Consider the following 72,089-nt stretch of genomic DNA (forward strand, 5'->3'; position numbering starts at 1 on the left):
TACGTGTTACTGTACATGAATTGAAAGCACAAATTACTGAATTATACAAGCAGGATGTTGACTGGGTAGCTTTCAAGAAGACACTCAGGGAAGAATTTTACATTGAAGATACCAGTTTGATTACGCGCAAGAATTTTGAGGAGTGGGTTTTACAACCCAATAAGGGTCTTGTGGCTAGAGAATTGTTAAGAGAATTTGAAAGTCAATTTGAGGAGTTGGATCTTGCAGAACAGCAAGCTCTTGCAAGCTAGAAAATTAAATTGTTTCTACACGTAGTTGATCTTGAGCTTCAAGAGAAGCTTGATGATTTGCTGGAGGATCAGACTACAAAGATAGGTTTGAAAATAGAGTGGAGACAGGTCAAGGAAGCTGCTACTACACTTGTGAAAAAGTATAGAAGAAGAGAAAGATTGCATATTTCTAGCTTGCCCATCGTTACGGGCAAGACAATTGATGTATTCAGTAAGCCACCCACTTCTATGGCTAACCCTATGGATGTACCTGCTATTGTTCCCTTTGTTAGGGAAGATGTCTTGGATGAATTGGTCAAAGGCATGCATGAACTTCAGTTGAAGGTCGCAAAATTGAATGAGAAAGGACAAGAGGAAAGGGAACAGGCAGCAGTCCTTAAGCCAGGAAAAAGATGTATGTGGTGTGATACATCTATTATTACAATGAGTATTAGTTTTTAATATTAAATATATTATTATGCATCAATTAACATGAAATCAAATGAAAGATATTTAACATATGTTAATCTAGGCCCAAAAGCATCCCACCAACCCATGCTTGGCCCAGTTTGTCACTCGCTCTGCCTACTGGCTAATTTTGATGCCTTTCCCACGGCTGTTGGACTTGCTGCTCCTACATGCTATCTCCTTTGCTAGCTACAATGTCCATCCACCTGCCCATGGATGTTGCATTATTGCAATCATAGATGGCCTCACCAACCCATGGCAATCCTTAGATTGCCCATGGTGGCTACTTGCCCCCTTTGCCATGCTTTCTCTCATTGCCAAGCCCTCTCGGAGTTGCTTGATGTGTGTGCAATTGGTGACATTATTGCCCCCTTGTTCCTTTGCACCTTCCCATTTGAGAGAGAGAGAGAGAGAGAGAGAGAGAGAGAGAGAGAGAGAGTTAACAAGACACATACAGAGAGAGAGACTCCAGAAGTAAATAGAGAGAGAAAGACTCCACAAGTGTCTCATTAACTGAGTTAACAATACACATAGAGAGAGAGACTCCAAAAGTGTCTCATTAACTCACACTCTCTCTCTTTCTCTCTCTCTCTCTCTCTCTCTCTCTCTCTCTCGTTTCACTAATGCTTCTGCACATTGCCCACTGCCACCCATGTCCTACTCATTGTGCCTGCAACACCTCTAGTTGCTGCTCACTCATGTCCTATTGATTGTGCATGCACGCACACATAGAGAATGTGTTATCCATATCTATCATGTGTCCTATTGATTGTCGAAAGGGTTCCCTATGCTTGTTGTAGCAAGTGCTAGTGTGCTACACCAAGCACAGAGACACACACAAAGAGAGAGAGAGAGAGAGAGAGAGAGAGAGAGAGAGAGAGAGAGAGAGAGAGAGAGAGAGAGAGAGAGAGAGAGTTATGTGAGAGTGTGAGGGAAGGAGGAATATAACATCTTATTTCACCCTCTATATACATAGATATATGATATGTGTGTGTGTGTCGCATATCAGCAGAGAGAAAGAGAGAGTGGTAGAGAGAGCCCTCACAATGAGGCCGCTGGGCGGCAAGACTCCAAACCTTTCAATAACAAGTAACAGAGATGAAAGGTTAAAGATTAAAGATGAAGATTAAAGATGAGCGATAGAGAAGATAAAGAACAAGAGATTAACTCGGAAAGCTTTACATATAAAAAAATAAAAGCTGGGGTGCTTATTATTTGTATGGCATGTAAAACAAAAGTGGCGCTTGACCAAGGATTATATCGTTTTGACATCTTTTGGACAATGGTGAATTGTTATAACTTTCAGAGAAATAGTGTTTATCTTTCAGACATTGCCAATGCTATGGGTATTATTTGGAGACCACTTGGCATTGGCCCTGGCGCACACGGGAAATCCTGTCGTATCTCTACAGGAGACCGATTGACTCATGACTCGTGTCTGCAGGGCCGACGGTGTCTGAAACTACCTCCCTCGACTGGATGTGCAGTGTTCACACACCGTGTCTCTCTCTCTCTCTCTCTCTCTCTCTCTCTCTCTCTCTCTCTCTCTCTCTCCCCCCAAACAACCCACCCTGTGACCGGTCCTCCCCTAGCCTTTCCCGGGAAGTCCGCGTCCCAATAAATCTCTTCTTCTATATATTTTGTGAAAGCTAGTTGCAGTTGCAAATCATAGTCAATGCACGTGCAGGCAGCCTGTGTATTCTTCTTTTTCTTCTTCCTTCTTCTTTAGCTTTTCCCTTTCGACTGCAATTGCTTTGTACTCTTTGTTGCAGCCGATACGGAAGTATTCATAATATAAGCTAGAGTAGATTAGGAACATCAAGAGGATTGAATAGAGTGCTTTGGATTTCATCTTGATTGTTTTGGTCATAGTTGATAAGATTAGAGGGGTATCAACGACAGAAGAGATCAAGAAATCAAGTGGAGAAATTATAAGTTGGCACATCTCTAATAGAAATCTTTAGATTTGGACAAGCAGCATATAAATCTCATGCAGTGTTGTTGGCCGCACGCATGCGCCAACCATGATCCACACCAACTGGCCATCTACCAGTATCATATAAACCTTGCACAATTACATTAATCTCGAAACCATGATCCAGAAGGGCAACACAAGAAGTCTCAATCTAACCAAGCTTGACGATAGTTTCCATAGTCGAACCTTGGTGATTTCAAGAAAAATGGCTACGAGACACCAATCTAGGCGCATCTTCGCTCTCATCATACTGTACGGGATGAAGTGAAGGATGAAGAGATTTCTTGGACTGCATACATAGAGCTCCATCTGTAGGCTCCTAAAACGTCTCTTCTTCAGAATCAACCTCCTCAATCTGTAATCCATAGAGAATAGCCTTGGCAACAGCTAAAGCCTCTCGATGGATCATATCCTGCGTTGGCTCTTCAATAATTTGGCGCTTTCTTTTTATGATGTCAATGATAACATCATGAAACTCTCTCTTGGCAATCCCCAAAGCTTCTCCAAGTGTAAATTCAATCTTGCAATTAAGAATTAGATCCTCAGGTATATTTTTCAAGTCTGTGGAAGTCTCGATGCTGGATAGTAGCTTGAATCTAGGTTGCTTCTTCGACTTCAAATCCTTTAATTTTGGGGCCTTTTGCTCTTCTTGCACTTTTGGCTTTTGCACGCCGGCCATACTCTGCTCCGGTCCTGAAGAAGAAGGCTGAAGGACTGGCTCACTCCTCCTAGTTGTCTTCTTTAATCCTTCAGGTTGATCATTATCTATTTTGCACTTTTCTTCAACAAGTGCTTCAAACCCTTGAGATTTTGTGATATAAGCATCGATAGAGAAGACATCTATGCGATCATTCCATCTGGTTTCTTTTCTAATTGCATCTCCTATGAATGAAAGTTCAGATGATGAAGCTTTACCTTTCTTTTATGCATGCAATGCATAGGACCATAAAGGAAACTTATCTTTCGGTAACTGCTCCAATTGAAGAACATAGGCAACAGCTTCTCTTGCCGCCTCTTGCTTCACATAAGAAGAACATAACAGAGTTTCCTCCAATAATTTCTTCATATCTCCTTTGCTGATTTTTTTAAAAGTGATTGCTTTGTGTCTCCGGAACATATCATCTTATCCTTTCGAACCACCAACTTCAGTCTTTTTGTCTCTTCAAAGTCTTGACAGTCCTTGCACTCATGGTCTGAACTATCGCACCATATACAACAACGAACTCGATCACTTATGGCAGAATTCATAGGAGTACAAGAGGATGGGACAGAAGTTGGAGCTGGGTTAAGTGGTTGTTCATCTCTTCTGGCCATCTTTATTTGAAGATCCTTCAAGTTCTTTGAAATTTCATCCACCATATCTTCGACAATTGGTTTGGCAGATGGCCTGACAACTGCCACAGGAATGGGCATAGGCATAGGCATAGACATGGGATGAGGGGTAGGAGAAGAAGTGGAAGGAGCATATGGCAGAATTCATAGGAGTACAAGAGGATGGGACATAAGTTGGAGCAAGGTTAAGTGGTTGTTCATCTCTTCTGGCCATCTTTATTTGAAGATCCTTCAAGTTCTTTGAAATTTCATCCACTATATCTTCGACAATTGGTTTGGCAGATGGCTTGACAACTGCCACAGGAATGGGCATAGGCATAGGCATAGACATGGGATGAGGGGTAGGAGAAGAAGTGGAAGGAGCAATAGGAGAAGTGGAGGTAGGAGAAGACATCATTAGAGGTGTTTTCATACGGTTTTGTAAGCGAGCCTTCCATCTCCGCCTCTTTGTCAATGTGGAAACTGCATCAACAACATCTTGCCAATCCGTCTTCAATCCTATAGGTTACGTACGGTCTTCAAGAAGCTCTCCCATCTCGTCCTGAAGTGCAGATCAGCCACCTACAAGAATAACTCCACTTTCTCTCGAGTTTAGGGCTCTTTATTCAAGTGCATCCAACTGGTTGTAACATTCTTCGAACTTGCGCAATAACTCGGAAGCAACAAGTCCTTTGTTGGGCTTATAGACCCACTCTCTGAACGTCTTTTGAGTAGCAATACCATAATCCTCCAGAAAATATTCATCTTTGATCAGCACCTTCTTGAAGACATTCCAATTTGGATCTTGCACAAATAAATCAGTCACTCTAACCCGCCGCAAAGAAGGCGTGGCAAGCTGTAAAAAAAATTTGCTCCAGTTGTTGGTAGGAACTCCAAAGAAGCACATCTAGCTTTCAAATGTTTTAAGTAAAGCTGAAACATTCTGGCCATCAAATAATTTGCATTCACTTACCATGGCCTTGATCGCTTTGGTTGCTCCATGTGTATGCTCTTGTCCTTAATGCAGCATACGTTGTTGATCCAATTGTTGTTGATGTAGCTGCTACTATTGCTGGATAGATAACTGCATCTGTTGATTCTACATCATAAGAGCCGAAGAAAGAGTTTTCAATAAATTCTTAATCTCATTAATCGGAAAGGAAGAAGCATTTATGATGAAGTGGGTGGAGTATTTGATGAGACTCCCATCTTGACAATCAGAAGTGATGCTTTTACATCAAGTTCAACAGGTGTCACATGGGATTCATGTGGATGTTCTGAATGTCGCTCATTGTAGGGATCCTAAGCGAGATGAGAATACTTGATTGGATTACTCAAATCAAGATAAATAAATGGAGTGAAGGAATAAATAGGGTTCTTATTTGAATAATTTTATGTGTCAACATGATACACATATTTCAATTTTATGTGTAAACATGATACATAGATTTCAATTTTTCTCGTTATGTTCTCATACAAAGATCTCTTGTTTTCTATTCATAAGGAATAGGGAAGAAGAATCAATTCACAAAATATGTTAATACATCAAGCATGAAAAGAGAAGTGATTTGAACTCCCAAGTTTAAAGGTTCATAGGGTTGAGAAAGTCATTCACTTAGCATGCCTCTTCGTCACTCCACATCTCATTCTTTTTCATGCTAACATCATTGATATGATTCCTTGGATTAGAAATACCATGGCGGTACTGAGATTTAGGATAAGGCATATTCTTGTTTTACCAATTTGAACCGGATGGTTCTATCAGCTTCAATTTATGTCATTTGCCTTCGAAACGCCATCTTGCTCGTCATTTTAAACAAACTATCATCACTTCTCTTTACTAGTTGATTATGCCGTCCATGTCAAACACAACTTGGAGGCCATAGAAGACAATCTCAGACATCAAAGTGATGGGAAAAAAAATCATATGCCTTCTGCGTCTCCTCGTTATCACATTCTGGGCCTCCTTCCTTTCGTCTTCCTTTGTCTTCATTTGATGGTTATCTTCAGCATTGTCGGAGGGGTTTTTGTCGAAAGGTCAAATCCATCGGGGATCAGACGTAGAAGAAAGTAGAGATAGGAGAGGGAAGAGAAGATAAAGAATACACAAGAGATAAACACAATAATGACAAAGCGCAATGAATCAAATCAATATGTATTGACAGAACCTGAAATCCTTTGTTTGGCACTACTCAGAAGCACTCTCCAAGCATTAGATCTCTTAGAGCTCCCTTGTAGAAACAAAGCGCAATGAATCAAATCAATATGTATTGACAGAACCTGAAATCCTTTGTTTGGCACTACTCAGAAGCACTCTCCAAGCATTAGATCTCTTAGAGCTCCCTTGTAGAACAAAGTCCTGGATAAAAAATAACAGCTCCTTCTCTGCTGCTCAGAAGAGGGGTAAAACCCTAGGGCACTTGGTCATGAATCTCCCTGATCACTCCTTCTCCTTCCAGTTCAAAGTGCAGTTTTCAACCTCTCATTAGCGATTGCAATGCGTGCGGTTTTATCAATTTGTCTTTTTTATAAAACATCCCATAATTGGCTGAAAAAGTAAATTGCTTTTTTCATGTCATCCTAATCTAAAAGTTTTTCTAACTTTTTTAAATTTTTACAATAAATAATATCCAACGTATCTAAAATAGGCTAAAATTATCCAAAAAGTCTAGTATTTTTGGATAATTCATGCAACTCACACTAGTACTAATGACTTAGATCACATTGACTCTCTTGATCAATAAGAAAGTTGGATGATGATGCACTTCGATTTTTCACACTATTTCTACATAGTGGCATGACATCCATCCCCTCTGAACCTGCACATCTGTATCGTAGATCAAAATACTCGACATTTGTACAACTCTTGAGCTATACTTAGTACCCCCTCGAGAGTCATAAGGCCTTGGGTGCATATCATACATTAGAGAGGAGGGGACATAAGTTGGGGCTGGGTTAAGTGGTTGTTCATCTCTTCTAGCCATCTTTATTTGAAGATCCTTCAAGTTCTTTGAAATTTTGTCCACCATGTCTTCGACAGTTGGTTTGGCAGATGGCCTGACAACTGCCACAGGAATGGGCATAGGCATAGGCATAGACATGGGATGAGGGGTAGGAGAAGAAGTGGAAGGAGCAATAGGAAAAGTAGGAGAAGTGGAGGTAGGAGAAGACATCGTTAGAGGTGTTTGCATACCATTTTGTAAGCGAACCTTCAATCTCCGCCTCTTTGTCAATGTGAAAATTGCCTCAACAACATCTTGCCAATTCGTCCTTAATCCTATAGGTTGCGTACAATCTTTAAGAAGCTCTCCCATCTCGTCCTGAAGTGCATGAATAGCCACCTACAAGAATAACTCCACTTTCTCCGAGTTTAGGGCTCTTTATTCAAGTGCATCCAACTGATTGTAACATTTTTCGAACTCTGCAATAACTTGGATGCAACAAGTCCTTTGTTAGGCTAATAGACCCACTCTCTGAACGTTTTCTGAGTAGCAATACCATAATCCTCTAGGAAATATTCATCTTTGAGTGCCTTCTTAAAGACATTCGAATTTTAATCTTGCATCAATAAATCAGTCACTCTAACCTACAAAGCAGGCATGACAAGCTGTAAAAAAGAATTGCTCTAGTTGTTGGTAGGAACTCCAAAGAAGCACATCTAGCTTTCTGATATGAGAAAATCACAAAAAAATATTTGTCTAACACTTTGTTGATTTTTTGTACATTTGGAGGTTTGAAATAAAGAAGAGGGTGGAAAAAACCTCTTGGGAAATCCAAGAAATCATTGGATGGAAATATTTCATGGACCGGTTTACCAAGGGGGGTGAAGAGTAAAGATCAATAGAGGAAGGTGAAGGGAAAACGTGTAATGTGAAGAGAAAAGACATGAAATGGATTTGGAGCCATCCAAAGGGCATGTGAGGCTCATAATGTCATGGCTTTGGAGCCTTATGATAATTCAAATAAATGGGACCCTTCTTGGAAGCATTAGTGGAAGAAAAATCAGACACATGAGTTTGTAAGTTTTTTTAAGAATACTTCCACTCCAATCCAAAAAAACTTTTCAACATAAAAGTTGTAGCGCGTGAATTGAAGTTTTGGCTGGTATTTTTAAAATTTTTTTGGAGCTATGAGTCAGGAGATATGGCCAAAATGGTGGACACCAACTTTTTCCAACTGCGGTGGAGACCACCTCCCAATTTTACCCACACTTTCTTCCCCACACTTAACACTTCCATAAAACATCATTCATTAGACTCCCAACCCTTTCCCCTCTCTTCTCCTCTCTCTCAGGCTAATAAACCATTAGAATTCCCCTTCTAAATCACCCTCAAATCATCCTTAATTGTAGTAGTAATGTATGAATTCTCACCACTCTCTCTCCATTATTGCTAGATATGATCTTATTTTATGAAGATTCTCTATATTTTTTATAGGAGAGCTCTTGGACTCAAGCTATGGGGGGGAGAATGGAGACAACTCACCTATGATGGAACTTGATTAAGTATAAAATTGGTCAACAAAACATCTAGATGAAGCTTTCACATTGGTGGAACCGCCTTAATGCAGCTTTGGTGGTGTTAATTCCTATTCTATCTTAACCTCCTCCCTAAACACTCTCAAGGCCTATATAAAGAGGCCTTCTCCTCTATAATTTGCAAGAGAGAGCCAAGAGGCCTTCTTCAGCCCTATTGAGCCTTCCTCATTCTCTCTCATGAGCTTATGCAGTTCATTCCCTTACTATAGCTTATGCATGCTCTACAGTGTAATAAGCCCATGCTATTGGTGTCCATATTGTGTACATTGGTTATGTCTTGAGGGTTCTCCATCTCTTGTGCCCTCTTAAGTTTTATTGATTCATCTATTTTTTGTAGTTCTCTCTCTCTCTCTCTCTTTCTCTCTCTCTCTCTCTCATAGTTTTCCTCTCTTCTCCCTCACAAGCTCCTCTCCCTCTTGCATAGCATCCTAGTCCACTCTTCCATGACTAGGTGGTACCCTTACCTCATTTACTTTGTGGCAGAAGGGTATTTGGCATAGTATAGAGGCTGCCATACCGAATTTCCTTCATCACTTTCAAATGTTTTAAGTAAAGATGAAACATTCCAGCCATCATATAATTTGCATTCACTTACCATGGCCTGGATCTCTTTGGTTGCTCCATGTGTATGCTCTTGTTCTTGATGTAGCATCCATTGTTGCTGATGTAGCTGTTGCTGTTGCTGCATAGATAACTGCATCTGTTGATTCTGCATCATAAGAGCCGAAGAAAGAGTTTTCAATAAATTCTTCATCTCATCAGTCGAAAAGGAAGAAGCACTCGATGATGAAGTTGGTGGAGTATTCGATGAGTCTCCCATCTCGACAATTAGAAGCGACGCTTTTACATCAAGTTTACCAGGTGTCACACGGGATTCATGTGGATGTTCGTGAATGTCATCGTCGCAGCATGAAAAGAGAAGTGATTTGAACTCCCAAGTTTAAAAGTTCATAGGGTTGAGAAAGTCTTTCACTTAGTATGCCTCTTTGTCACTCCACATCTCATTCTTTTTCATGCTAACATCATTGATACAATTCCTTGGATCAGAAATACCATGGTAGTACTAAGATTTAGGATAAGGCATATTCTTGTTTTACCAATTTGAACCAGCTGGTTCTATCAGCTTCAATTTTTGTCATTTGCCTTCGAAACGCCATCTTTCTCGTCATTTTAAACGAACTATCATCACTTCTCTTTACCAGTTGATTATGCCGTCCACATCAAATATAACTTGGAGGCCGTAGAAGACAATCTCAAACGTCAAAGTGATGGGAAAAAAAATTATATGCCTTCTGCGTCTCCTCATTGTCATGTTCTGGGCCTCCTTCCTTTCGTCTTCCTTTGTCTTCATTTGATGGTTACCTTCAGCATTGTCGGAGGGGTTTTTGTCGAAAGGTCGAATCCATCAGGGATCAGAGGTGGAAGAAATTAGAGATAGGAGATGGAAGAGAAGATAAAGAATGCACAAGAGGTAAACACAATAATGACAAAGCACAATGAATCAAATCAATATGTATTAACAAAACCTCAAATCCTTTCTTTGGCACTATTCAGAAGCACTCTGCAAGCATTAGATCTCTTAGAGCTCCCTTGTAGAACAAAAACCTGGATCAGAAATAATAGCTCCTTCTCTGCTACTCGAAGGGGGGTAAAACCCTAGGGCACTTGGTCGCAGATCTCCTTGATCACTCCTTATTCTTCCAGTTCAAAGTGTAGTTTTCAACCTTTCAACAGCGATCGTGATGCATGCGATTTCGCCAATCTGTCTTTTTTATGAAAAAACCCATAACTAGCTGAAAAAATTTGCTTTTTGCATGCCATCCTAATCTAGAGGTTTTTTTTTTAAACTTTCAAATTTGTACAATAAATAATATCCAACATATCTAAAATAGACTAAAATTATCCAAAAAATTTAGTATTTTTGGATAATCCATGCAACTCACACTAGTACTAATGACTTAGATCACATTGACTCTCTTGATCAATAAGAAAGTCAGATGATGATGCACTCCAGAGTTTTTCACACTATTCCTGTGTAGTGGCATGATATCCACCCCCTCTGAACTTGCACATCCTCCGATATGTGTCATTGATGCACCACCCGCGTCAAACACCCATAGTATCAACTTGCTTCTTATCATGCATATAAGAAAGCATCCTCTTGGATCATAGATCAAAATCCTTGGCATTTGTGCAACTCTTGAGCCATACTTAGTACCCCCTCGAGAGTCATAAGGCCTTGGATGCATATCATACATTAGACAGGATGGGACATAAGTTGGAGCTAGGTTAAGTGGTTGTCCTTTGAAATTTTGTCCACCATGTCTTCGACAATTGGTTTGGCAGATGGCTTGACAACTGCCACAGGAATGGGTATAGACATAGGCATAGAAGTAGGCATAGACATGGGATGAGAGGTAGGAGAAGAAGTGGAAGGAGCAATAGGAGAAGTAGGAGAAGTGGAGGTAGGAGAAGACATCGTTAGAGGTGTTTGCATACCATTTTGTAAGTGAGCCTTCTATCTCCGCCTCTTTGTCAATGTGGAAACTGCATCAACAACATCTTGCCAATCCATCTTCAATCCTATAGGTTGCGTACGGTCTTCAAGAAGCTCTCCCATCTCATCCTAAAGTGCACGATCAGCCACCTACAAGAATAACTCCACTTTCTTTGAGTTTAGGGCTCTTTATTCAAGTGCATCCAACTGGTTGTAACGTTCTTTGAACTCGCGCAATAACTCGGAAGCAACAAGTCCTTTGTTGGGCTTATAGACCCACTCTCTGAACGTCTTTTGAGTAGCAATACCATAATCCTCCAGAAAATATTCATCTTTGAGCGCCTTCTTGAAGACATTCCAATTTGAATCTTGCACAAATAAATCAATCACTCTAACCCGCAAAGCAGGTGTGACAAGCCGTAAAAAAGATTTGCTCCAGTTGTTGGTAGGAACTCCAAAGAAGCACAAGTAGCTTTCAAATGTTTTAAGTAAAGCTAAAACATTCTGGCCATCAAATAATTTGCGTTAACTTACCACAGCCTCGATCGCTTTTGTTGCTCCATGTGTATGCTCTTGTTCTTGATGTAGCATACGTTGTTGATCGGATTGTTACTGATGTAGCTGCTCTTGTTGCTCCATAGATAACTCTATCTGTTGATAAATACATGGAGTGAAGGAATAGTTAGGGTTCTCTTTCGAATAATTTTATGTGTCAGCATGATACATAGATTTCAATTTTTCTCCGCATGTTCTCATACAAAGATCTCTTGTTTTCTATTCATAAGGAATAGGAAAGAAGAATCAATTCACAAAAGATCTTAATACATCAAGCATGAAAAGAGAAGTGATTTGAACTCCCAAGTTTAAAGGTTCATAAGGTTGAGAAAGTCTTTCACTTAGCATGTCTCTTTGTCGCTCCACATCTCATTCTTTTTCATGCTAACATCATTGATACGATTCCTTGGATCAGAAATACCATGGCAGTGCCAAGATTTAGGATAAGGCATATTCTTATTTTACCAATTTGAACCGACTGGTTCTATCAGCTTCAATTTTTGTCATCCGCCTTCGAAATGCCATCTTCCTCATCATTTTAAACGAACTATCATCACTTCTCTTTACCAATCGATTATGCCTCCCACGTCGAACACAATTTGGAGGTCGTAGAAGACAATCTCAGACATCAAAGTGATGGGAAAAAAATCATGACTTCTGTGTCTCCTCGTTGTCACATTCTAGGCCTCCTTCCTTTCGTCTTCCTTTGACTTCATTTGATGGAACCACCTTCAACGTTGTTGGAGGGGTTTTTGTCGAAATTCGAATCCACTAGGGATGAGAGGTAGAAGAAAGTAGAAATAGGAGATGGAAGAGAAGATAAAGAATGCACAAGAGATAAACACAATAATGACAAAGCACAATGAATCAAATCAATATGTATTGACAAAACCTAAAATCCTTTGTTTGGCACTACTCAATAGCGCTCTCCAAGCATTAGATCTCCTAGAGCTCCCTTGTAGAACAAAAACCTGGATCATAAATAATAGCTTCTTCTCTGCTGCTCGGAAGAGGGGTAAAACCCCATGGCACTTGGTCATGGATCTCCCTGATCACTCCTTCTTTTTCTTCCAGTTCAAAGTGCAGTTTTCAACCTCTCAACAGCGATCGTGATGCGTGCGATTTTGCCAATCTTTCTTTCTTATGAAAAATCCCATAACTAGCTGCAAAAGTAAATTGCTTTTTCATGCCATCCTAATCTAGAAGTTTTTCTAACTTTTTCAAACTTTTACAATAAATAATATCCAACATATATAAAATAGGCTAAAATTATCCAAAAAATCTAGTATTTTGGATAATCCATGCAACTCACACTAGTACTAATGACTTAGATCACATTGACTCTCTTGATCAATAAGAAAGTCGGATGATGATGCACTCCAGAGTTTTTCACACTATTCCCGTGTAGTGGCACAACATCTACCCCCTCTAAACCTGCACATACTTCGGTATATGCCACCAATACACCGCCCGGGTCAAACACCCATAGTATCAAATTGTTGCTTATCATGCATATAAGAAAGCATCCCCTTGGATCATAGATCAAAATACTCGGCATTTGTACAACTCTTGAGCCATACTTAGTACCCCCTTGAGAGTCATAAGGCCTTGGGTGCATATCATACATTAGAGAGGATGGGACAGAAGTTGGAGCTGGGTTAAGTGGTTGTTCATCTCTTCTGGCCATCTTTATTTGAAGATCCTTCAAGTTCTTTGAAATTTTGTCCACCATGTCTTCGACAATTGGTTTGGTAGATGGCCTGACAATTGCCAAAGGAATGGGCATAGGCATAGGCATAGACATGGGATGAGGGGTAGGAGAAGAAGTGGAAGGAGAAATAGGAGAAGTGGAGGTAGGAGAAGACATCGTTAGAGGTGTTTGCATACCGTTTTGTAAGCAAGCCTTCCATCTCCGTCTCTTTGTTAATGTGGAAACCACATCAACAACATCTTGCCAATCTGTCTTCAATCCTATAGGTTGTGTACGGTCTTCAAGAAGCTCTCCCAACTCATCCTGAAGTGCACGATCAGCCACCTGCAAGAATAACTCCACTTTCTCTGAGTTTAGGGCTCTTTGTTCAAGTGCATCCAACTGGTTGTAATGTTCTTTGAACTCTTGCAATAACTTGGAAGCAACAAGTCCTTTGTTGGGCTGATAGACCCACTCTCTGAACGTCTTCTGAGTAGCAATACCATAATCCTCTAGGAAATATTCATCTTTGAGTGTCTTCTTGAAGACATTCCAATTTGAATCTTGCATCAATAAATCAGTCACTCTCACCTGCAAAGCAGGCGTGACAAGCCATAAAAAAGAATTGCTCTAGTTGTTGGTACGAACTCCAAAGAAGCACATCTAGCTTTCAAATGTTTTAAATAAATCTGAAACATTCCAACCATCAAATATTTTGCGGTCACTTACCATGACCTCAATCACTTTGGTTACTCCATGTGTATGCTCTTGTTCTTGATGTAGCATCCATTGTTGATCCAATTGTTGTTGATGTAGCTGCTCTTGTTGCTTCATAGATAAAGGCATCTATTGATTCTTCATCATAAGAGCCGAAGAAATATTTTTCAATAAATTCTTCATCTCATTAATCGAAAAGGAATAAGTACTCGATGATGAAGTGGGTGGAGTATTCAATAAGTCTCCCATCTCAACAATTAGAAGTGACAAAAGTCTCCCATCAATTCACAAAAGATCTTAATACATCAAGCATGAAAAGAGGAGTGATTTGAACTCCCAAGTTTAAAGTTTCATAGGGTTGAAAAAGTCTTTCACTTAGCGTACCTCTTTATTACTCCACATCTCATTCTTTTTCATGCTAACATCATTGATACGATTCCTTGGATTAGAAATACCATGGCAGTACTGAGATTTAGGATAAGGCATATTCTTGTTTTACCAATTTGAACCGACTAGTTCTATCAGCTTCAATTTCTATCGTTTGCCTTTGAAACGCCATCTTGCTCTCATTTTAAATAAACTATCATCACTTCTCTTTACCAATTGATTATGCTGTCCACGTCGAACACAACTTGGAGGCCGTTGAAGACAATCTTAGACGTCAAAGTGATGGGAAGAAAAAGAATATGCCTTCTGCATCTCCTCATTGTCACATTGTGGGCCTCCTTCCTTTCGTCTTCCTTTGTCTTCCTTTGTCTTCATTTGACGGTTACCTTCAGCCTTGTCGGAGGGGTTTATGTTGAAAGGTCGAATCCACTGGGGATCACAGGTAGAAGAAAGTAGAGATAGGAGATGGAAGATAAGATAAAGAATACACAAGAGGTAAACACAATAATGACAAAGCACAATGAATCAAATCAATATGTATTGACAGAACCTGAAATCCTTTGTTTGGCACTACTCAAAAGCACTCTCCAAGCATTAGATCTCATGGAGCTCCCTTGTAGAACAAAGTCTTCGATCAGAAATAATAGCTCCTTCTCTGTTGCTCAGAAGGGGGGTAAAACCCCAGGGCACTTGGTCATGGATCTCCCTGATCACTCCTTCTTCTTCTTCAATTCAAACTGCAGTTTTCAACCTCTGATTAGCGATTGTGATGCATGCGATTTTGCCAATTTGTCTTTTTTATGAAAAATCCCATAACTGGCTGAAAAAGCAAATTGTTTTTTGCATGCCATCCTAATCTAGAAGTTTTTCTAACTTTTTCAAATTTTTACGATAAATAATATCCAACATATCTAAAATAGGCTAAAATTATCCAAAAAATCTAGTATTTTTGGATAATCCATGCAACTCACACTAGTACTAATGACTTAGATCACATTGACTCTCTTGATCAATAAGAAAGTCGGATGATGATGTACTCCAGAGTTTTTCACACTATTCCCGCATAGCGGCACAACATCCACCTCCTTTGAACCTGCACATCCTCCGGTATGTGCCACCAATGCAGCACTCGGATCAAACACCCATAGTATCAACTTGTTGCTTATCATGCATATAAGAAAGTATCCCCTTGGATCATAGATCAAAATAATTGGCATTTGTACAACTCTTGAGCCATACTTAGTACCCTCTCGAGAGTCATAAGGCCTTGGGTGCATATCATTCATTAGAGGTTGTTGAATCTCCATATACATGCTATCAATACACCCATCAAGAAACACATAGCAACATACCTGCTCTCTTAAAATCCATCGCATGGGAAGTTTTCTTCTGATAACTGTTTTGCTGCTCATTCAACATAAACTGAGTCTCACTTGTGTTCAACGCATTCTCACCATCACTGAAAATAGTGAAACAATCCATATCTTGAAGCATCTTTGATTTGTCTATCAAGGCCTTTGATAAAGCATCTAAAATAGTTTCCAACTCTAAAGCATCATATCTAACGTCCTCTAATACAAGCATATCCTCAAGCTCATGAACTGTCTCATAGGTAATAACTTTATCCTCCAAATCATGTGCATCCAACAAGTCATCAATCTCCCTTTGACTTCCTACATCAAGTAAAACCTAATCTTCGTAAATCTCTTCAGATACATTAAGAAAATTTATAGATGCAATTGCTGAATCTTCCAGTACAGGATCTTCCAAGGCATTTACGCTTGTCTCAATATCAGACTGCAGCTTATATCCTAGTTGTTTGTCCTCTTGCTCGCTGTCCTATTTTTTCTCCTGCCTAATCTCTTCCAGAACATGCTCAGGAGGTGGCTGATTTTTAGCTTTAGACAAATCCACATTTCTTTTTGTCACTTCCTTATATATCCTTGCATTATCTTCATCTCTCTTCCCACATATACATCTGTGTTTTGCCCTTTTGCTAAATATGCATCCACTGAATATGCATCTATTGGTGATTCCCGGCTAGTTATGTCATAAATTTCTTTCACTGCATGAGATATTTCACTATTTGTAACTTTTCTCTTTTCATCTGCATGCAAATTATGTGTCCATATTTCAGCCTTTAGACCAACCATCACTTGGCCATGCGTTCTATCCAACTGTAGACCAAAAGTAGAAGCATGTACCGTCGCATAAGCATTTCGAACAACCAAGTCTTCTAATAACTTTTGCATACCTCCCTTTCCAAAATTTAAAGCAAGAGGCAGTCCCCTTTCTTGTGCATGGATCTTGCCATCTTTCCAAAAGATGACCTGTCGTGCCAAGGCCTCGTGATAGGCAACACAATCCTTTCTCTCATGTTGCTCAAATTATAATGTTGACTCTAATCAACATTAGTAAATAATAATATAGATTACTCATTTAACATTATTTAAGTTGTAAATAATTATGATCCATAATATTATTTGATACAATATGTGAGTCAATTTAAGTCAAAACTCAATGTTATTGCATAGTGTAGCACACTCTTAGAGTGTCTTTAGAACTTTAGCATTTTCTTTGAGTATTTAGAGAGAGAGAGAGAGAGAGAGAGAGAGAGAGAGAGAGAGAGAGAGAGAGAGAGAGAGAGAGAGAGTGTGTGTGTGTGTGTATGTGTTTGATCCTCCACACTATACTCCCTCTCCTCAATGATTCATTTCCACTCCACCTACCTAATCTCCACGACATCTATCTTTTTTAATGGCACAGCCCTCCAGCCTTTGAAGTTCATAAAGATGGGGACAACCACACCATCGTTGACACCTATCATTCAATGACTTGCTATTCCACCAAACCAAGGTAAGTCACACCTCAAATTCCTCCCATAGGCGCTCTCGAGTCTCTAAAAACTTTTGTGACAAAAGCTATCTAGGACTAACATCTATCACACCCATGGAGTCTCAATGCATGATCTTGATGCACGCCCACACTGACTCCTCTCTCTCTCTCTCTCTCTCTCTCTCTCTCTCTCTCTCTCTCTCTCTCTCAGTAACCTTGAGTTGTGAGGTTCTCTTTCTTCATCTATCTATGGGATCCCCTCACGTCTTGTATATCCCATCTTATATTTACTCCTTTTTATTATGCTTGAAGGGTTGAGATGAAAGATTTCATCTCAGCCCTTCAAGCATAATAAAAAGGACTAGATATCCAAGATCTCTTTCACTTTTTTTGTTGTATAATTATCCAACATCCCTTTGTTATGGTCAAGGGGACCCACTTGTTTCACTCATCAAGCATATTATAAGTTACTTTGGACTCAATAGAAGCACTAGGTTTTTAGTATTGAGAATATGCCTCCATGGAATGGGAAGATGGAGAGTACAAATGTGGAGCAAAGAATATGCCTCCATGGAGTGGGATGATGGAGAGTACAAATGTGCAAGGAGTGGAGAGAAAACAAAAAGGAACTCCTAGGGCTATAGAGCAAATAGAAGTAAGGAGGAAATGAAAATGAAAAGATTTCAAAGAGGAGGATTCCACAACCTTTTTTTCACCTTAAGAGAAATGATTAAAATGTGATGGCAAAATATTACTATTGGAAAATGACAATCGCTCCCACCCATCTTAGTGAAACTGACTACTAATCCACTTTATTGCTAAAAAGTGACAAATACTCGAGCCATTTGAATAAAGCTAACAATTGTAAAAATGTCAAAATTGTTTTCGAAAAATACCAAAAATATTTACATAACAGAAGCCTTCTCCTCATTGCTAGAGCACACACTCTATCCTCCTATTAAAAGGGTGAAAACTGACCTCAAACTCTTGTCAATGGTTAAGGAGAGCATAGTGTTATGCCAACAAAGCATTGGATGCAATTGTTCAAAACAATATGCAAAGTGTAGCTAGCAATAGATAAGATGCCGACGGCTTTAGAAACCTCTTCAACACCTTCAAGAAGCTCATCTATAGTATAATTGATATGTGGTCCAAATATCCATGATTTTCATAAGAAAAAATAAATGTGGCCCATGTCTACAAAGTTAAGCTCATGTCTGCCCACCTCCTCACCAAGTGTACCAACCTTGCCAATAGTGATGTCATTATCTCCTCCCCCTAGCAACCCCACTATCTCCTTCGTTCTCTCTTCAAAATATTTAATCTACACATCCAACAATATGTGTTAATTGCATTTGTATAAAGCATATAACTATACCATTAATCTAATTCAAGTACCACTAACCCAATGTAATTGATTAAGAATGTCACCTAGGATTAAGCACGCTCCAATACATGACTTAATCATAGACCAAAATAGATTATAGTTGTCAACCTACTTTAAACTCTAGAAGCAAAAATCTCTAAAAATGCACTAATGACATTGTAATTAAGCCACACCACTTACCAAAGTTATGCAAGTCTCATTTAGAATCTTTTCCCCTCCAAATGCAAAATTCACCCCTTGCAGTATCATTGACTCTTGGTTGTTTGACCTAGATTTGGTGCTGTAAATCCCTTCACTCCAAGCTCCCTTGCTCTTTAGTCCTCTACCAAGATCAACTTAGAAAACCTCCAAAAAGAACAAAAAATCCCTTGAACTTTAGCTCACATTAATCCATGGCATGGACAATGTTTCGCTTGTGCTCTAGATACCCTTGTTCCTTCTCTCACATTCATGATCACATAGAGGGAGTCAGAGATTTGAAGCTCACAAAATACGTAGAGAGAGACAGAGAGAGAGAGAGAGAGAGAGAGAGAGAGAGAGAGAGAGAGAGAGAGAGAGAGAGAGAGAGAGAGAGGAGTCAGTGTGGGCATGCATCAAGATCAATATGCATTGAGACTCCATGGGTGTGATAGATGTTAGTCCTAGATAGTTTTTGGTTGCAAAAGCTTTTAGAGACTCGAGAGCGCCCATGGGAGGAATTTGAGGTGTGACTTACATTGATTTGGTGGAATAGCAAGTCATTGAATGATAGGTGTCGACAATGCTGTGGTTGTCCCCATCTTTATGAACTTCAAAGGTTGGAGGGTTGTGCCATTAAAAAAGATAGATGTTGTGGAGATTGGGTAGGTGGAGTGGAAATAGATCATTGAGGAGAGGGAGTATAGTGTGGAGGATCACACACACACACACACACACACACACACACACACACACACACACACACACACACACCACGCTAGCACTTGCTACAACAAGCATAGGGCACCCTTGGGGCAATCAATAGGACACATGACAAATATCGATAAAACATTCTCTATGTGTGCGTGCATGCATAATCAATAGGATGCGAGTGAGCAGCAACTGGAGGTGTTGCGGGCACAATGAGTAGGACATGGGTGGCAGTGGGCAATGTGTAGAAGCACTAGTGAAACGAGAGAGAGAGAGAGAGAGAGAGAGAGAGAGAGAGAGAGAGAGAGAGAGAGAGAGAGAGAGAGAGAGAGAGAGTTAATGAGACACTTCTGGAGTATCTCTCTCTCTATGTGTCTTGTTAACTCAGTTAATGAGACACTTCTAGAGTCTCTCTCTCTCTAGAAACTTTTGGACTCTCTCTCTCTCTCTCTCTCTCTCTCTCTCTTTGTTTGTGTCTCTTTCTCCCACACTCAAATGGGAAGGTGCAAAGGAACAAGGGGGCAATAGTGTCGCCAATTGCACACACATAAAGCAACTCCGAGAGGGCTTGGCAATGAGAGCAAGCATGGCAATGAGGGCAAGTAGCCACCATGGGCAACCTAAGGATTGCCATGGGCTGGTGAGGCCATCCATGGTTGCAGTAGTGCAACATCCATGGGCAAGTGGATGGACGTTGTAGCTAGCAAAGGAGATAGCTTGTAGGAGCAGCAAGTCCAACAGCTGTGGAAAGGCATCAAAATTAGCCGGTAGGCAGAGCGAGTGACAAACTGGGCCAAGCATGGGTTGGTGGGATGCTTCTAGGCCTAAATTAACATATGTTAAATATCCTTCATTTGATTTCATGTTAATTAATATATTTAATATTAATAACTAATGCACATTGTAATAATAGATATGAATTTGTAACTATTTGAGAGAGAGAGAGAGAGAGAGAGTTAGTTAGTTAGTTGTGTGAGAGTGTGAGGGAAGAAGGAAGATAACATCTTATTTCACCCTCTATATACATAGATATATGATGTGTGTGTGTGTGTGTCGCATATCAGCAGAGAGAAAGAGAGCGGTAGAGAGAGCCCTCACAATGAGGCCGGTGTGCTGCCACATGGCAGGCCTCAAAACCTTTCAATAATAAGTAAGAGAGATGAAAGGTTAAAGATTAAAGATGAGCGATAGAGAAGATAAAGAACAAGAGATTAACTCGGAAAGCTTTACGTATAAAAAATAAAAGCCGGGTGCTTATTATTCGTACGGCATGTAAAACAAAAGTGGCGCTTGACCAAGGATTATATCGTTTTGACATCTTTCGGACAATGGTGAATTGTTATAACTTTCAGAGAAATAGCGTTTATCTTTCAGACATTGCCAATGCTATGGGTATTATTTGGAGACCACTTGGCATTGGCCCTGGCGCACACGGGAAATCCTGTCGTATCTATACAGGAGACCGATTGACTCGTGACTCGTGACTGCAGGGCCGGCGGTGTCCGAAACTACCTCCCTCGACCGGATGTGCAGTGTTCACGCACCGCGTCTCTCTCTCTCTCTCTCTCTCAAACAACCCACCCTGCGACCGGTCCTTCCCTAGCCTTTCCCGGAAAGTCCGCGTTCCAATAGATCTCTTCTATATATTTTGCGAAAGCCAGTTGCAGTTGCAAATCATAGTCGACGCACGTGCAGGTAGCCTTCTTCTTCTTCGTCTTCTTCTTTTTCTTCTTCCCTCTTCTTTAGCTTTTCCCTTTCGACTGCAGCTGCTTCGTACTCTTTGCCGCAGCCGATATGGAAGTATTCATAATATAAGATAGAGTAGATTAGGAACATCAAGAGGATTGAATAGAGTACTGTGGATTTCATCCTGATTGTTCTGGTCATAGTCGATAAGATTAGAGGGGTATCAGCGATCCACAAAGAGAGAGAGATCGGGAGGAGAGAGGGTCATATTTTAAGCCGATTCCGCTCTCGATCACATCAGGTGATGGTGGCAGCTGCAACAGCGACGGTGTGGGTGTTCGGGTATGCGTCTCTTCTATGGAAGGCGGGGTTCGAATATTCGGAGAGGCGGTTGGGCTACATCAAGGGGTACAGGCGGGCGTTGCACATGGCGTGCTTCGAGCACAGGGGCACGTGGCAGCATCCGGCGAGGGTGGCGACCTTAGAGGAGGAGGAAGGGGCCGTGTGCTGGGGCTACGCCTACGCGGTAAAGGACCCCGAAGCGACCCTGACCTACCTTCGGGAGAGAGAGAATGAATACGATGACACTGCGTCCCTCCCTTTCTTCCGGCACGCATGTACTTCAAAGATATACTCGTCACCTGCAGCTTCGTCTGATCTTGACCAGCAGCGTCTTCAAGTCCTGGTCTTCAAGTCTACCCTTGACTCTTCTGTGAACAATTACTACCTTGGCCCTGCGCCTGCTTACGACATGGCCCTGCAGATAGCGCGCGCTTGCGGTCCCTGCGGCACGAACTCCGAGTACCTCTTCCGCCTCGAGGCCGCCCTTCGCAGCATCGGCCACCCGGACCCCCACATCACCCTCCTCGCCCATCTTGTGCGAGGAATCCTTGTGATGGACACCCTTGATATAGTGCATCATGATGATCATACAGCTGCTGCTTACACGACTATGGCAGCCACTGCCACTGTTTATAACACTACAAGAGACGTTGGTAGCATGGCCAAAATGCTCACTGTCAGTCCCAGCTTCCCGGTCGACCGTCGACGCATCGCTATTACCAAACCCCTAATTCTTCCCGCAATCCCTAATTAGACAATATCCTTTATTTCCTTCGACTCCAAATCAAAGCTCTCCAACTGGCACGGCTCAATATTCCATGGCTATGCATGATTCCACATTCTCATCGAGACTTACGATTTTGGTTTTACCACGGTCTAACATTGGTACACATTGGCCGCCCAACAAAGTAACTTTTTTGTTACCACATTGGTCCAATAAAAAATTAACGTTGTCTCACAATATTGCAAATGGAAGCAATATGATTATTACTTGTATGAAAGAAATTCACACCCCTTTGGATACTACACGTACTGTTGGCAATGGTAAAACTCAAAATGAAACCGGTTGCCACATGTACTAAATGGGGGTGATGTTCTAGTTGTTGTTAAGTAGGCAGACCATTTGCATCCTTGCCTCTTTTTTCTTCTAGCCTCATAGCTTGTGTGTGTGTGCGTGTGTGTGTGAATTTAAGGTTAATTAGTTAAAATGTTCGATTAAGAGCTTGAAGGAAAGGAGAAATATAATTAAGAGGAAATCATTAACAAAAGTCATAATGACAATTAGTGAGGACAAAGAACAGGTCATGAAAGAGTTAGGAAATCTTTTAAACTGTAATTAGTGTGATTATACTACAATATTCTCAAAATTATTTGAAAGTCAAATCTAAATCATAGTTTCAATAGGCTAGAGCCTAAAATAACTCCAACAACTATTCTTGGATTTTTGGGCATTCTTTGTATTTGCTAGCTAGTTCTAGCTTTCTAGCCATATCATTGCAAGGAGAAAGGAAGGGCCCGGCGGGGGGTGGGAGAAGGGAAGGAGGGGCTCAAAAAAATGTTGGCCATTTTGATACGATGCATGCTAAAAACTGTCCACTAAGCAACATTTTAAAGCATCCATTTAAGCAATATCTTTAAAGTATCATTTATGCAATGCTTTTCAAGACAGTTTACAATGTCAACAAATTGAATTACCATATGTCAACAACGCTCACTAAATTGCATAATTTAAGTGGTGTTTTTGATTACATATTCCTTGCAATCAAATGTTTTTTATAGTTTCACTTTCCTCTTAGTGCACTACCTCTGTGTGTGTGTGTGTGTGTTCACCAACCAGTTGAGACCATTATGGAAAGCAAGCATCATTGCAAGGAGTGTGGTAGCTAGTGCCAAGTATTTCTTTATTTGGATTGATCATGCATCATGTGCATGATTGAGCCAGTCATTTGTTTTAATTGGTATTACTCTTGACGTGAAAGTTTCATCTAGGTTTTGATTTAAATATTTAATAGTTATGTTCACACTAGTCTTGTATGAGAAAAGCCAATTTAATTGTGGCTATTCAAACTCTCGACAAAAAATTCAATTTATACTCAACAATAACCATCAATAAGAAATAACTTTAGGAAAACATGATCAACACAAGATAGTAGTTGAAGAAATACATAGAAGGGGCCAAAATAAGCATGAGATAGTATATTTTTAAATTCACCTTTGAAATCAATTTTTTGCTTCACCAACTTGCAGAGACCATTAATATGGAAAGCAAGCATCATTGCAACAACTGTGGTAGCTAGTGCCAAGTATTTCTTTATTTAGATTGCTCGTGCATCATGCGCATGATTGAGCCACACATTTATTTTAATTGGTATTACTATTGACTTGAAAGTTTCATCTAGGTTTTGATTTAAATATTTAATAGCTATGTTAACACTAGTCTTGTATGAGAGAAGCCAATTTAATTGTGGCTATTCAAACTCTCTACAAAAAATTCAATTTATACTCAACAATAACCATCAATAAGAAATAACTTTAGGAAAACATGATACAAGATAGTAGTTGAAGAAATATAGAAGGGGCCAAAATAAGCATGAGATAGTATATTTTTAAATTCACCTTTGAAATCAATTTTGTGCTTCACCAACCAGCAGAGACCATTATGGAAAGCAAGCATCATTGCAACGAGTGTGGTAGCTAGTGCCAAGTATTTCTTTATTTAGATTGATCATGCGTCATGTGCATGATTGAGCCAGACATTTGTTTTAATTGGTATTACTCTTTACTTGAAAGTTTCATCTAGGTTTTGATTTAAATATTTAATAGCTATGTTAGCACTAGACTTGTATGAGAAAAGCCAATTTAATTGTGGCTATTCATACTCTATACAAAAAATTCAATTTATACTCAACAATAACCATCAATAAGAAATAACTTTAAGAAAACATAATCAACACAATATAGAAGGGGCCAAAATAGTATATTTTTAAATTCACCTTTGAAATCAATTTTGCGAAAAATCAAAAGTCTTTAGTGCTTCTAAACTACAACATGTGAGGTGTATATCAATGAAAAATAGAACAAGAAGAGAATATGTTTAAAAATGTCGGGTTTAATCATTTCCAGTTTAATCATCCTAGAAGTCACTAGCAATGATTTAAAACACTTATTAACCATCTTTGAACCTCATTGCTGGTCAGAAGGCTCAAAACTCATAGCTTCTTGCCCAAAAGGGTGACTCTCAAATCGACATTCAACCGAACATCAACATAAGCATTTCACCAAGCTTGGATACTGGTGTTCTTAAACACTACTAATCAATCTATTAATTATTGCTTGCTGGTTAATCTCAATAATTTGAAAGTTTTAATATCTTAAGCTTATTCATTAAGTGCTTAACTATCATCATCTTTCTTGACTATTGTAAGGCTATGTGTCATATATAAACACATAGACCATTTTCAACTCTTCATCAAATTGTTCTAAATTAATTTCAACCTACTATCTATGCCTTGTAAAGAATTGGGCACTGCCATTGCCTTGTGCAATCAGGTAGACCTTTCTATCATGTATTGCGTTGATGTCAAGCCTCAACACTACAAGATATAGACCTTATACCGACGTTTAAAGCGACGAAAATACAAACAACAAAATTTGCCCCCGTCGTTGCAAAAAGCGTTGTTATTGACGACGCCATAGAAACGTTGCTATTGGCGTTGCTATTGTCGTCGCTATATGCATCGACGCATATAGCGACGCCAATAGCGACTCAACCAATAAATTTGTGACGCTAATAGCGACGCATATAGTGATACGAGCAGTAAATTTGCGACGCCAATAGCGATGGTAACAGGGATAACAAAATTTTTGTGGCAGGACAGCAAGCTGCCCTGCCACATATAGCACTGTGCTGTATGAGAGCCATACAAAATAGTTTCACTACTGTATACAAAGCACTTGCAAACAAAAAGAATGCATACTGAAATCATAAAACTGATACATGAAATAAATACATGATCGCATAAAAAGCGATTGGTACAATCATGACAGGATATCACTAATACATAGAAAATGTCTACATAGATCAGGCGGCTAAAAAATAAAGGTGTGTGAGCTCCAAGGATCCAAGGGCGAGCTACAAATCCTCGTCCCCCGAAAGCTCGTCCCGCCGCAAAGGAGCATCGAACGGATTTTGCAGAAAAAGAAACAACACATCAATCCACCATACAATAATACATTCAAATATCTCATGGTAACTACGGACAAGAAAGATGAGTGACTTACAGGGCCGCCGCGTCTGTACAATTGGTCGATCAATGCATTGAGACCGTGCCTCTCTATATATCGAGTCTCAAGGCCTTGCGGATCGCGATTTGTAATGGAGTGCTGCAAAGAAAACAAAATGCTAGCTGTTAGAAACATGATTTTCAGTACAAAGAATATTTCAAAAAAACAAACAAGCAAAACAAAAGAGAAACTTACAAAGTCCTCCAAATATGTCCTGTGGATGCCACTTCCAAGATGATGGACCACTCCGGCCTCGAGTCGTGCCCTCGCCACCTCGCGTTGCTGACTCCAACGTCCTGGAGAATCTGTAGCCTCCTCCCTCAGTCGGCGCCAGTCATCTGCATCTAACCACTCGGGCTTTGCAGCCCCACTCTTGATTGCCTTGCGTGCGTCGGATCGTCTATGTGACATGTATGAACGCATGCAATCCATCATCCAGCCCGTAGAGAATCTATCTACTGGCGGCGGTTGGCACCGGAAACTCCTCGTGCAAGGATGCTACTATGTAGTCCTTGATCCCCTCTGGTATGTTCTTCCAATGATCCAGGACGTTGTGCCGAAAAACTTGTTGGCACAACTTTCGCATGCGACCCATCACCCTCCTCCCCTCATCATTCATGATGGTGGCTCCTGACCTACTATTGACCAAATATCCATAACCCCTAGGAGTCTATCTAAGATGGGTTCTCTCCCATCTCCGTCCACGCTCCTGGGCATATCCAGGAGACCCCTCTACATCCGGTGTACTGACGGGGGTAACCTCTCTCGGAGTGGCACCCAAACGGGTGGCACCAAAAGGGGTGCCAACTGCTGACGACTGCGTAAAAGCCAGAGTAACTGGAGTAGAGGTCCCCACAGGTGTGACAAATCCTGGAGGTGACGCAGCTCTAGCTGAACGACGAGACGGAGACACCACATCCATGTCTCCACAGCAACATCCCCCTGATCCCGATGCAGTCCCTCCCTCTGGCCCAAGTCGTGAGCGTCGAGATCGTCTGCTCGAAGCTGAAGCATCCGATCGCGCTGAAGCAAATCTAGCAAAGCGCCCTGACAAAGAACGAGACAGCTCCTGGTCTGCCATCTCTCTGAATCTCGCGAGCTGGTCTGGAGACATGCGTGCGAAGATGTCCTGCAACTCCTCATCGCTCATCCCTCGACTCATCCTGAAAATGTCACCTGCATAGATTAAAAATGGTGTTAGAAACATCAATTTAAATTATACAAAGCACAGTAATATAAATCATTTTTAAAAAATTCCTCTTAAAATGCATATCTTATGTACCTTTATAAGAGATCTAAACAACGAATTGAGTAAGTGGATGCTCCAAGTATGAAGTATCGTATGGTACCATGTTAATCTCCTGACACAACTCCGCATACACTGGAAGATCGATAGACATGTCACCACAAAAGAATGAGTCCGCCTCGTTCTCAAAAAATTCTTGGACTCCTGTATTTCCATCATTGTTAGCCGATGCGGGCTCCAAGCTTTCGACGGCCTCCACCCCTTGTAATATCGACCCCTCTATTTGCATATTATCTTCATCTATGCTCGAAACATCGCTTTGATCATATACTCTCGCACTTCGAGGAGTTGAAGGTATAATATACCACCATCGAGGTTGTTGGGGGTTTGGATAGAAGATTACCTGTTCACAAACACGTACAAAGCGAGTTCAAACCATTGTGACATAAACCATGTCATATTACAATTAGCAAGCAAATGACTCCATACACCTGTTCACAATGGGCCGGAAACACAAAGATGTCGCGCAAATCCATCCATTTTTTTTCGGAATCTATTTCGAGAAATCCCGATGGACCTCATCGAACTATTACTCCAGCTCCTCCAAGTACCACTTTGAACCACTGCACATCGAATAGTATCATGGAGAAGCTACGGTAATCCACCGTAATAATACTTTGCAAGTTCCCAAAATACTCCATCTCATCCACAACCATGTTCGGATCCGTTGCTCGTCGTCGGCTCTCTTGCTCGAACCTTGCCATGACACCACAGTCCATTGTGGAGCGCATTTTGTCAATATGCTCCATGCGAAAATGCCGTCCGTGCGACCACGCTGCACTATATATTTTGTATTGTACATTGAAACACTCAAATTAGATGTTGCATATAAAATTTAGATACGACAGATTCTAAACCCCTCATCACCTTTGGACTACATCCCCTCGAGAATTCCCACTCCTCCATTGAGACCTCTGTCCCTTCGCTGGATGCTGCGGTCAAGGCTCCATGCAACCATCGTGTTGACATAAACCGCGGCATCTCCTCCATGCCTTCGGGATATCGAATCGGTCGATGACGCGTACTATGTCAGAATTCAGCTCGCACTTCCTCTCGATCTTGCCTTGCAATCTGGTACTTCACAAGCCACGTCTCCATGGAGACATGGTGCAACATACAAAAGCGATTCACCTTTTCTTCCATTGAGGCATCCATTCTTTTTTCTACCCCATTTCCAACCACCACATCTCCAGTCAGTCTATCATCGTCCTTTAGCGTCCATAGCATTTCATTGTCTCGTTCCACCGTTGGTAGCCATTGTGAGATATGCACTAACACCTCTGACACCAACCAACCTTCGACCATGCTACCTTCTGGCCGAGCTCGTTGTCGCACAAAGCCTTTCAGGGTTTTCATGAAGCGCTCCAAGAAGAACATCCATTGCGTATGGACAGGTCCAGCAATCTCCACTTCGTCCACAAGATGCACAAGAAGGTGGACTTGTATCGTCAGCATGCTAGTGGGCAGGTATTTCTCAAAGAGACAGACCGTCTCCATTGCTCCCCGCCTCACGGATTCAATAGAGGACGTCTTAATCTCTTTCTGTGAGATCCATTGCACCAAACTCGACAACTTATAAATGGCCCCGCGAATTTCTGGAGTAAGGCATCCTGCGATCGCCATCGGTAGGACAAACTACCACAAATGAGAAAGCATTATGAATAATGGCCACTTTTCAAATTGCAAAATACCCACGCTAATTGCAATCCATCTATAGCACAAACCTGACATATCTTATACCAATCATGGGATTTTAGCCTCGACAATTGGTCATCCTTAAAAAATGCGGACATGAGAGAACGCATCATACCCGTCGGAGTGCGGATAGACTTGATTACTTGCTTCACAATGCGCTCTTCTTTAGTGGACAAAACCCAAGGAGCGCGAGGAAGCTGCACGTGACCATCAGCGCTCGACTGCGGCCAAAGCGCCTCCATCTTACCTACCTCCTTCAAATCCATTCGTGTCCCTATAGTGTCTCTCTTTCCTGTGATGTGGTCCCATAGCAAGCTGCCCACATTCTTGAAAATATACATGGGATCCAATAAGTGGTTGACCTGTAAGTGGGTCCAATATGGAAACTCATAGAAAATTGAGAACCGTCGCATTCCATTTGGATGTGATTCCGGGTTTACCATTTTCAGCTCGTACATGCTTGCGGCGTTCATACGTGTTGGAGGTCGTCCAAGGAAACCTTCCCTGAGTTCATGATCCTCCGGCAAGAAAGCGGCGTGTCCTTGATATAGCATCTTCTTCATGGTTTGTGACCTTCAGGAGTCTAACTGTGGCCCACACAATGGACATGCATGATAACCTGAGGTAACCAGACGTGTAAGGCGAGCCATGACCTAGTGAATACTTGTTTGAATGAGATAAAATATAGATATTACCAGCGAGAACGGAGGTCTGCTCACCTGAGCACTCTCCCAATCCCAGAAAGTCATGCATTGTCCACATGAGAATGGCTCGAATGTTGGCTAACCGCCGACCATCGCGCCTGCTCATATCTTGCACAGTGACCCCCTCCTCCCACAAAATCTTAAGCTCATCGACTAATGGACGAAGATACACATCCATATTTTTTACTTTGTAGCAGCCTGGGACGAGCAAGCTAAGGATGAGATGTCCTTTCTTCGTAGAAAGCCATGGAGGGATGTTGTAGTTGACAAGCACTATAGGCCACACATTGGAAGAAGTTGAGCGCAGACCGAATGGGTTCACACCATCCATTGCGAGACCGAGCCGAAGATTCCTTGGCTCTCGTGCAAAGCCTCGGAAGATAGAGTCAATGTGGCTCCATGCGCGAGAATCTGCTGATATTCGTTGAACTCCATCCGTGGACCTATTCTGCACATGAGACATTGTCAAGCTTGCCATGCCAAACGTACGAAACATGTGGTTTATGCGGGGGATGAGCGGAAAGTGTCTGAGAACTTTTTGAGGGATGGTTTACCCTTGCAAGTCCTGTCGATACCTGTGAGCACCACACTTTGGACATGTCTCCATAGTCTTGTATTCATCTCGAAACAGTATGCAATCGTTGATACATGCATGGATGTTATTGTAGTCCATGCCAAGCTTCCGTAAAACATATCGTGCATCATCACGAGACTCAGGCATGGTATTTGCAGGTGGTAATATATGATATTTCAATAACCTGAAAAAAATCATAAAACACCTTGAAAAAGCACAAATGTTTGTAATAATAGTGTCAAAAAATAATAATCAATGACGCCTATGTGCAAGGTACTTGAATAACTCGGTCACACTCGTATCGCTCCACCCGTATTTTTCTTGCACACTTAAGAGTGCAAGCAATGTCTTCAACCGAGATACTCGGCACCCATCATATAATGGTATGGATGCTTCCTCTCTAAGCGGGTCAGATGTCTTGACATCCATGGGAATCAATGCATCGATCATTGCCTCCATCTCAGGCTCCAAGATTGTAGGTAGGCCTGGAAGGTTATCTGTCTCCTCTAGCATTGATGGTATAGATTGGCCTTGTGAGTGGTGGATTGGCTCCTGCAATCCATCTATCGCACGTCCACGAACTCTTCTAATTGGCCGCAAAGGGTGCACTCCCCCTTGGGACGAGACATTATCCCCCTGGATAGAAAATTTGCCAACAAGACCCATTCTTATTGTGTATGGTTTTCAATTAGCTTGTGAGTACAATGTATGATTAATATTAACTTCAAATTACCGTTTGCTGAAAATCCGCAATCGCCTAATCAATGATCTCATATTGAAACTCGCCAAATCGTCGTACGTGTTCTATAGACAATCGGCGTTTTCGTCTAATTGCCAACTTGCATTGAGAGCAAGGACATGGGACACGCTGATTAAGATACTCCTCACGATCTTGAACAATAAGACCTTCTTTGTTTTTCATCTTATCTACATTACAACAAACGAGGCTCAAATGGATAGCTTTATGGAGATGTATGTCAAGTTGCAAGTTGACCATAAGCTCTTACTTGAGAGGTTTTAGTCTCTGCAAGAGCTTGAGAAGCAAATTTTGTAAAACATTGAGGTTGATATTGATGCATCCATGGTGTTGAAACCTAAACTTCAAGATATAAGAAATGCTTTACTGATTAATGTAAAGAATGCATTGTACATAGTAGTTGAGAGATTTATTGATGTTATATCTCGGCCATATACCATGCTCAAGGATTTGTTTGTCCCGGTAGATAATTATTCGTTATAGTAAAAAAAAAAAGCATTAGTTCATAAGGTTCATGAGTCAAAGACTAAATGTTTGGACTTGACTAAAAGATTGGATAATGGCTTAGATGCTAAAAGGAAAAGTGATGAATATGTTACTTCATCATTGCAACAAAAAGATTGGTGACAAGGATGCTATGATTAATGAAGTTCTTCACGAGGTGAATATAGAGTTGAAGGGGATGGAACACAATTCTTCTTTGGGATTTAATGGTGATAAGTCAATTATTGAGATGTCTTCTTGTACAACCATTATACCTTATATACCTAACTACGGTCTCTAGGTTATGTACTTTGAGTATCTTAGAGGGGCTCTACTAGGATTACTTATACAACTGCACTAGAGGGCTTTGAGTATAAGTAATCTATTTATGAGCATCATTGAGGATCTCTTAGTCTAATAATAAATCTGTCTCAACAAAAAGCATTTTAGAAATGTGGTTTTTTTGTCCTAGGATCGCGTATTAAAATTAATGCCATCTATGAAATTTATCAACTATAGTAATAAAATTTGTTTCAATCAATTCTACTCATAGTCATAACATTTGAAGAAAATATTCTATGCTCAATTTAAGGGATTCTTCTTCTATAACAATACTTTTGGGTTCATTTTGATGAAGTACCGTAATGACCATTAGCTAGGGTATCATTTTCTTTTAGTCCTTCCGTTGACTAGTTGGCATGATTTCTAATTTGTTATGCCTATAAAGTTAATACAAAAACAATGAATTATGCATATCACAATTAGATCCCCTACTTGGACATTATGAAGGATATTACCGATTTTAAGCCATCTTAAAGAGTCACCAATGTACGTGGCCCATGGCAAAGCACATTGCATACCATTATCGATAAGTCTATTATCGTGCGTCTTAAATCTCCTAATTAGACTTTATAAAGTGTATGACTAATTTTTAGCCCTCTTAAGGAGTCGATGTAATGGTACCCATAAAAAAAGCAAAGTGGATACCATTACCATAATCATGGATATGCTATCGTTCCAATATATGTTATCTTTCTCTTTCTCTCCCTCTCTCTCCCTCTCCCTCTCTTTCTCTCGCATTTCCTCTCCCTCTTACAATATATCTTAACACTCTCCAAAAGCAAAAGGGAGAGGGAAAGAGAGAATGGACTCTCCCTCCCTCTCCCTCTCCCTCTCTTTCTCTTTCTCTCCCTCTCTCATTTCCTCCCTCTCCCTCTCCCTCTCTTTCTCTCTCTCTCCCTCTCTCCCTCTCCCTCTCCCTCTCCCTCTCTTTCTCTCTCATTTCCTCTCCTAAACAAGAAAAAAAGAAAGTGATTTAAACCTTTAATAAGCAAAAGGGAGAGGGAGAGAGAGAATGCACTCTCCCTCTGATGCCAGGAGGCATATTTCACGGTGGATTCCGTGCCACGGTGGATTCCATGAGGTTTTACGGTGGATTCCGTAAACTTTGATGACCGGGGCTCATACACAAAGTAGATTCTTTGTGCGAGAAGTTGATGGGGACGCCTGTCCTTTTCGGGCGTTTCATTAATTTAGTGTGTACATGGGTGATTCCATAGCGGGTGATTCCGCAAAATGCATATTAAATTAATAAACGTTTATGAGTTTAGAGTGCGCACTCGTAATAAATTAAGGTTAGGATTTATTTCTAACTAGTTGATTTATTTATGTAGCTGAAGATTGCTAGGTATTCACTTTTGTCGGTTTAATTGTATTATTTTACTAACGATTGTGAATGCTTCAGTTGATGTGTAGAGATAACAGCAGTGGCGGAGGAAAGCATTGGAGGATAGCGAGTATTCGATTTATGCATTATATTTTGATAGGCGCCACACCTATATTTTGTCACGCCTATTTATTAAGGCGTCGGATATTTATTATTATTTTGTATGCGCATGGGCGCACGATTATGTTATTTCTATTTGGACATTGTATTGGGCATGCCAGACTCTTTGGGCACTGTCCATTAGCTTTATTCCTATTTTTGTGTTAAAGCAAACTCAAAAGCTAAAAGCTTGCTATTTTGTAATTTGGGCTATTATTTGAGCTTGAAGATGAATAATACATAAAATACATGCTTTGTGGAGCGCTCACACAAGGCATGGGGGGAGATTGCACCCAATTGGTCTCTTGCTCTTGTTGTTCATGCTTTTTACCTTGTAATTTGTGCAAAAAGTAGAGTTCTATTGTTCTTGGGGACCTTCCAGCATTCACTACGCGAGCGTACAGCATCCGATCTGCGCACCAGTGGTATCAGAGTGAAGCTGAGATCAAGAGCTTCCAATCGCTACCCATCTCGTGCGAAGGCGGAGCTCCTGGAATGATCGAGCTCTACAGTCAATCTCGTCACGAACCGTCGATACAGGCAGATTTCTGGCGATCAAGAACCCCTGTTTCCATCATCGGATCGCGAAGGACCGGTCTACAGAGGCGGAGGACCACTCCTACATCCCTCTCTTCAAGTCATTTTGTACAGAGAAAAGAGTAACTTCCATATCTCTCATTAAGCTTCAAAGCTAAAGTTTACAAGTTATTAAGCTTAGTTAGAAGCTTTAAAAAGCTTCATCATCAAAATTTGTCACGTCTGGGACAAGAGGAGACCTCCGATTTTTGCGCCGGCAGCAAAACGGCCCCCCCTCCACGAATTTCGCCGTTGGCTGTATTAAGCCATCAAGCTTAATCATTTAGGCAATTGTCACACAAGCTCTTCAATCTGGCAAGTCATAACTAACTTCAGGTCACACAAAACCAGTCAAGTTCAGCAAGTTCTAACAAGTCAAAGTTCTGCAAGTCTGACAAAGCAAGCAAGTACTGCAAGCCAACAAACTCTGCAAGTCACATTAGTCTGGTACTCTGCAAGTCAGACAAGTCAACTGGAGTCAAAACTGACTTCTGTCCAAAACTCATAGAAGGGCTGTTCCTGCGCAGAAACTCCGAACTGCAAAGTTGTTCATTGGAAGGTACCCATATGCAGGTTTGCTGAAGTATTTTCAGCATACGAAGAAGGATAAAACACAGATTTTTTGAAGATTGTGAAAGCCATATCCAAAAATACATAAGCCTTGTATTCTCGAACTTGAGCTACGCTCATCCCGCTAACTTGATTTTGAGTGAGAAAGGTCTTTTGAGTTTTGCAGGATGACGGAACCACATATAGATGATCTTATGGCTGAAGGCGACCTACCTGAACCTACGATGGAGCAAAAGCTGGATTTAATCATGATGCAATTGGAAGAAGAAAGAAGGGCTAGGCAAGCATTGCAAGTTCAACTGGCAAATTTACAAAGAGCGTCTACCGACAAAGAAGAACCTTAATCCGAAGATCTTATCCGACGTACCATCGACGCAACTCTCGAAGCTCAAACCATCCGCAAGGAATCAAAGATAAGTAAAAGAAGTTTCAAATTCCGTACTTTCAATGGCATACGAGAAGGAAAAACTGTTCTAGCATTCATTAGTCAGTTTGATGACTATTTCCATAAGGAAACCTATGCAGAAAAAGATAAAATCAAGTGTATCACTAATCATTTAGTGGACAGAGCATCTCTTTGGTGGACTGTTGTACGCAAGAGTATAGATTGTCCCACTACTTGGGAGAATTTCAAGAAGAAGTTCATGCAGAATTTCCTTCCTTCACATTTTCATGAGAAAGCCATTAAGCAATGGGATCTTCTTCAACAACGGGATCGTGAGCTTATTCCTCAGTACACAGAGCGTTTTTGGAATGCATTACTCCAGCTACGCATGCTTGAAGACGTACCTGAAGCGACACACAAGCGCAAGTATATGTCTGGACTCCTTGGGCATTACTACGCAGAAGTTAACATGTTTAAGCTTGCTACTCTTGAAGACGCCATTTCACTAGCTCACGATACTGAAGATAAGTTGTGAGGTAGAGACAGACGTCCATAGCAATTCCAAGCCAATGGTAACTATGGATCTAAGAAATTCAATTCCAATTTTAGAAGATTTAATCCAGGTCGTTTCTCTTCATCATCTTTCCGTAAAAATTGGGCAAAACCACCTCCTTTACCATCCAATGTCAATCAAAATTCCAAGCCTATTCCACAACCAAATCCTAATGTACCTAGACTTCCTGCTATTGCAAACAATGTAACCAAAGCCAAGCCAATAGTATGTTATAAATGCCACCAGTCTGGACATCTAGCAGCAAATTGCCATTCGAAGAAGCCACCTGCCCATATCAACTACCTTGGAGCAATGGACGATGACGAACATGAAGATATGCCTGATTTCACTGAAGATGAAGATGACACTACTACTCCTTCGGATACTTTACCAGGTATGCCTATTCCACATTCTTTATTGACTATGAAATGTTTGGTGCATGGAAAGGAAAAGATTATTTTGCATGATGACGGTAGCACTCATGATTTTATTTCAGCAAAATTAGTAAAGGAATTGAAGTTACAGACTGTACCTACGCATTATCGTATCAAAGCAGCATTCTTAGGCACTAGGTATAATGGTACACAGGAAGTGCATGACTTAGAGATTCAAATTGGTCAATACACAGAAAGAAGAAATTTCCTAGTTGTTCCATTACAGTCGAGTGACATTATTTTAGGTATGCCTTGGCATCACCAGCATAACCCAAATATAGATTATTCCACACATTCAATGAATATTAATTTTCAAGGAAAACCTATTACATTGTATGATATGCATGCCTCTAATGTTTTTCCACTGCTTTCGCATACTCAAGCTAAACGTGCATTACGCAAGAGTAGTAAATCTTATCTCATTTGGGTGAATGAACTGCAAGTAAAAGACAATCATATGCACCCTAGGTATAAAGAATTTCTTGCACATTTTAAAGACTGTTTTGCCGAAGATCTACCACCTGGTTTACCTCCTTCATGTCCAAAAGACCATAAGATAGATTTGATCCCTGGCACACAACCACCTTGCAAAGCACCATATAGGCATAACCAGATAGAGCAAAAAGAAATTCAGAGTCAAGTTGAGGAATTACTAAATAGAGGATTGATTAGACCTAGTAGTTCTCCATTTGGTGCACCTGTTCTGTTAGTCAAGAAAAAGAATAATATCTATCGTATGTGCATTGACTATCGAGCTTTAAATAAGATCACTATAAAGAATAGGTATCCCATTCCTAGAGTTGATGACCTTATGGAAAAACTACAAGGATCTGCTATATTTAGTAAAATAGACCTTAAGTCTGGTTATCATCAGGTGAGACTAGATACGTCAGACATATTCAAGACTGCATTTAGGACACAGTTTGGTCATTACGAATTTTTAGTGATGCCATTTGGATTGACTAATGCACCTGCTACGTTTAGTAGAATGATGAACTGTATATTTTTGAAATATCAGTATTGTGTAATTGTCTTCTTTGATGATATTTTGGTGTTTAGTCAAAATGAGAAAGATCATTATGAGCATTTGTCATTGGTTTTCCAATTATTAAAAGATAATCAACTGTATGCAAATCCTGAAAAGAGTGAATTCTTTAAAACAGAAATTGAGTATTTAGGTCATATTGTATCATCTGATAAAATTAAAGTTGACCCTAAGAAAATAGATGCAATATTGAATTGGCCTGTACCTAAAAACGTGCATGAGTTACGCTCATTCCTTGGTCTTGCTAGTTTCTATAGGAAGTTTGTACGTAATTTTTCATTACTTGCATTACCATTAACCAAACTTCTGAAGAAAGGTATTGTCTATCATTGGTCCGAAAATCAACAGAAATCCTTTGACTAATTGAAACATGCCTTAATCCATGTCCCTGTCCTACAGTTGCCTGATTTTAATAGACCATTCTTTCTAGTAGTGACCGATGCTAGTGGATCAGGAATAGGAGCTATACTTATGCAAGACAATCATCCTATAGCCTATTCTAGTTGTAAGTTGAAACCCTCTGAACTGAAATATTCCACATATGACAAAGAACTATTAGCAGTTGTACAAGCATTAAGACAGTGGAAACACTACTTAATGGGTTCAGAATTTATGATTAAGACCGATCAGCAAAGTATTAGACATTTACTTAGCCAACCCCAAATATCTGACAGACATATCAAATGGGCATCTTTTATCCAAAGTTTTCATCCTATCATTCAATATCAACCCGAAAAAGAAAATGTAGTGGTGGCTGATGCATTAAGTAGTGTAACGTGTCCACTAGAGTCATCTAGGACACGTCTTAGCAGCCCATCGGGAAGAATGTTTAGAAAACTCTGCCCGGCACTCCCATGGAATGTTACGGGTTTTGCAATCTAGGTCTTTCCGTGTCTGCCACGTAGCGGAAGTATCCTGGCCGTTTCCCACTTAGGATCGACTGGAATTAGTGTTTTCCTGTTTGGTCATTAGCTAACAGCAACTAGCGTCAGACCCGAGCGAACTACTTTACGCAGAAGCGCCAGGTCCGAAGCGGATTCACGCTGCACTTGGTTCAAGGAGAATGGGAAACGAGAGGGATGCAAGGCTCAACCTCTCTGCCATAAGGCATAGTCCCATTCCGTTCCCCTAAAGCAGCGTAAATCGGGTAAGATGTACCTCTAGGTCATCGTTCTCGTTATTTGTTTTGATGATGATGATCATCCTGTTGTTTTTCAAGATTTTTGAGGAAAGTTCCCGGCTAACCGGGACCACCCATCCATAGGACGGACCCATGGTCCATCCTCCGCACTTTCCTTGGTTTGTTTTAGTTATGTAATTACCTAACACATTAATTTGACATATAACAAACAGCTCCCTTGATTAATCCCGTTAAGCACAGGTTCCTTCACGTAATCTTATCACGTGACATAGAAAAACAATATCAAACAACTTCTTTGTTATCATATCATCTTTTATCTTTGAAATACAAGGAGTTCCGCCCGTAGGCTTGTCTATAATCCGCCCGAAGGCTTATCCAGTAATCCGCTAGGGATCACTATTCCAAGCTTCTGCCCATGGACTAGTATGCGGGCCTCGAGATCCAATCCCGAGTCACGTTAGTCATCTTGTGCAGGACCCGGAAGGCGAGGGATTTATGGCCAGAGCCGCCCCTGGCACCCAGGCATCCTCCTACTCCAAGTAGAGCTCAACGGAAAGACCTCTCGCGGCGGGTTCGGTCCACGTTCCCGGCACGGTCAACAACCCCCTTGGTTAGGGTCAGGCAGGCAGTCGGGGGTAACTGAAGCTGCCCCTCCCTTCAGGCCTTCAACCTGAAGCATTTATATATCTTTTCATCCTTTAGTTCCTTGAGCAAACAATGCAAACAGTGTTTTTTTTTAAAACTGTTACAAGCACAATCAATTCCAGTGGTCGTTTATTTGGCAAACTGTTAAGGAGTGACTCCTTCTCTCCGAATGCATCCAGCATTCGATCCGGAATCAACTGCAACTCGGCAAGATTCCTATTGTCCTTGGGTTAGGGTCATACCCTGTTAACCCAACCTAACCAATACCTTAGGTTTTATTAATAGTAAATCCCGGCGGCCATGTCGCTTTAATTTATTGATTAATCATTTGCGTCCGAGCAAATACCTAACTTCCCTTAACTTGGCAAATTTTCCCTAATGAGGGCGATGTAACAGGATGACTACCCATCCCCTTGCAAGTTCAACTTGCGCAAGAACCTGCCAACCTCATTCCAAGGAATGGCAAAACTTTCTTGTGATCAAACCGCAAGGCTATGCGACGTTGCAACTTGTTGCACAAGTGTCGCCTCCATTCCAAGAGATCATTTCACTTTTGAATGGTGTTTTCTGGTCAAGAATTATGATTAGACTCGAAATAGGGTTTAGGGCGTCTTCTCACTCACCCCAATCCTAATTGCACTAGACCGACAACGTTCGGTCCCAGGGATTCCAACTCAAACCAAGTTCTAGCACTAGGTCGAATGATCCTTAGGGTAGAAACCCTAGATCATTATTTGCGTGCGTGTCCCATTGGCTCAACTTTTCCGGGAAGGTGGGTAGGACCTTTGGGTTTGAGGACTTCGACTTGGTGTCCAATTACGTTACTTGGCCACATCTCTAACGTGCCAAGCCCTAGCTAGTACTTGAGGTTTTTATTGAATCGGCTAGCTATGCCTATACGAAACCCTAGCAGTCGTGATACTACAAATGACTTGGGTAAATTGACCTACTTGTCTTTGACAAGGACAATTCTTTCCTAGAGATGATATACTTTATCTAAAGTAGGAAAATAGTTGCAAAATGTTACAATACATGTAAACTTGTAATTCATTACTTTCACATGCCATAAGATCCGCAATAGCCCTATCCCTTCCTTTTAGTTAAAGTCAAAAGGCAAGATAATTTGAAGAGTAATCTACATAGGGCTTACTAGGATTTAGGTCAAGGGATAACACCTACAACCTTGTGTCTAAGTATTTGCATTTCATGCTTTTATAAGCCATGCAATCATTCCTACATGTTACATGATGAAATGAAGTTTTGCGAAAGTAAAAGTGCGACCCTTAGATATAACAACATCGTGAGTGAAGTTCATGCAATACTAAGGCAAGAGTCGATTTAATCTATTTGCAAACATCATCCTCCATGCCATTTATAAGATCGGGGTTCTTTATCATGTCGTGAAACAGAAGTTAATAAATCCCTCACGCGAGTCATAACGAAGGGAGTTATTGACTAAATGCAAAATACTCCTTTCCTACATGACCAATGCACTTTAACAATAATCCTAGGCCATATGTGGCTTCCACTTTGAAGATGCATGACGAGACAGTTTGCAACTAAGTTCACAAGGAGAATAAGTGCTTTTCATTCATAACTTTGTAGATGCATGATATGCACGGATCCTTTATCTATAATTTATCGAATGTACTATTATCACTACCCATGAATTAATGATAACGTAGAATGAATTTCCCTATGGAGTTAAGCGTATTTAAAACATCTCTTCATGTGGAAATATATTTACGGAACCTGGATTTGTGGATCCGCGGTGATATCCACGTGTAAGTCCGGGGAAGAACCTTCCGCAGGTGCGCCTTGCGTCTTCTTGGGAGCCATCGTTAGTGTGCTTACGGACTTCTGGTTTGCCTTTACCCTTACTCGTTCGGTGAGTCTTCTCCAACTGTTGCGAGCGCTTCAAAATTGTACGCTGGAGATCCCTTCCAAAGTGCGGATCCTTGAGAGTACCGGCCTCACGGGTTTTTGGGTATTGGAAGGCCCGGTTTTAAAACTGAAAAGCCCGCATAGGACCAAGGCTTAGGGCCTTAACCTTAGAAGCTTCTTAAAGAAGCTTCTAAGAAGCTTCTGGGAATCAGCAGCGACGTCGGGGGGGGGGGGGGGGGGGGTCCCAATGATTGGAAAGAAAAGTCGTGGTCAAGGCGAGGATGGGCGGCGGCCTGGTGGTCTCCAGCAAGGCGGCGGCGTCCTGACGGCGGCTCCCAGCTGAATAGCGACTTCCCCCCCCTCCTCTTTCCACACGGCCTCTGGCCTACGGCGATGGCAGTAGCCTCATCTCCCTCCCTTCCCCAACAACGGCATCGTAGCAGCATCCGATTTTCCACCTCCCTCCTTCTCTCCTTAGAGGGAGTATATATAGGAAAGGGGGGGGGAGAGAAGGGCTCCACCACGTGGCCCCTTGCATGGGTTCCCCCCCTCCCATGCAGCCCACGACTCTTCCATGTCCCATCCCCCCACACTCCCTCTTCTCCAGCCGTGCATCGGCTGGGGAAAAGAAATTTGCTTTAATAATAACTATTTTGCCCCTCCCAAGAGGGTGTTTACGCGTGAATTTCGGTTTTGAACCCTCGGCTTGCTTTGCCAATGCGGATGGTCTCGATTTCTCACGTGCAGGTTACACATTATACTGCCGGTAAATCCAATATGTGGGATAACCTTTGCACAAGGTTTACGCAGTGTGCGGGAAGTCAATATTCACGGGTGGGAATATTACATTCTCTCCCCCTTAGAAGAATCGAGATGTCCTCATCTCGAGATAAACTGGGGATATTGAAGATTGAGAGAGCTTTCATCCATCCAGGTAGCATCCTCTTCGGGATAATCTTTCCACTGGACGAGGCATTCCTTCAAGGTTCTAGATCTTAACTGTCTCTCCCTGACATCTAAAATCTTTTCCGGTCTTAGTTCAAGGACTCCTTGACTAGGCATTACAATTTGTTGGTCATCAAGTACATGATTAGGGTTGGGCACATATTTTTTTAAGAGACTAATATGGAATACATTGTGAACTTTTAGGTTATCAGGAAGTTGCAATTTATAAGCATTGGGTCCCAGGCATTTGAGGATTTTATACGGCCCACAATACCTTGGACTTAGCTTCTTGCATTCTCCTAGAGATAGAGAACTCCTTTTCGGGCGTACACGAATGAAGACCATGTCTCCTTCTCCGAAGACCCTCTCTTGGCGTTTCAAATCCGCATATGCCTTTTGTCTATCTTTGGCTGCTTGTATGTCTTGTCTTATTGACCTTATTTGGTCATCCATGTCCTCCAACATTTGTCTTGAAGCTTCCACTCTTAGGGTTGGATCAGAAAAGTTTAGGGGACTTCGACAATCATGACCATACAATGCCTGGAAAGGGGTCATTTGAATGCTCTGCTGGTAAGAAGCATTGTAGGAAAATTCCACTAACGGCAAGTATTGAATCCACCTCTTCGGCTCTCGACAGCAGTAAGCCCTAAGCATATCCTCAATAATTTGATTCACTCGCTCTGTTTGTCCATCCGTTTGGGGATGGTAGGCAGTGCTAAAACAGAGTTGAGTTCCAATAGCTTCAAAGATAGCTCTCCAGAAGTGTGAAGTGAAGAGAGAATCTCGATCGCTAATGATCCTTCTAGGTAACCCGTGTAGCTTGAATATCTCCTTGATAAACACTCTTGCAATGTCGGAGGCTTTATAGTTTGTCTTTACTGGAATCAGGTGTGCAACCTTAGTAAGCATGTCAACTACAACCATAATGGAGTTGTATCCTCCTTGGACTTGGGGTAAGCCCACCACAAAATCCATACTGATGAATTCCCATTTCATTTGGGGAATGTCAAGTGGTTGCAATTTTCCTGGCATCATGACATGTTCAGCCTTGATACGTTGGCAAGACAAACATTCAGTGACATATTTGAGAACGTCACCTTTGAGCCTCTCCCAATGGTAGCTCTTCCTAACTGCATTAAGAGTTTTTGCATAGCTAGGATGTCCTGCGAAAGGGGAATCGTGAGCTTCCCATAATATCTTCTGCTTAAGTGACTGGCTTGTTGGTATACATAGCCTTGTTCTGTAGTAGACAAGTCCATTATCAATGGAAAATTCCCGATACTTAGCTTGTGACTTCAGATTCTGCTCCTTGGTAGATATTTCTTTTATCATGGTTTGGTAGGCCAAATCATAGCATGCTTCCTCTCTAGCTAGTTTGAGTATAGGGTTGCTTGGCATAGATACCTTTGTAGCCAGAGATCTGGCCGTTGATGGATTCTGCAAGATTAGGGAATTTAGGAATGCCTTGCGACTAAGTGCATCGGCAACTACATTCTCTTTCCCTGGTTGATACTTGATTTCAAAATCATACTCCTCCAATACTTCAATCCATCGACGTTGCCTCATGTTGAGCTCGTTCTGGGTAAAAATCCATTTGAGACTCTTATGATCGGTTACTAGAGTAAACCTGTTACCCAACAGGTAATGTCTCCAAAGCTTTAGAGCATGGATGACAGCTAGTAATTCCAGATCATGCGTGGCATAATTCTTTTCATGACTCTTCAATTTCCTTGAAGAATATGCTACTGGATGACCTTCCTGCATAAGTACACACCCCAAGGCAAGAATGCTGGTATCAGTTACTACCTCGAACTCCTTATTGAGGTCAGGAAGTTTTAGAATAGGTGCTGATACCAGACATTGCTTCAATTGGTCGAAGCTATTTTGTTCGGGAGTTGACCATGTAATAGAAGTCTGCTTCCTTAGTAAGTCGGTAAGAGGTGCTGCAATCAAAGCATAGTTTTTGATAAAAACCCTATACCATCCTGTCAAGCCAAGAAAACTACGTATTTCTTTGACGGATACTGGTATTGGCCATTCAAGCACATCACTGACTTTGGCTGGGTCAACTGATATTCCTTCTGATGATACTATGAATCCTAGATATTCAATCTGACGTTTGAAGAATGCACACTTCTTCATTTTTGCATACAGCTTATGAGACCTCATTGTCCCAAGGACAATCCGAAGTTGAGGTTCATGATCTTCTTCTTGTTTAGAATAAACTAAAGTGTCATCGAAGAAGACAAGCACGAAATCATCAAGATATGGTCTAAAAATATCCTGCATTAATCTATTGAAGGTGGCAGGTGCATTTGTAAGCCCGAATGACATAACCAAGAACTCAAAGTGCCCATATCTTGTATTGAAGGCCGTTTTTGGAATATCTTCATCCTTGATCCTGATTTGATTAGGTAACCTGACCTGAGATCAATTTTGGAGAAGATCTTTGCACCTTGAAGGCGATCAAGAAGCTCATCTATTCTAGGAATAGGATACTTGTTCTTGACTGTTGATTGATTCAACCCACGGTAATCAATACATAGTCGAAGTGTCCCATCTTTCTTTTTCTGGAATAGTACTGGAGCTCCCCATGGTGAGTTGCTAGGCCGGATGTAACCCTGATCTATCAGTTGCTTGAGTTGTTCCTTCAACTCAATAGCTTCTGGTATGGACATTCTATAAGGTCTCTTTGCAATTGGCGCAACTCCAGGCATTAGCCTTATTTCATGATCAACTTCTCTTGGAGGTGGAAGTTCAGTTAATTCCTCAGGGAATACGTCAGCGTATTCCTTTAGCCAAGAGGGTCCCTCATGAAACTCTTGCCTTTGATCTAATTTGTTAAGTTTGATCAGGTAAACAGGTAATCCTTTTCTAACCCCTTTTATGATCCGCGATACTTTGGCTAACAGGATTCTTGGCACTCCTGCCTCACCTTGAGTCGTAACAAACTCTCTTTCAGAGTTTCGAAAGGAAACTTGACCCTTCCCACAGTGGATGTGAGCGTCATTAGGCTTAAGCCAATCCATCCCGAGTAGACACTCATGGATACCTAAATTCATGACTCTGAATTTGACTGAGGTTTTCTTTCCTCCCAGATAGAACTCCTCCTTAGCAGTTTGCCTGGTACAAGTTACCTCACGACCGTTTGCCAATTCCACAAGTAGGATAGGAGCTTCTACTGTGGCTATTCCTAATCTTTTAGCACACGCTGGTGAGATAAAGGAATGTGTACTGCCACAATCAATCAAGGTTTTGAAACCTTTACCTTGATAGTCCGACGGTGTTTGAATCACCGAGAACTGGCGATTCGGCCCCTTCTTGTGTAAAGCGGCATGGATTGTCGCTCTTTCGAATTCCGCTTCCATAGTCGGATCTTCCTCTTCTTCTGCTTCACATCTTTGCCTATTGGTAATGCAGGCAGTTCTCCCTCTTCCACGGGTGGTGGCTCCTTGACCGCGGCCTGCACCTTGACGGTGTCCCTCGCTGAGCTTGGGACATTGCCTTTTGAAGTGACCGAGTTCGTTGCAGTGGAAACATCGGAGGTTTCGGCCATTACTGTGAGTAGGAACAAAGTTATTGACGTTATTTGTCCTTGCTTTCTTCCTTTGTCCCTGATTGTGGCCTTGAACTCTCTTAACTTGGGGTCTGAATGCTCCTCTGTTCGGGTCGCTATAAGACCAATTCTTAATACCCCTTGGTTTAGCTTGCACTTCCTGAATTATAGGTGCCGCTCGAATGAGTGCATCCTGAAGATCTGATGGTCGCATAGATTCGAGATGAGTATTTACAGGTGGATTTAAGCCCGCACAAAATTTGGACACCTGCTGCGTCGTGTCCATTTGTGGCGCATACTTTAAGAGTGAGACAAATTTAGAGTAGTATGCGTCAAGGGTGAGTCCTAACTGTTTTAGCTCATAGAACTCATTCATTTTCTGTGTACGATATGCAGGTGGCAAATATCTCCCCTGCACGGCTTGCTTTAACTTCTCCCAGGTAACGGACCCCTCTGAAGTCCCTTGATCCCTGCACCATTGTTTCCACCATAGTCTAGCTTCACCGGTGAGTTTTAATTTGGCTAGCATGGCCTGATTGGTAGGAGCAATACCAGCTGCTTCGAAGTAATCCTCCATAGATTCAATCCAAATTTCAGCATCAGACTGGACAAATCTGCCTTTCCCGTCAAACTCGGGTGGCTTTATCTGCTTGAGGAGGAACTTCTTCTCCTGGATCACAGCGGTACTTGATGTAGGGGGCGAATTTGGAACCTGTACCTGGGGTTGTGCCTGAGTAAAAGTTTTCTTAACATTATTGTATGATAATTGACATTAGCTTATCTTTAGTTCAGCTATCTCGTAAATCATGAAGCTACTTAACTTTTCGTAACAACCCTGATGCACAATCGGATATTGATAAAGGAAGTCCTTATTTATATTTACATGGGCGTAGCCTTATACAACATCTCGTGTGATGATAATCCAATCATTACATTTAGTTTGGGGAGAACAACATTGTATTGGATTTGTCTACAGGAACTGTGTAATAGTAGGGTTTTGGGTCATGGATCTTTAGGAATCGATACTTCATTGGAAGTTCAGGATATCCTTTCCGCTGGAATCCATATTTCCCATGGCGGCCCAACACCTTAATCCTGTCGGCTGGGATTACACGGGTTACTTCCTCATATACATATGAGTTCAATTCAACCCTCCGACCTTGAATATGCAAAGTCGAATTTACGTGAGCTTCCACAAAAATGAACAGCTTCACGACTTTCAAATCTTCCAACCACTTGATCCTCTTTAGGTTGGTTTGTAGATAAGCGAACCGGTGGGCAGCTATGTAGTAGATCCCTGAAGACCCAGTCCATCTTCGTTCTATATATAAAGGTGATGGATTATAAATCTGCTCCAGGATGTTCATCATTTCAACTCTCTGCCTATAATGCGGAGAATGCATTGCAGTCATAAACATGATCCGGAACACCAAAAACTTGTTCCACGCTTCATAGTTCTGCAAGACAGTATTGTAGATGAGGAAATGTTTGGACAGCAACAATTTCTTTACTTCATTTTATTGAGATCTCACAATTCCATTGTTGGTCGGCTCTGATACCAACTGTAACATGTCCACTAGAGACATCTAGGACACGTCTTAGCAGCCCATCGGGAAGAATGTTTAGAAAACTCCGCCCGGCACTCCCATGGAATGTTACGGGTTTTGCAATCTAGGTCTTTCCGCGTCTGCCACGTAGCGGAAGTATCCTGGCCGTTTCCCACTTAGGATCGACCGGAATTAGTGTTTTCCTGTTTGGTCATTAGCTAACAGCAACTAGCGTCAGACCCGAGCGAACTACTTTATGCAGAAGCGCCAGGTCCGAAGCGGATTCACGCTGCACTTGGTTCAAGGAGAATGGGAAACGAGAGGGATGCAAGGCTCAACCTCTCTGCCATAAGGCATAGTCCCATTCCGTTCCCCTAAAGCAGCGTAAATCGGGTAAGATGTACCTCTAGGTCATCGTTCTCATTATTTGTTTTGATGATGATGATCATCCTGTTGTTTTTCAAGATTTTTGAGGAAAGTTCCCGGCTAACCGGGACCACCCATCCATAGGACGGACCCATGGTCCATCCTCCGCACTTTCCTTGGTTTGTTTTAGTTATGTAATTACCTAACACATTAATTTGACATATAACAAACAGCTCCCTTGATTAATCCCGTTAAGCACAGGTTCCTTCACGTAATCTTATCACGTGACATAGAAAAACAATATCAAACAACTTCTTTGTTATCATATCATCTTTTATCTTTGAAATACAAGGAGTTCCGCCCGTAGGCTTGTCTATAATCCGCCCGAAGGCTTATCCAGTAATCCGCTAGGGATCACTATTCCAAGCTTCTGCCCGTGGACTAGTATGCGGGCCTCGAGATCCAATCCCGAGTCACGTTAGTCATCTTGTGCAGGACCCGAAATGCGAGGGATTTACGGCCAGAGCCCCCCTGGCACCCAGGCGTCCTCCTGCTCCAAGTAGAGCTCAACGGAAAGACCTCTCGCGGCGGGTTCGGTCCACGTTCCCGGCACGGTCAACAACCCCCTTGGTTAGGGTCAGGCAGGCAGTCGGGGGTAACTGAAGCTGCCCCTCCCTTCAGGCCTTCAACCTGAAGCATTTATATATCTTTTCATCCTTTAGTTCCTTGAGCAAACAATGCAAACAGTGTTTTTTTTTAAAACTGTTACAAGCACAATCAATTCCAGTGGTCGTTTATTTGGCAAACTGTTAAGGAGTGACTCCTTCTCTCCGAATGCATCCAGCATTCGATCCGGAATCAACTGCAACTCGGCAAGATTCCTATTGTCCTTGGGTTAGGGTCATACCCTGTTAACCCAACCTAACCAATACCTTAGGTTTTATTAATAGTAAATCCCGTCGGCCATGTCGCTTTAATTTATTGATTAATCATTTGCGTCCGAGCAAATACCTAACTTCCCTTAACTTGGCAAATTTTCCCTAATGAGGGCGATGTAACAGGATGACTACCCATCCCCTTGCAAGTTCAACTTGCGCAAGAACCTGCCAACCTCATTCCAAGGAATGGCAAAACTTTCTTGTGATCAAACCGCAAGGCTATGCGACATTGCAACTTGTTGCACAAGTGTCGCCTCCATTCCAAGAGATCATTTCACTTTTGAATGGTGTTTTCTGGTCAAGAATTATGATTAGACTCGAAATAGGGTTTAGGGCATCTTCTCACTCACCCCAATCCTAATTGCACTAGACCGACAATGTTCGGTCCTATGGATTCCAACTCAAACCAAGTTCTAGCACTAGGTCGAATGATCCTTAGGGTAGAAACCCTAGATCATTATTTGCGTGCGTGTCCCATTGGCTCAACTTTTCCGGGAAGGTGGGTAGGACCTTTGGGTTTGAGGACTTCGACTTGGTGTCCAATTACGTTACTTGGCCACATCTCTAACGTGCCAAGCCCTAGCTAGTACTTGAGGTTTTTATTGAATCGGCTAGCTATGCCTATACGAAACCCTAGCAGTTGTGATACTACAAATGACTTGGGTAAATTGACCTACTTGTCTTTGACAAGGACAATTCTTTCCTAGAGATGATATACTTTATCTAAAGTAGGAAAATAGTTGCAAAATGTTACAATACATGTAAACCTGTAATTCATTACTTTCACATGCCATAAGATCCGCAATAGCCCTATCCCTTCCTTTTAGTTAAAGTCAAAAGGCAAGATAATTTGAAGAGTAATCTACATAGGGCTTACTAGGATTTAGGTCAAGGGATAACACCTACAACCTTGTGTCTAAGTATTTGCATTTCATGCTTTTATAAGCCATGCAATCATTCCTACATGTTATATGATGAAATGAAGTTTTGCGAAAGTAAAAGTGCGACCCGTAGATACAACAACATCGTGAGTGAAGTTCATGCAATACTAAGGCAAGAGTCGATTTAATCTATTTGCAAACATCATCCTCCATGCCATTTATAAGATCGGGGTTCTTTATCATGCCGTGAAACAGAAGTTAATAAATCCCCTCACGCGAGTCATAACGAAGGGAGTTATTGACTAAATGCAAAATACTCCTTTCCTACATGACCAATGCACTTTAACAATAATCCTAGGCCATATGTGGCTTCCACTTTGAAGATGCATGACGAGACAGTTTGCAACTAAGTTCACAAGGAGAATAAGTGCTTTTCATTCATAACTTTGTAGATGCATGATATGCACGGATCCTTTATCTATAATTTATCGAATGTACTATTATCACTACCCATGAATTAATGATAACGTAGAATGAATTTCCCTATGGAGTTAAGTGTATTTAAAACATCTCTTCATGTGGAAATATATTTACGGAACCTGGATTTGTGGATCCGCGGTGATATCCACGTGTAAGTCCGGGGAAGAACCTTCCGCAGGTGCGCCTTGCGTCTTCTTGGGAGCCATCGTTAGCGTGCTTACGGACTTCTGGTTTGCCTTTACCCTTACTCGTTCGGTGAGTCTTCTCCAACTGTTGCGAGCGCTTCAAAATTGTACGCTGGAGATCCCTTCCAAAGTGCGGATCCTTGAGAGTACCGGCCTCACGGGTTTTTGGGTATTGGAAGGCCCGGTTTTAAAACTGAAAAGCCCGCATAGGACCAAGGCTTAGGGCCTTAACCTTAGAAGCTTCTTAAAGAAGATTCTAAGAAGCTTCTGGGAATTAGCAGCGACGTCGGGGGGGGGGGGGGGGGTCCCAATGATTGGGAAGAAAAGTCGTGGTCAAGGCGAGGATGGGCGGCGGCCTGGTGGTCTCCAGCAAGGCGGCGGCGTCCTGACGGCGGCTCCCAGCTGAATAGCGACTTCCCCCCCTCCTCTTTCCACGCGGCCTCTGGCCTACGGCGATGGCAGCAGCCTCGTCTCCCTCCCTTCCCCAACAACAGTGTCGTAGCAGCATCCGATTTTCCACCTCCCTCCTTCTCTCCTTAGAGGGAGTATATATAGGAAAGGGGGGGGGAGAGAAGGGCTCCACCACGTGGCCCCTTGTATGGGTTCCCCCCCTCCCATGCAGCCCACGACTCTTCCATGTCCCATCCCCCCACACTCCCTCTTCTCCAGCCGTGCATCGGCTGGGGAAAAAAAATTTGCTTTAATAATAACTATTTTGCCCCTCCCAAGAGGGTGTTTACGCGTGAATTTCGGTTTTGAACCCTCGGCTTGCTTTGCCAATGCGGATGGTCTCGATTTCTCACGTGCAGGTTACACATTATACTGCCGGTAAATCCAATATGTGGGATAACCTTTGCACAAGGTTTACGCAGTGTGCGGGAAGTCAATATTCACGGGTGGGAATATTACAAGTAGAAGACCTGCCATTCATAATATTTCTGTTATATCTTTTGATTCTTTGATTGCTATGAAAGATACTTATCATCAGGATATTACTTTTCATGCTGATTGGAATAAATTAGTTCAAAATAACTTGATTCCTATTGATTCATTGTCATATAATGATGGATTTATGTTTTATGAAAAGAGATTGTGTGTTACAATTCCATTCTGATCTTTTGTTTTGAATGAGATTCATTGTCCCCCATATCAAGGTCATAGAGGTATCATATCTACTTTACGTACATTAACTGAAGATTTTTATTGGCCGCATATGGACACTGATGTATCTAACTTTGTTTCTGAATGTTTGATTTGTCAAAGAGTTAAGAGACATCATGGTAAACAGTATGGATTACTTATGCCTTTGTCTATTCTATCTAAACCTTGGAAACAAATTTATATGGATTTTATTACTGGTTTACCTAATACTAAATCTAACCATGATATGATTTGGACAGTAGTAGATAGATTTAGTAAACAAGCATATTTCATTCCATGTAAGAAAACTTTAACAGCATCACAAGCAGCACAATTGTTTTTGAAAACTGTTTTTACTAACCATGGATTGCCAAAAATTATTATTTCAGACCGTGATTCTAGATTTTGTAACAACTTTTGGATTACTCTATTTGCTAACCTAGGCACAAAGATTGATTTCTCATCTGCATTTCATCCTGAAACTAATGGACAAACAGAAGCCACTAATAGCACTATTCTAGATCTCTTACGTGCATATACTATTTCTAAACCTCAAACATGGGACACACATTTGCATTTATTACAGTTTGCATATAACAATACACCACACACATCTACAAAGAAAGCACCCTTTGAAGTGATTTATGGATATAGATTATCTACACCTGTTGCATCTTTGTCAAATAGAATTCAGAGTGCTGATGATATTGCTAGTATGCATAACACTATTTTTGATGAGGTTAAAGATATGATTGCTAAAGCCCAGCAATCATATACCAAACAAGCCAACAAGAAAAGACAAGCAATGAATTTCAAAGTTGATGATTATGTTTGGCTGAGAATAGAAAAACGTAGACTACAAAGTGTAGGTAGACATCCAGTTGTCAAATTAGCCCCTAGATTCTATGGACCATTTAGGATCATTCATAAAATTAATGACAATACATTCAAGTTAGAATTACCACCTCATTGGAAAATTCAACACATTTCACATTAGTTTATTGAGACCATTTAGAGGCCAATTACCTGTACACCCTGTTTATGAAAACCCACCTTTCTTAGAGGAAGAGACTGAAATACTTGAACCAGAAGCTATTATAGACACTGACTTTATGACCACTAGAACTGGCCGAAGATATTCTAGATATCTAGTTAAATTTAAGAACCATCCTGTAGAGGAAGCACAATGGATGCATGCTAGAGACTTAAATGCTTTCCCCACTCTGTTAGCTCCACATTGAGCTAATATCAATTGAGGTCAATTGCTATCCCACCCCGGGGGTATGATGCCAGGAGGCATATTTCACAGTGGATTCCGTGCCACGGTGGGTTCCATGAGGTTTTACGGTGGATTCCGTAAACTTTGATGACCGGGGCTCATACACAAAGTGGATTCTTTGTGCGAGAAGTTGATGGGGACGCCTGTCCTTTTCGGGCGTTTCATTAATTTAGTGTGTACATGGGTGATTCCATAGCAGGTGATTCCGCAAAATGCATATTAAATTAATAAACGTTTATGAGTTTAGAGTGCGCACTCGTAATAAATTAAGGTTAGGATTTATTTCTAACCAGTTGATTTATTTATGTAGCTGAAGACTGCTAGGTATTCACTTTTGTCGGTTTAATTGTATTATTTTACTAACGATTGTGAATGCTTCAGTTGATGTGTAGAGATAGCAGCAGTGGCGGAGGAAAGCATTGGAGGATAGCGAGTATTCGATTTATGGATTATATTTTGATAGGCGCCACGCCTATATTTTGTCACGCCTATTTATTAAGGCGTCGGATATTTATTATTATTTTGTATGCGCATGGGCGCACGATTATGTTATTTCTATTTGGACATTGTATTGGGCGTGCCAAACTCTTTGGGCACCGTCCATTAGCTTTATTCCTATTTTTGTGTTAAAGCAAACTCAAAAGCTAAAAGCTTGCTATTTTGTAATTTGGGCTATTATTTGAGCTTGAAGATGAATAATACATAAAATACATGCTTTGTGGAGTGCTCACACAAGGCATGGGGGGAGATTGCACCCAATTGGTCTCTTGCTCTTGTCGTTCATGCTTTTTACCTTGTAATTTGTGCAAAAACTAGAGTTCTATTGTTCTTCGGGACCTTCCGGCATTCACTACGCGAGCGTACAGCATCCGATCTGCGCACCACCCTCCCTCTCCCTCTCTTTCTCTTTCTCTCCCTCTCTCATTTCCTCCCCCTCCCTCTCCCTCTCCCTCTCCCTCTCTTTCTCTTTCTCTCCCTCTCTCTCCCTGTCCCTCTCTTTCTCTCTCGTTTCCTCTCCTAAACAAGCAAAAAAGAAAGTGATTTAAGCATTAAACAAGCAAAAGGGAGAGGGAGGAGAGAATGCACTCTCCCTCCCTCTCCCTCTCTTTCTCTTTCTCTCCCTCTCCCTCTCCCTCTCCCTCTCCCTCTATTTCTCTCTTTCTCTCTTTCTCTCTTTCTCTCTCATTTCCTCTTCTAAACAAGCAAAAAAGAAAGTGATTTAAACCTTAAACAAGCAAAAGGGAGAGGGAGAGAGAGAATGCACTCTCCCTCCCTCTCCCTCTCTTTCTCTTTCTCTCTCTCTCTCTCTCCCTCTCCCTCTCTTTCTCTCTCATTTCCTCTCCTAAACAAGCAGAAGAGAAAGTGATTTAAACCTTAAACAAGCAAGAGAAAGAGAGAGGGAGACTCACCGATGAGATATGGTGAGTGTGGGACGGCTCCTCTTTGCGATAAAGGCTCCTCCTCTCCTTCGCGAACAATGGTGGCGGCGGCAAGTCTTCTTCCTCTCCTTCTCTCACGACGGTCGCTCTTTCCCTCGCTCTCGCTCTCAAAACACAAAACGTGCAAACGCGAAATAAAGCCACGCTCGGTTTTGGCCCGCTTTTTTCCCTGTGGAGCGTCGCTATTTGCGTCGCTATTGGCGTCCCTTTTGCAACGCAAATAGCGACGCCGCTACCCGCCGTCGCTAATCGCCATCGCTACCAGCTCAAATCCTTGTAGTGCAAATTTGCAAGTTTGATGGGAAATACTTTCACCCATGGAAAGAATTAGTAAAACATAAAATGATGGGCATGGGTTACTAGCCCTTCATCAAAGGGACCAAGGCCATTGACCCATTTAACCCTATAGCTGTAGAAGATTATGAAAGATCCCAAGTCATAATAATGTTGCACTTGGATGAATCCTTAATCCACCACATTGATCAACTTACAACTACAAAAGAGAAGTGGGATGAACTTGAGAAATTGTATGGTGCAAGAGGAAAGCACTCCAAAATCTCCCTCAAAATAGAGTTCTTTATCTTGGAATACAAGCAAGGAGAAGACTTGGGAAAGTTTATTTCCCATGTGAAGGGATTGATGGCCCAATTAGCTTCAGTCCAAGCTCTAGTTGTTCCTAAAGAAGATGCCATTGCCATACTTTTAAAAGTTGTAAGAAAAGTCTTTTAAACTCTTGTAACTACCCTAACAAATGTACCAAATCCTACACTTGAAGGTATCATTTAGTCTCGTCTAGATGAGGAGAGAAGAAATCAAAAGAAAGGTAGCACTAGCTCAGCATCTATCTCAACAATGCATGATCAACACTTAGTCTCTGTAATGTTTCTACTACATGTGCCTTTTGCAATAAAAATGGATATATTATAAGTAACTATTGAAAAAAATGTCCCAATAAGATGAAGTGCAACAAATGTAAGCAAGAAAGACATATCACTTGTAAATGTCCTAACTCCTGTGAAGTACCATAAAAATTGGAGGATAACTATGTCTCCAAAGCACTGATGACCACTTTTTTAGTATCTATTGTATCATATTTCCATAAATATCCTTGTAGCCTACTTTATAAAGGCATTCCACTAATTCATTGATGGGGGGAACCATTTACGTGCTATGTAGTCCAATGCCACCTTGGCATTGATTGAGGGGGGATGTTAGAAGTATAGCATGGGAACCCTTGTGTAAGCAAGGATGCATGACAGAAGGTGAGGTGTAAATGGACTATATAAACAACCCAAAGGTCACTCTCAAGTAGTAGAGAGAGTGTACTAGTTGTACTTGGAGCAACTTAATATGCAAGATCTTGTTCTTGTACTTTGAGCTCTCTCATCCTTTTTGTGCACACTTGTATGCTGCAACTCTGATATTTCAACAACATATAGTGTGAGACAAATGGATTCAATAGTGAATCACATATTAGCATTGGCACCAAGTCCCTCTCTCCAATAGGACCCACTCTACAGAAGATTACAAGTGATTAAATGAGCAAATAGTGAATCACATATTGGATGGGAACATGCACCAATTCCCTCTCTCAAATAAGATCTAGTCCAGAGAAGATTGCAAATAATTGAATGATGAATGTTTGAGAAGGATGAAGAAGCTTTAAAAAATAAGCATAAAATAATTCCTAGAACTAAATAGGCCAACTAGCTTTATACAACCTAAAAAATAAATTCGGGCAAATAAAATAGTCTCAAGTATCCACACTCTTGGCCAAGAAAACTCGTTTCCAACAAAGAAATACAAAGGAAGAAATGCAGGCACAAACTTAATCATGAGTTGACTAACGTGCTAATAACTCCCCATCCACTCTATTTTCATTAATATACTACTCTCTTACTCCCCCCCTCTCTCTCTCTTTCTCTATGTGTGTGTGTGTGTCTCTCTCTCTCCATCTTCCTCTCCTTCACACACACTCTCTCTATTCTACTTAATCTCTTTCTCCCTACCCCTCTCTTTTCCTTTCTCTCACTTTCTCTCTTTCTCATTTTTTTCTATGGTATGCATGCAAGTACATGTGCTAGTATGCGCACTGGTATATGCACCAACATGCACACGAGCATGTAGTGATCAAAAGTGGCATTAAAATATTGATATCGAAATGTGCCTAGCTAATTTCTTGAATCCACTGATTATATCATAGGATATCTTGAGGTCATGAAATTCTTTGAAAACAAAATGGAAAGTGACATCGATTTCATGAATCTGTTATAGCACTAATAAAAACCATATAAAAAATTTTCTTATTGGATTGAAACTTTCATAAAAAATACTTTGATATGTGCAACATGCATTCCCATTAAGAGTTACATTCCAATTTGAAAAAACTGTTAACCTTTTCAATAGCTTTTATTTTTATTTCATTTCTATAGCTAAGGGTTTTTAAACTAAATTTTCTACACTTTTGAGAATTCATTATTTCAAGACTAATGATAAGATAGGTACCTTTAACTCTAAAGAACAAGATAAAAGAATCAACTTATGTAAAAGAGATACATGTATTTGTATTAAGTTATTACTCATCAAATAATAAACCCTCTTTATATATGAATTGGTGGAGATTAACACTAGTTGAAAAAAAAAGTAGAAATCATCAAAACAGGCTAGGAAGTGAATATTTCCATGTCCAATTTGAGACTGCTTTTGCAAAAAATTGATAAGTTTAAGTATTCCTACTCAAAACCATCTTTTTTTAAAAAAACTAAATCTTTCATGAGAAATATCCACAAGCAAGTCATGAGTGGCATGCCTCTTGTGCTATAGCATAAATGAAAGAGTTTACAATATGTTCTTGCCAGTTAGAGTTAGTTTCTTGAGTTAAATTAATCAATGAAATTTCATGAAGGGAAAACTTGAGAGAAAAACATAGAAGGAAAATTTTCCTAAAACATAATAACTATTGATGGCCGAACGGAGAGGGTCAACCAAGTCATTGAAGATATTCTTATAAATGTAAACATACACAATAAAAATAGAGGAGAAAGAGAACTTCAAATGAATGCTAGTGATGAATGAAAGTGAGTATTAGATGCTTATAGATAGAGCAATAAAAGTAGTTGGAACACGATGACTACTATAGATGGATCATAAAACTACCATGTGAATCTAATCTATAAGATAGTGAACATAAACTTACAGTGCACATACCATTCAACTCATTAAACAAAATATATTACTTATTTCTCTTCAATGGACCAAAATTGCTTCTTCCTATGTCTTCTATTGCTCTCAACCTTGACCAAATGACATTGAGCCTTAGGGAAATCAAACCCTATTTACTTTTCAAGGTTGTCACCATGGCCTCCCCACCAAGACCCTATTTGTTAGCAAGTGTATACAAGAAAAAGTATGCACAAAAATTGACTTCAACAAATTACTTACTAGTTTAGGGTGCCATAGGAGCCTTCCTAGATATCTTAATGTACACTATTAATGGAAATTCAATGATCATTGATCAATTCAATATCCAAATTATTCCCTAATGACTTCTTCAGGCTAATAGGCTAAGATCTTGTCATCTATTGTTTTTGTTGTATGAAGACCAATTTCTAACTTCAACTCTAGGAGGTTGTCTTCTTCTTGAGTACCATAAGAGCTTGAAACTTGTGGCTCCAACATTGCTCTTGCCTCCATCCAATATCGTGTGTTCCTCTTTGCTCCTTGCTATCACTAAAATTTGGATTTGTGTTGCCAAATATTCATTATCCTATGGGACTCATTGGCATGACTTGTAACCATCGTGTAGCTTGAAGATTCTCAATATTAGTAGAAACATGCTTGCTCTCAATGCACATGAAGGTTATATGGTTCCTCTAGGGTCATCAACCAAGTGGAGTTGATAGAATAAAAACCCATGGGCTCAAGTCTAAGTCACATTTGTGCCTTTGCAACTAATCTACATTCAAGATAACTTGTTACAAAATTCGAGGATTCAAGGATCAAAAAGTGCAGCTACACATAAATTAATATAGAAAAGACAAGTAATATGGTAAAAATTAACTATATCTATTTCATGACTTGATTATCAAAGCACACATGGAAATATTGTATAGATGCACACATACTATTAAGAGCACAAACATGTGAACTAGCGTAAAGCCACATAAGTGGCTAAAATTGGATTTGACAAGATTTCACTAATTTGCTATTAACTTTCAAATATATTATTAAAAAAACTATAAGTCTAATAAATTCTAGATTAATAACCATAACAAAAAATTTGAATGATCATGTTTCATGCTTTTGATTGATTTTCAAAATGGCATTACAAAGAAAGCCAAAAAAGTGGTACTATTGTTTTCTCTATACCCCTAACTTCAAGTGCTACAAAAAGTTGATAGTTTTTTATTCAATTGATATAATACCTATATGGATGCATTTCATACACATCAAAGTATTTTTGGTAAAATTTTTGAAGTGTTCAAAAATTTATTAAGAAAGTTATTGAAAAAATGGTCAAATTGAAGCATCTTTTCATAAAACACCTTCACTCATGCCCTTGAAAAATATACTTTCTTAACCAAAGAGCATCTCTATATTTTTTTTCAGCTCTTATCTTATGTTCACTACAAATCTCTAAAAGAATTCTCATTGAGAAGATATATTCAAATACAAATGAGAACTCTAAAAAGATATATAAATAGCCACAATTTTGGTTTTTTTGTGTCAAGAAGGGGACATGAGAGAGAGAAGAAGAGGAGAGAGAGAGTGTGCAAAAGAGAGAGAAAGATTGCAAGAAGAGAGAGAAAGAGAGTGATGAGGAGAGAGAAATACTAGAAAAGGAGAGAGAAAGACAAAAAAAGAGAGGAAGAAGCCATGAAAGCTTGGAGAGAGAGGTGAAGATGAAAGAAGAGTTGTAATATTATCTAATGCCCAAATGTCAGGTCCCTTACATCTTTTATACTGCTAGTGTAGTAGGTATTTTTCCTCCATTATTTATTCCCGTATTTTCCCATGTATTCCCCATTTCTTATATTCCATCCCCACCCAAAGGTTTTTGCCCTAAAAAATAAAATGGGCACTTACTACAGAATAGGGCAAGGCTGGGTAGTCCAGAGTACTACTTTGCTACATGATTACAAGGGGTTATTCAATAAATCATGTGGGGATTATGTATGTATATTGGGTCATGGATACAATATGATGTATGGCCATGATTGGGGAATAAGAAAAATCCAATTTTGACCCATATTCAGTGAGGAATTGAGTGCTGCAAATAGTGAATAGCATGTTGTCTATACAGGACCCTACTGTAGTAAATCTGCAATAACTTCTGATAGGTAACTCTGATCAGGGTATTTTTCACATAGAAACAAAGCTTACTTCGAGTACTTTCAGCCCATGTATATAATTAAATGATGTCCATAATTCATAATCAAATCTGGTCGAAAACATAGAGTGGTCTACAATCTTACCTCTACACTAAAATATAGCCAAACATAACCAATCTTAAGCCAAAAGAGCCTACCAAAAAGAATAAATTTCCCGCAAGATGGATGCTGGTCTAAAGGAGATCCCAAGCAATCCATTAACCTCTTGGATCAAAAGGTATTCTGTCATAATGATTGTCCAAGAGAAGAGAATGGCCATCAATCACATACTCCAATCCATTCGGATCAAATGGATACAAGGAAGTATCCCCATAATCAAGTCCATAATCATATCCATAATCTCTTGGATCATAGGGAAGAAAAATGCCATCTTCATCTTCATATATGCCCAAATCATGTATTACATCATCATCATAATATACCAATCATCGTTACCATGATCAAGGTACTCATTATCAAATGTGTTCAATGGCTGTTGTAAACTTTGATTGCGTGTAAATTGATGCTCAAGAATATCATCATGAGGTTTCTCCAAGAGTCTAAAACCTTCAGCATAACCATCTACATCTGTGAGTGCCTCATGTGATTCATAAGCTAAGATGTCATCAGCTTGTACATCTTGCTCTTCACTATTCCCTTCTTGTACATCTTCTTGATCTTCTTGCTCATCTTCTTGTTGATCATGCTACTCATTATCCCTATCTTGTTGTTCAGCTTGCTCATTGCTCTCTTCTTCATCCTCATCACTTTGAAATAAACTTATCATTACATATGGGTAATCATGAGGTATGAACTGATTGGGATATAGGATACCATGGTAGTTATGAACAGATTGGGATATAGGATACCATGGTAGTTATGAACTTGCTAGTGATCAAAGCTAGAAGAGTACTGATAAGCATGAACATTATTGTCACGTCCATAAGAATTGGGCTACTCAATTAAGAAAGGTTCACATGTATAATCATGACTATGTTGTTGAAAAGGTGGATGCTCATAAGCATAAGCATGTTGCCCATAATAGCCATCCTGCTGCCAAGGTTCATACTTTGCATTATGACATGGTACATCATATCTATAAGCATTAACACATTGTCTAGATGTACTTGTATATTGCTCATGTTCGTTTTCATGTTGTTGCTGTCCATATTCATAAGATGCATGTAGGTCATAGTATGTACCATCAACATATACATGTTGGCCATAAGCATAAGCATCGGGTGCATAATGCCCATGAGAGTTTGCATTAACTGATGGGAAGGTGGTTCTTTCAACATGTACATGTGACTGATCTTCTTGCTCTTTGCCCTTAATTTGGAATTCCATCCACTTAGTGAGCTGGGCAGCAAGGGTGTCCATCGTGGTCTTCATTTGACCAATGCCTTCCATCAATTCTCTATGCCTCTCAGCATGTCTTGTCTCATGCGAACTGAGGGTGTTAATGAATGTGCTAAGGCTCCCCACATCATGAGAGAAATCTTCATCTTCCATTTCAGGGTTGTTCTTAGTTCTCGAGGCACGTGCATCCCTATTTGTTGCTAGAGGTCATCATTTGCCTTAGTTTTTCCCTTGTTCCCTGCCATGGCTAAGTGCAGTCCCATTAGACCCCCGCTCACTGTTTTGCTCATAACTTGAGCTAGGGAACTATGATTGACCATATTTTTTATTCAAGTTGAAGTAAGGATGTCCTCTACAAACTGAGCATAAGCATGCTACTATAGGTCTAGTATGCTACTATAGGTCTAGTACAGAAAATTCTATAACAGCAAATTTGTAGCTGTTTTATGCAGTTCTGCACCCTGTTCGAGAGTAGTAGGGGACTGTTTTGGCCTGTAAGATGGTGCCCAACTAAAGTGCCAAACTGATAAGGGGGGTTACTAAGGTCTGCAAACACTCTTTGGGACTTGCTCTTCAGTGCTTGTACTCACTCTTTACCTCTGTAATTGACTGAAATTGTCTATATCACCCTGTAGGAATTCAAGGGAGCTGAAATATGGTCCCTCGTCTATTGTATGTCTGCAACCACTTCTCCCATGGCACTGTACATTGCTTCAACATACATACACATGGTCTACACCATAACATCATTGTTGAGCATGAGAATGAGCATTCCCATGACCGCGTCACTCACATATGAGCATCATACATGCACTATTTTTTGCATTCACTGTCATAATTGCATACATGACTGCATGTGTATCTAAAGATACATTTTAGCATTGATTCTCAGTCATACATCATTATAAGCACATCAGCGGTATATCAATATGCCACATACATCACTGGCATAATCCCAAGTACATCAATATGTTATAGACATCAATGGCATCATCATGACATGCCAATTCTTGCTATCCCCAAAATTTTGCTGCACCTGCAAACAAGTTCGGGCTCCGGATCACCCAGAGGTGGACAAAGTTCCCGCGGGCTAGGTTGTGTAGCCCTTCAAGGTCTTTGATGGCAAGGGGGGGTCACCCCTCTTTTGCCTTGCCACCTCGCCTAGCATCGGGCTTTTCCTCACCCGGAATATACATGGCAGACATTTATTAATTAAATAATCAACATGCTATGCATGGGAGCTTAGAAGTAATTCTTTTCATGAAGTGCATGGATTTGAATTGTGAATAGGTGAAGGGTTTACCGAGCAATGACTCACTGCTATCTCACATCATTTACAATGGATTTCAGAGATTAGTTTATGCTCAAACAATCATCACAATTCAAGAGATTAGGGTGAGGTAATCACTAAACAGCAGTGAAAAATTTTAGCATAGAATGGACCATTTTCAATGCAAGAAAGCCTAAGAGAGGACTGAGATTAAATTGGTAGCACGTAAGCATTGACACCTTCAATAAAATGCATAATTGACTACTTGAATCTCTCCCAACAATAGGCTTTTTGGCTCAGTAATAGAATGGAAATAAAAGAGAGTTCAAGAGTCAATTACCTCTTTGATTAGTGAAATGGGCTGAGAATCAATGGCCAATGTCCCAAGGTTGCTCTCTAATGCTCCAATTAGCTTCATGATGACAAAGATTCAGCCAAGAATTGAGTCTTCAAGCTTGATTCTTTTATGGGAGAAGGAGGGGTTGAGCATCAGTAGCTCCATTCATGCTTTAAAGGCCATAGAAGAAGAATCTCCCCAATTTTAATCCCATAATGCCTTCCCAACCTCCAAACCTCTTCCAAATTGGTAGGCAAGCTCCATTGATGGCAAAGACTCCAATCTTTAAGCCTCGGGACTCAATCTTGAAGGGAACTTGAAAAAATTCAAGGTTCTTGGTCTATGGCTATGGCTGCCCCAAATGTCAAGCCTCACCCCACCTGTGATTCGCTTTGGCTCACCATAACCACAGCCCATCGACAGTTTGGTCACATCCAACTGTAGACCCTTTTTCTGTTGTAATCCACTGCAATCAGTCCCTTTAGCAATCTCCACTCCTATGGCTACAATTAAGAGATTCCTTCCCTGCAGCACCCATCAAGTTCTTTCTCTAATAGCACAATTCTATCATCAGCAAGTGAGGCAGTCCACATCTTAATTAGTATTGTGAATTTTATGATTTGTTTTGTGGTTGGATAGACCAGTACATCTGTTAATTATGTCCTGGAGATGTACATGTACTAGACCTTGAACTCTCAGATCGGGTCAATATTGTACTGGACCTTTTTGCTGATTGCATAGTAATCCCTTTTTCCCTCTTCAAAGAACTTGGGATTGCATCTTTACACAAGCTATGTATACAGAACCCTTCTGTTTCAATTATATATACATCGTCATCTCCAATTCTGCAAATAGGAGTTCTCTATCAAAAGACATGCTCAAAGCTCTAGATAGGACTTTGTAATTAACAATACTCGTTGCAGCTGTACATACACGTTACAAGATGTCCAAAGTTCATGAAAAATTGAGGATGTCACTTTTAGAGCGGGGTTCTACCATTGAATCCAATGCTCTTCTCAAGGATTTACATGAGAAGAAGCAGAACCTTAGACAAACCACGAGTGAAGTTGGCTCAATAGCATATGAACTCTGAGATGTGCGTGGTCGCATGGCAGCACAGGAATCAACCTTAGATCACAAAACATCTCGAGGACAAGGTGTTGAAGCAAAAGTTAGCCCTCAATGCCTATGTTTTGATTGTAGACAACACAGGAGGGGGTGCTTGATCTTTGTTTTCGACCACTTATCTGGTTTTCTTTTTCCCTTTTTTGAAGAGGTGATTGGAGTTTCGCCCAAGTTCCTTTCAGATGCCCAATCGGTGCCTCCCACACAACTCCACCATATGCAAAGTGTGTCAATTGATGCCCAATCACTGCCTCCCACACAACTCCACCATATGTGAAGTGTGTCAATTTACTAACTCAGCTAGTAGTAGCAAACAACAATATAAATGAATTGGCCATGGCAGAAGCTCGAGCACTGGATGCCTTAACGAAGTATCTTTCATTGGGTCCACAAGATGCAATTGAAGAGGCTACAACTGATTTACTTAGGATTCTTTTTAGCAGTCCTGAGCTCAAACAACATGAATCAGTTGTTGGTACTGTAAACTAGCTTGTTGCAGTTCTATGTTTGGGCACTAGGGCCTCAAGGTATAGTGTAGCAAGGGCATTACAAGGACTTTTTACTACTGAGAATATCAGGGCAGGAGAAGCTGGGAAGAAAGCTATCGTTCCCCTTGTAGAGATGCTAAATTCAAGTTCTGAGAAGGAGCAACATGCTGCTATTGGGGTACTGACTAGTTTATCAGCAGATAATCCTTAAAAAGCACTAGCTATTGCAGATATACTACTGGAGCTAATGCAGTCGAGGGCTTATGTCGAGTGTTGTCATCAGATTTCTCATTGGAGTTGAAAGAAGATGCGGCAGAGCTTTGTCGAGTTCTCCTTGCTAACTCAAGGGTTCTCACCACTCCCACTGCATCAAACTGCATTGAGCCTTTGGTAGCCCTTTTGAGTGCAGAGTCAAGTACTGTGCAACATGATGGTGCAAGGGCATTGGAAAATTTACTTGATGATGAGCAACAAGCTGAGCTAGTTTTAGCACAAGGTGCCAACCCTTCAAGCTGATGGGTCCAGTTGTACCCTATCTTCAAGTATTTTGAGAACTGGTGCCAGGATGAGAACATGAATGGAGACTTCTTTTAAATCCGGTCTTCACCCTCTAAACTTGGTCCAAGGACTCCATTAATGCTTGTGACTATTGTCCTCCTGGTACTTGACCTATGGGTCCTTCAGTGCTCCTCCATTTTAGTGTTTGTCCCTGTGTGCCTGAAGCTTCTTGTATTTTTAATTGAAAAGGATGGTAACTGAGCATGTAAGGTAACCAAATGGATCAGAACTAGATCTTTGATACCACTTGTCAAGAAGAGGACACAAGAGAGAGAAGAAGAGGAGAGAGAGTGTGTAGAAGAGAGAGAAAGATTGCAGGAAGAGAGAGAAAGAGAGTGATGAGGAGAGAGAAAGACTAGAAAAGGAGAGATAAAGACAAAAAGAGAGAGAAAGAAGCCATGAAAGCTTGGAGAGAGAGGTGAAGATGAAAGAAGACTTGTATTATTATCTGATGCCCAAATGTCGGGTCCTTTACATCTTTTATACTGCCAGTGTAGCAAGTATTTTTCCTCCATTATTTATTCTCGTATTTTTCCATGTATTCCCCTTCTCATACATTTTGCTACAAGACTAGTGTTAATGCAAGTGTAATTTAAAAAAAGACATTACCTTGTGATCACAACCAAAACTCAACTCAAGCTTCTCTCTATTGGACATCAATATTTTTTTTGTATTCTCTTCTAATATGCATGGTTATCCAAGAAAGGATGGAGGGAGAAAACTCTAGTCTTCTAACTTTTGTTCTTCCTCTTCTAATGTACTAACATTCACGTAATTTTACTGTTTGGCAAAGCTTAGCATAAACTCATACTTATAGATCATGAAGATGCTCAAATTTTCTCACTCATTTGGCTTCAGATGCACCAAAATACCCCTTCCACATAAAACCTCATGTGCTATCTATTCTGAAGATTCCTTAGACCATGCAAATTGAGCATCTTCATGGAGATTTTGCATATATTCTTTAAGATACTACATGCACTCTATGTGCAGCCATCCTTTGGCCATTGAACCCACAAGCCTTACTCTTTGTCACACATAGCTCTTCAATCTTACCATGAATTTTTCCACAAAAAACATCCATCAAGTAGTATTCACAACCCTTGCAAGCTCAATATCATCCACTAGATGAATGAGAATATGCACATAGATATCAAAAAATGACATAGGGGTGATAGCATGGTTAGGTGGTACCAAAATCCCACTATTTTCATGGTTCATAAACCGTTCTTTTGATGCTCAAATTTTGCAAAGGAAATTCAAAGAAAGAAAACCAAATATTTGAAAATTACTTGAATATGATATAAGTTTTGAAAATTCCTTAGTGTGACACTCTGGCCCTTGGAATCCCCCATGGGGCATGCTTGGGATCCCTTGGAGGAACCTTGCAAGACTGCCATACGTTGCATCACAACATCGTTTCCCAGCTATACATAAAATAGCCAATATTTATGAGCAATGCATCCACGTTACATAAAATAGCTAATATTAACTATTAAAAGCAGTGCCAATGACAATGCTTTTTAGTACCACCTAAACCATGCTTTTACCCATAGGTAGATCTATCTCCATTAAACAATCAACCTCAATGCATTCGGTCTTCAATGGTAAGAGGAAAAATATGCTACACACATGAAATTCCTATAGTAAAAATTACATGAAAGATAAAAAACAATGTGCTCAACAATGAAAAACTAAAATTTACCTTAAAACTACATATTCAGGAACTTTTGTGAATTTTTATAAAGTTTGGGAATTTGAAATATGATTAATATTTGGATACATAGTCAAATCTTATCCCCTTACTTGAAGGAGAAATTTTCCTTATATACTATATAACAATCTCCCCAAGTCCCACTCTCAAATATGGGGTTAAGATTTAGCCAATTGGTTAAATCTTTACTCCTTATTTGAAAATGGAACTTCAGAGATTCCCAAATTCTCTAATATGGTATTCAAGTTAAGGATGTTATGCCAATAATGGGTCTTAAGAGAATAGAAAGTGGTATCATCTACAATATATAAGTTTCATAATCATCCTCCATATTATGCAGGCATATGAATAGTTTACAGTCACTTGTTTATCTTCAAGATTTCCTCTTACATTAGAACCCATGAAACTAGAGTGTTCTCAATGTTGTTTTCACCTCTAAAATGCTTGGGCCACAATGTTGGTTTAGATTTTTGTACCCTCAAATCCTTTCTTAATGCCTCACTATCCTTTGAGCTAGAACACCATATTAGAGAATTTGGGAATATTTCAAGTCCCACATTCAAATAAGGGGTAAAGATTTGGCCATGTGGCTAAATCTTAACCCATGCTTCAAAGTGGGACTTGTTAAGACAACCTATATAGTAATTAGGGTAGAATCCACTTTCAAGTAAGGGAACAAGATTTGACCATGTGGCCAAATATTAACTATATTGGGAATTCCCAAACTATATGAGAATTTCCAAATTCCCTAATATAGTGTGCTAGGAAGATGTTATTAGAGGGAGTGCACAACATTCTAAAATTATGGATTGGATCAAGAAGATGTGTGATCTTTAAATCTTTCCAATATTCCAAATGATATCATATGGACAATCACAGGGCCATAGATTTATTCACTATGGCTTGTACACATTTTTGGTCCTTGTCCTTGATCATAATTTGAGTTTGCCACTTGAACCATGTCAATATTTGAATGAGGATAGAGCAAGAAAACATGATTTACTTGTATCTCATATGTTATTATAAAGCTCATGCAATGTATACAATAGAGTGTAATAAAATAATTGTGGTTGAGGTTTGCCTAAAAAATGTCTTACATGTCATGTTATATGCCTTGCATTATCAGATAGTACAATGGAAAAATATATACATTGCAATTAATAAGTTTGTAAACTTGAAGCTACCATGCACAAATGGAATGTTATATATACCCAAGTCATGCAATCTATAACCTACAAATCAATACTTGGATATTGTTATAGAATGCATTTGAAAGCACTTCTTAAAAAATAAAACTCATTTTCTCAAGGATAGTTAGAGAGAGAGAGAGAGAGAGAGGGTTTGCCTTATGGCCTTCAAGTAGGACTCTTGTTTCACTAATGTAACTTCCATGAGTTTTGACTCAAAGAAAAGTTGTAAATATATTAGTAAACCATGTAACTTGATAGATGTATAGCATATATAACAATTTAGAACTAATAATGCCATTGTTATTGGCATAGGTTCCAAATAATAATTTGAAGAACAATATGCACTTCCCAAGACAAGGTGTTTCTTGACTCTCATTAGAGCATATGAGGGTTTTAGATAAGAATTGCATAAGTATGTACAAAAGGCTTGAAAATTGGCATGCACAATCAATCAATGAAGACATCAACAATCAAGTCATTGATGATAGTCTTCACCACTCGTTTTTAAATGGTAAAGATCTCTAGGAAGGCAATGAGGTTCATCATTTAAAAATAATAATCCAGCAGAAAATTATTTGTCCCTATTTCAGAAATGATGAACTCAGTACAAATGGCGCACAAGTCCTGCAAATCAAGAAAAGAAGCAGCAGCCAACACGCAAAATGCATTTCCATCATTCTACTTGGGATGGTGTCCATAAAGGTAAGCCAAAGAGATAGCCATTGCACTTCATGATACGACATTTCGAAATGGTAAGCCAATAAACATACTCTCTGCTTCTTGTATGGTCCCATGTGCTCCATACATACTCACAAGGCCACTACCAACAAAGACATCTGAAGTATAACCCCTCATACAAGCATCATGATGCAATGTCTGGCCAATTTCCAGAAACCCAAGTAGAGGCAATTGTTCCTCCCAAACAATAGCTTCTGCATCTGTAAATCATATGGATACCACATTTTGCTCATGTAGCCGAAAATCTTTATCAATTATTAAGAAAAGGCCAAAGATTCTCTTGGAATAAAGAGCATACTCTCACTATGCGTAAATTAAAGAAGCTATTAATTTCAGCCCCCACTCTCAAAAGGGATGACTATTCAAATGGTCAACCCATCATCCTTACTGTGGATACAAGTCCCATTGGGATAGGATGGGTTGTTGGCCAAGAGGATCTTGAAGGTAACATGTATGCAATTTGTTTTGGAGCAAAAGTTCTCAATGAACGTTAAAGAATGTATGCACAAGTAAAAAGGGAATTGTGGGGAGTTTTAACAACATTAAAGTGTGATTGTGAATACTTTATAGGTACTTCCGTAGTGGTAGAAATTGATTGTCTTTCACTCTTGGGCATGATTGCCAACTGCTCTACACCCGACATTGCTATGCTAAGATGGATTGCATATATTAAGTCTCTCAACCCCGAATTAAAGCATATTGCAGGAAAGGCGAATCCAGTTGCTGACATGCTATCACGTACAAGATATGACAATGAAGAAGAGTTGATGGAAGAAGATGAAGATGAATAATTTATACTTGCTGAAAATACCTTTTTTGTTAGTGCATATACTGGTTCAAAGCTAAAAACAACAGGATGGTCAACTAGAAGCCAACATGCTCATTGAATTGCTCAAGTTCTAGTTCATTTCCTTGAATAAGTTTATGAGAAGATTGGCTAAAGATCGGCCAATATTTGAGCACAATGAAGAAGAAGGAGACTTGGACTGATGAGGAGTTCAAGCATATCAAGAGGAAAGCTTATGGATTTTTTTAAAAAGAAGGACATCTATGGAAGCACGCAAAGAAGAAGAAAGGAGAGCTTGTCCAAGTTTTAGGTAACAAAATATTGCAACAACAGGTAATGAAGGAATTTCATGAAAGCCTGTGGGCTGGCCATAGAGGCATATGGGGAACCTTTGGTAAAGTCAAAGAAAAATATTGGTGGCAAAACATGTATCGGGACATAGTACATTTTGTTGAAACCTATTATGTGTGTCAAATGTATTCTATGGTCAAGCATCGAGATGGATTACAACCAACTTATCCTTTGTCTATACATTATAGATGGGTTATTGATCTTGTAACCATGCCTACAGGAATATGGAATATGTAGTATTTAGTGCTTGCAAGAGAGGATCTAACCAATCAAGTTGAAGCCAAAGCCTTAACAATCAAATCCACTCAAGTTGTTTGGCGTTTTTTGCTTGAAGAAGTGTTTTGTAGATATGGTTGTGTGGGTAAAGTAACTGCAGATAGAGGAGAGTTGGATGCTGATGAGGCACACAAATTCTTTGCTCAATTGGGTATTAAGTTGGCTTTAACATCATCCTACAACCCTAAAGGTAATGGAAAGAGTGACAGAGGTCATCAACCTATTCTCAAAGCTCTAGCAAAGTCTTGTAGAGGAAAGATCAAAGAATGGCCTAAAATGCTACTTTTGCATGATGGGCTGACCGGACTACTCACAGTTCAGTGACTGGCTATATGCCAGCTGAACTTATGCATGGACAACAACCAATTATGCCAATTGAAGAATCTATTATCACATGGAGTCTTCTACCTTGGGAGGAAGGCATCAGTAGAGAAGAGTTGCTAATTTTGTGCATATGGTAGCTAGAAAGAAGGCTTGAAGATGTTCAAGCAGCTATTGAGAAGCTAAAGACAGCAAGACTAAAGAACAAAAGAAGATTTGATAAGAGACATCGACTTCGGCCAAGACAATTCAAGAAAATGATTGGGTGCTTGTCTATGACATCAGCCTAGACAATCAATACAGTGCTTCTAGGAAGATGGTAAAGCGTTGGTTTGGCCCATATGTGGTAAAGGCCGTTCATGACAATGCCACATATTCATTGGCTAAATTGGATGGAACAAGCATGAAGATACCCATAACTGGAAAAAGAATCAAGCTCTTCAAACGAAGAGAAAGTTCAACATATGAGCTAGAAGATTTGAATATAATTCAAGAGCATGAAGACATAGAGGAAAAAGAAGAGGCAGAAGATGAAGACATTGACATGGCAGAAGGTACTTCTTCCGACACTCCAAATCCGTAAGACTTTGGCACATGCCAGAGGATGTGCAGGTTAGGAGGGGGTGGATGTCGTGCTGCTACGCACACACCATATAAAAAAATCTAGAGTGTGGCTTCCTTTTAGATTTAGAGAGCCAATGCCACTTTAGGTATTAATATTAGTGTCCATGGTTCAAAATATTAGATTTTTTTGGACAAGTTTTTAGTCAATTTTTGATATTCTAGATATTATCTCTTGTAAAAATCCATAAAACTATAGATAACTTCTAGATTAGGAGGACATGTAAAAGAAAGCATGTAACTTTCAACCAATTTGAGAGGATTTTATGTTAAAAAAGAGATTAGCAAAATCGTGCGACGCGCGATCGCTGTTTTCAAGCAGTGAATAACACTCCGAAAAAGTGGGAGATGAAGAAGGAGTGATCTGGTAGGATTCTGGCCAGGTGTCCTGGTATTTAACCTCCCTTTTAGAGCCATTGGAGACATCAGATTGGTGATCTGAGAAGCATAGAGGAAGGTATTATTTTGTACACATTTTTGTCTATTAGAGTTGTATTTTCTCATAATGCTGAAAGAAACTGACTGGCTTTATCTCTGTTAGTATTCTTCTATATTTTCTAATTCTTTTTGGGATTATTCTTCTACATCTTCAATCTCTTTGAACCCCTTCTCTTTCGTCTACTCCTCTCCTTGAATCTACCTACACCGTGATATCTCTTATCTTCTAGAACTTGGCATGAAACCTTCAACCCTTCTCTTATCTCTACCATCTCCGAAGTCTAAGCTCTTGAACCCCCATACATTCTTCTCTTGCCAAACCCCTGTGGTGACCTTCAACCCTACGCACTGCAACAATGCAACCAATACTGTCCAACCCTGTCAGGAGCAAACTCTCTATGGAAGGCCGTGAAAAATTGGTCAGTGCTAGTTATGGTTCCATCTTCTAGGCCGTGATACCATACTAATGCCATTCCTTTTAATGTCATGTTGAAGAATATCATAAGGTGTCCTTCATCTTGGATTCAATAATTGAACATGAGCATTTGGAACTCCTTAATATGGAGTTCCCTATCTTCTTCTGCTAACCAGATTGACCACAGGAGTTTGTGTAGGTAAAACTACACCCCCACTTGGAGCGGGTTGATTGACTGGAAGAAGGGAAGTACTAAGACTTGTGCTTGCACTCAAAGGGTTTCTTGTAACACTTAAGTTATTAGAACCACTACCGCTTATGCGTAGCGGACTGCTCCTTTGAGGAGAATAACACGTTAGAATCTCCAACCACCATCTAGCCCTCTCAGCACGTTCCACTTTTTGTATTTCGACTTGATAGTTCTTGTCAGAGGACATAAACCGTATATTTGGTCCCTAGAAACCCTAGATTCGAAACCACCACTTATTGGCAGCTCCCAGCAAACACACCATTGATGGGACCTAAAATGGGCTGACACTGGCTATGGCACTAGTCGGACCTCATGCATACAACAGACAACCCCACCACATGGCCTCGCAGACGAGGAGCGTCTGAGATTTACCCTACACTAAATGCTAATGTCAATTATGTGTTTGTATTAGATCATAGTCCAATGTTTACCATCCCTTCTCCTTAGAGGGAGATCCCATAACATATAGGCATAGTGCCTCGTATCACAAACATAGGGAAGCACCTCTCTCGACTGACTACCGCGGTGTCAAAGAGTTTACTATTTATGATATAAATCATGGGATTCTTATGAACTCAAAAGAGTTTCACTGGAAGTTATATGAGATATTTTCATACAAAATTTAGGCATTATTATCCAATAACCACCTTAGTTATACAAGTTCTTTTGTATTTAGCATATAATTTGCAGTTATACCATGTACATTTATGAAAAATAAGTCTATGGGAACCTATAACTTGGACATCTGGAAGTAATTGACAGTTTGTTGGATAAATCACATTAATTCAGGTACAAAAATATGGTAAAAACCCAAAAATGTTTCCAAAAACTGTCAAAAGTCCACTAGGTCCACATGGGATCAAAAGTAACTGACTTAGGTGACCAGCGACAAGTGACCTAGGCTGGTCAAAAAGTGACCAGGGATTGAGCAAAGAGCAGCCCGCATTTTTCGGCGCAAAATGCGGGCTGCACTGTCTGAGGGAAACTGGAAGAAAGCTGGAGCTGAGATGCATGAAATGGAGCATGCAAACTGAAGATTAACAGGCCCAACTATTGAAGATGTAAACATGGTGAGAGCTCCACTTCTCTGCCTCTTTGGTCTGACGAAAATGCATGCTGAAACTGTCTATAAAAGAGGGGAAATCTGAGAGAAGAGTATTCAGCCTGCTCTTATGCACGACTTCTCCCATCTTGTTTACCTTATTCTTGATCCAATGAAGCCCGAATTGTACCCAAGTACTTGAGTGACTTTGGGGCAAGCAAAGGGTGAGGATATTGAAGACTTATGGACTATTATGGGCTGAAATAACCAGTCATAAACATGGCAGCCCGCTGTTTTGATCTATTTTTATGAGCAAAC

The 72,089-nt window shown here is 40.4% G+C and overlaps 1 pseudogene across 1 annotated transcript; it reads left to right on the forward strand.

Annotated features, from left to right (window-relative positions):
- The first annotated feature begins 21,047 nt into the window (after window positions 1-21,047).
- LOC148038337 (gamma-glutamylcyclotransferase 2-1 pseudogene) lies at window positions 21,048-22,616 on the forward strand (annotated as a pseudogene). Its single transcript, XR_015690430.1, has 2 exons — window positions 21,048-21,172; window positions 21,465-22,616. The product of XR_015690430.1 is annotated as a gamma-glutamylcyclotransferase 2-1 pseudogene (transcript).
- Window positions 22,617-72,089: the final 49,473 nt, after the last annotated feature.

The sequence above is a fragment of the Lygodium microphyllum genome, chromosome 3, assembly GCF_053477565.2.
Source record: "Lygodium microphyllum isolate KBCC chromosome 3, Lygodium_microphyllum_v1.1.10, whole genome shotgun sequence".
Lineage (NCBI taxonomy): Eukaryota > Viridiplantae > Streptophyta > Polypodiopsida > Schizaeales > Lygodiaceae > Lygodium > Lygodium microphyllum.